At 33.5% G+C, this 72,089-nt stretch overlaps 3 protein-coding genes across 3 annotated transcripts; all 3 read right to left on the reverse strand.

Annotated features, from left to right (window-relative positions):
* Positions 1–1,551: 1,551 nt before the first annotated feature.
* LOC123549982 (uncharacterized) lies at positions 1,552–11,666 on the reverse strand. Its single transcript, XM_045338427.2, has 8 exons — positions 11,526–11,666; positions 11,056–11,162; positions 9,818–9,886; positions 8,465–8,561; positions 6,124–6,222; positions 4,797–4,975; positions 3,689–3,805; positions 1,552–3,130 (listed from the first exon to the last, which is right to left on the reverse strand). Exons 1-8 carry the CDS (start codon positions 11,557–11,559, stop codon positions 3,020–3,022), a joined length of 813 nt encoding a protein of 270 aa, XP_045194362.2. The 5' UTR covers positions 11,560–11,666; the 3' UTR covers positions 1,552–3,019.
* Positions 11,667–23,161: 11,495 nt separating this feature from the next.
* On the reverse strand, positions 23,162–33,815 carry LOC123549980 (serine proteinase stubble-like). Its single transcript, XM_045338426.2, has 8 exons — positions 33,709–33,815; positions 33,168–33,271; positions 31,902–31,979; positions 30,806–30,965; positions 30,352–30,432; positions 28,521–28,622; positions 27,531–27,710; positions 23,162–23,240 (listed from the first exon to the last, which is right to left on the reverse strand). The coding sequence occupies exons 1-7, from the start codon at positions 33,752–33,754 to the stop codon at positions 27,538–27,540; spliced, it is 744 nt and encodes a 247-aa protein (XP_045194361.1). The 5' UTR covers positions 33,755–33,815; the 3' UTR covers positions 23,162–23,240; positions 27,531–27,537.
* Positions 33,816–44,822: 11,007 nt separating this feature from the next.
* LOC123549979 (uncharacterized) lies at positions 44,823–52,773 on the reverse strand. The gene is made up of 8 exons (XM_045338425.2): positions 52,640–52,773; positions 52,071–52,174; positions 51,209–51,280; positions 50,126–50,282; positions 48,699–48,767; positions 47,099–47,203; positions 46,015–46,196; positions 44,823–44,905 (listed from the first exon to the last, which is right to left on the reverse strand). Exons 1-7 carry the CDS (start codon positions 52,683–52,685, stop codon positions 46,021–46,023), a joined length of 729 nt encoding a protein of 242 aa, XP_045194360.2. The 5' UTR covers positions 52,686–52,773; the 3' UTR covers positions 44,823–44,905; positions 46,015–46,020.
* Positions 52,774–72,089: the final 19,316 nt, after the last annotated feature.

A 72,089-nucleotide genomic window follows, 5' to 3' on the forward strand; every position in this document is an offset into this window, starting at 1 on the left:
GGCGCCAAATATAAACTATTTTCCAATGCTGCAAAAAGGCTAAGAGACCAATTTATACAGGAATTGCATGCCAGTATAACAAGCATGCCAAAACTAGAATACTTTTTACGATTTAAAACGATGTTAATGTTTGAACCGTATCTCACAAATGTAGAAAATTATTCAGTTGTTTTAGAATGTCTTCACGTACATTGATTGGCTATCTAACTGGAAGGTATAGTGGTATAACTAGGGATCAATAAATATGTCAAAATTGTAATTGAGATGTAATAGAATCTGAGTGGGATCCGGACAAAATCCCCTGCGGACAAAACCCCTTCACTCATTTTTGCATAGGCGGACAAAAATCAGGGTATCATGTGTTATTGACTTGTCCTAGATATAAAAACTTACGTTCAAAATATCTGCCAAAAATATCGGGGCCCAATCTGAAAATGTTTGATAATTTGTTGTCATCTGCTAAGAGAAAAGTCCAATTAAATATACAGTCAAACCTGTCTATAAAGACCACCCTTGGGAGAGGCAAAATGTGGTCTTTATTGGGAGGTGGTCTTTATTCACAGGTTAAAAGACGCTGTAAATGTTAAAATGGGAAGCAATGGGTCTTTAGAGCCAGGTGGTCTCTGTTCAGAGGTTGTCTTTAACACAGATTTGACTGTATTATTAGGTAAATATTTGAAGGGTGTTTATATATTAAGGGTTTGAAATCTTGCTTACAATTATGTATAGGCATGTTGCTAAAAACAGTTTTGAAAGTACTGTATACTGTTCATTAGCCAAACTCATGTATATGTCGATTATGCTAATAAATGTTGTTATTGTTGTTGTTGTAGTAATATAACGGAAATGGTTACGTAATATTATGCAACTGATAGGCACGTTGGTCATCAAGACCATAAAATTGTCGAGGATGTGGCCTGATTAGACCGGGTCATAAAAGTTACTGAAACAAATAATTAAGATGTCTTTGATCAATGCCATACTTAGTACGCACTGGAACAAATATATTACGCGGCCGAGATGTTTCTTATAATCTGTTAGTCCCAGTTTGTTTCTAATTTTATATCTGCTTAAACTTGTGACTTTTGTATGATACATGACAAAATAAACTCATCTAAAATGAAGATCATCATTTTGTGATGAATAGTGCAATACATTTCTTATTTAATACAGTATATCAACTAAGCCTAACATACCCCATGAGAACTAAAAATGCAAAGGAACTCGGCAGTAATAGTGCGTGTCATTTTTTCTCAATTGTATAAATTCACAATATATTAATGTAAACTGTTTAATAACATATTAACAAAACATAATCATGTACTGAATTTATTTTGTAAGTCAGGTGAACCTTTATATGAGCGGACACATAGGTCAGTAACATGGTTATACCCTTTACAATATATACACCTACAATTAGTCGAACTATATTACACAGATACATCGAATTGAATCCGTAAGTACGCAGAGGCTAATGTCACGACTGCCACACTCACCTTAAAATGATGTTGTGATAGGTAATACAGTCCGTAAGAAATAATGATAATATAATGATAATAATAACATCTTTATTTAAAGAGGATAACATAGTTGGCTATAGAGTTTCTAACACATGGTCCCCTAACATAATGATTTGAAAATTCTATCCTTAGTATTCTTTCAGTATAATTTAGTGGAAAAAAAATATGAAAAAAGGTGTAGATGATAAAAAGCACATTTTTATATGTAGATATGAATTCTAATAGGACCCGTTCCATCTTTCTATAAAACAAAGAAGGCTGAAAACTGTGTGTTATTAAACAACAATTAATTTCTCTGACGACAAAAGTATTACGTCATAGCGTCAGACGGCATAGCGGCGCGCTGGAAAAGAAACCAACAGAAAACATGCAAATATTTAATGGATGTCGTCAAGGATGTACTTAAAAATCCTTGGTAACGTGTTAGAATCGACATTATATATCTTATTTAGTAACATGCTCGTGATTCGTGAAATAAATTCATTAGTTTTCGTTCAAATGCGTATTGTTATATAATTCCTTCGCATCTGACATCTGAACAACTAAAAATAACTTTATTCAGTGACATATCACTAAATGATTGATATATCATTAATTATATCTATTGTGGTGCCTACAATGTATGAGAACTCATGAATAATAATGAACAGTGTACATAAATGCAATAATATTATCGTTGATATTGCGGGTGGTGGTGGTCATAAAAATTGAATGCACAAAATTAATATGGAAAATTAAATGAATAGTCTTAACCACGGAAGAACTTCTTGAAACTTTTATCATTACAAAATAAAACAATAGCAGAGTAAGTTTGATTTTGTTTATTGTAGATAATGACACGTGCAACATCCTCACGTTTTAACCAAACTATATTACACAGATATATACTGAACCGACGACAAGTACGGAAATATATATTATGGCCGCCGTACTGCACTAAAAGAACGTGGCTGTGATAAGAGTAACATTTTGAAACAGAACGCAATCAAGTTTTTTTTTATATTGAGTTTGTTCATAAGAGGTTACCTAGCTCCGACTTAAACCGAATAAATATTATAAATACAGCAGGCATCTGTGGACAAGCAGTTCAAGCAGGTGATAACGAAACACTTGCCCCTCATCGCTGCTGGCCCGAAACCGCGCTTTAGACATAGAACTGTTTCATTTGGGGAAGTCATGTGCGACTTGTGGTTCTAACCAGGTACACACCAAAAAGCTAAAGGAGCACATATTGCTTTCCTCCAGCATCAGAAGCAGAAAAGTCGCTATATGGCCTATATGGTTGAATCGGGGTGACGTTAAATCCAACAGAAATTACAAATATTAAGAGACTCCATAATCTAAAAGTACTAATGAACATAGCAACACTGATTACAAGTTAGGGGATACCATGTTTGTTATTATTAAAGTTCGGACTAATCTTTTATATTTGTATTGCATAAATAAAGGCAATTTCATTTAGTAGAAGAAACTCATTGATTTTGTCAAATGTTATAATATCAGTTTTTCCAATCCACTAAAACAAACTTATCAGCACTTGGGATATCCGTAGTAGTGTTTGTCGACACATGGTGAATCTTTAGCTGAGATCCACATGTTTGGATTGCCGCCTAAAAATATAGAAAGATTCAACAAAATAAAAAGTGTTTTTCTATACCTTGTATAACCTTCTTTTTCTTCAAAATCCGGAGGTAATGATTGATACCCAAACCCTTCGGTTTATGACCCTAATCTGTTTCCAACTTTTTATTCGTGATGATGCATTTCCCAAATGTATATCATGTTATCGATCATACATTAATTTTCAACAGCACATAAAAATAACTTTGCTGCGATGCTTCCATTGCTTTACAGAGTAAACAAATAATCAGTAATCAAATTGGAAAAAATAGCATTTAACCATAACTGTTAAATTTTTCTGAAGCATTATTGAAATGCCATAGTTGCAATTTGTCCCTTGTATATAGAAATATGTTATATGTAGTAATATCAGTTGGTATTCCACAAAAGCCACAGGTTGAAATTAGTTTACTGTCAAAACTAAATCGGTGACGAATGTACTTTATTAATCAATAAGAGAACAAGTATTGTTATTACTATTAGAGCTGTTAAGTACATTAATGACATTATTACTATTTGTACGGAAAAAAATGATATAGAAAATTTACCTGAAATCCATTCATTTCACATTTTATAAAAACACCGGCGACGGTGGCGCCACCGAAAACTGGTGTTATGGCAGCTATCGCCGTGTAGCTGGGGATACGGGGACAGTTCTCCAGGACCTAAAAATAGGCATATTGCTTTGAAACCTTTGAGATCTTATTCTTCCAAATAAAAACTTGAACTCAAATAGAAAGTTAGGATAAGTTGACGAACATTCGAGATATGTAGGGACTAGAGGTACTTTTTAAAAAATATATAGCCCAGACAGCAACTTCTGCGACCATGTTTAACCACGTTTTTCTATCTACACAGACTTAAATCAAGTATTAACTAGCATAGCCATTTCTAAACGTTCAAAGTAATGTCGGTTTCTGCAGTATCTCTCTTGTTTTAACGTTCGTATATTTTCTTGCGGTTGTAAAGAAAGACAGGGAGATAAACATCTGTAGAAATGGTCATTTAATGACACAGGTCATCAGATCATAATTTTCAAAACATAGTTAAATGTATGTGAGTAACTGGAACCATAATTAATTGTCATAATTGTAGTCGATTTTTGATGCTTATGGTATAAAGTACAGTTAAATTTCTTCTTTTTTGCATCAAATTTCAATAGCGTGGCTAACGCTTTTGACATTTCAATAGCGTGACGTATGCCTTAGGCATTTCATCTAAAGCTTTTGACATTTCAATAGTGTGACGTATGCTTTAGGCATTTCATTAACCTGACGAAAGATTTTGACATTTCTTAGGCATTTCATTAACGTGATTAACGCTTTCGACATTTCAATAGCATGACGTATGCTTTAGGCATTTCATTCACGTGACTAACGCTTTTGACATTTCAATAGTGTGACTAACGCTTTTGACATTTCAATAGTGTGACTGAGGCTTATGACATTTCAATAGTGTCACTAAGGTTTTGAGGGCTTTCTACATATTTTCACATTGTACAAGCGCGTTTTTACTTAATACTGCACAGAACACTCTGAATAACGTTGTTTCTACATCTGGTTTAAAATGACAGCACATGAAGCTACTTTCTAAATTTTCGAAACAAATACATAAACGAGGATGATCTCTAAGTATTGATGCCCAAAATTGATATACTTTTTCTCCTGGGATCCAGCTAGTTAAAGCCGGAGCACCACAATATTCTTGAATTAGCGCCTCGCTGGGCTGGTTTACACCATCCGGACATACTAGGGTACCAGGATGAGACACGCTGCTCCCCTTGACTAGTCCTGATATCACATCCATGTTGTTACACCCTTTAGAAACAAGGGGTGCTATGAGAAAATAGAATAAATAATATAAAAAACATAGCACCACACAGCATAAAAGAAATCATGAAAGATACCTTGAGAAGTGAACATTTTTGTATGTTTTCCGCTAATGTAAGATCAGACGTGTATTGAAACAATTACGTCAGGAAAACGCCTCAGCAGGTGAAATATGTCAATTGTTTACTTGGAATCTTTGATGACTTTTAAAACGTGTTCTATATTTTGTCTGTTTTATTATGAAATTTATTCTGTGAAAGAAAGCAGCGAAAGTGCGAAAATGACGTGCACAGCATTTGATTAAATTTTGGTAATTTTGTGAAAACTTGACTATTATACAGTGCTTTAGGGTTAGCGGATAGCTAACTATTTTTCCCATCATTTCAATTTAAAGAAACGAAATTCAATATTTTTTCCTATATATCAGACAGAAAGCAGCTATGGTTTTCAAAACATTCAGCTTTTAATAGAAATTCATGTGTTTTTTCTCTCCATGCCGTTGTTTACATATGTGCTGATTTAGGGTGTAGAGGATAGCTTTGGTCTTTTTTTACATTATAAGTTTAAAATCCACATCTAAACAAACCTCCCAAGATTTTTTTACTATAAATCATAATAATTATGTATTCACTTTTCAGAAACACCCAGCGTTTTAAATTTCTATCAAATACTTTTCATTCACTGAAGCTTTTTACATGCACACTGATTTATAGTCAGTAGAGGATGGCCTCGATTTTCATTTGTTGACATACGAAAAATAACACAAAAAACATATATTCAAAATGTATGTTAGAATGTCTATCTGCATGCAAATAAAAGAAAAATATGAAAAATTATACAATAATTCAAGTCTAAACACAAAAGTTTTCAACCTATCCTCTACACTCTAAAATCCGCTATACCCTAAAGCACTGTGGTTAATATCCAAATTGTTCGTAATGTTTCACATTCTTAGACATTGAATGTAATGACTATGATTGTACTGAGTAGAATTTATTGAAACTTGGTGTAATGATATATGATAAAGAAAAGCCAACACTTTATATATTGAACGATTAAAAAGTAATTTCAGTGATCAAACTTAGGAGTATTTAAAGATATATTTAGTATGTCTAACATTTTAAAGCAAGACTTTAAGTGGGATTATGAATCACCTTTAGTAGTTGTTGTTGTTGTCGTCGGTGTTGTTGTTGCTGTTGCTGGCGGTGTAGATGTTATTTTTGTAGTGGTAGAGGGAGCTTCAAAGTATTGAGCTGAAATAAGAAACCACGACGTCGCTGTCATGATAAAATATATCAGTTGTGTAAAAAAGTTTAATTCAATATGTAATACAGCGGACAAGCACTGAATACCAAGAACCTTACCTTATTTCCAGAGCTTCAACAAGACCGGAAATGGCTCCGAGGTTATGAAACTTAGTTTGGAGGTAAGTCTCAGCACGCAACAGAGCCGTTGGCCAGTTTTGAAACTACAAATATCAGATTGCTTACAATACCTTAACCCCGGTGTTACTTTATGTGGGAACCCTTTTTCAAATGATGAAAATTGTGTTCCCTGGTCGCACATGTGAGGACTTTTTAAAGTGTGGTATTTATATGGAGTTATTTTGATTAGAGGATATCCATAGAACCAGACTTACTATAGATGCATCAAGATAAAGTAATACGAGACATCAAATGAATTAAATCCCAAATGAATCCGCAGATACACAACTACATATACTGAGAAACATTCCTTTTAAGTTTCATGACTGTAGGTAAATATTTCTTTGAGGTTTTTGTGAAACAAACTTTTACGTCCTTACCTTTGACCTAAGTCAAGACCTGTAACTCTGCTCTTGCAGAGTGAAATTCAAACAAACCCAAGACACACAAATTCACATACTGAATAAAACTCCTATATTGTTTTCTAACTCTAAGTCAAATACTGCTGAGATGTATGTTGCGCAAAATTTAGACCAAGAGAATCATAACAAAATATCACGTACACAACTTCACTTGCTAAATCTCGAACGTGTCATGATTCTAGGTCAAACGCTTTTTGATATACGTGCACCGCAAACGTGTAGACCCTTTTAATATATTTTTGACGAAGTCACGGGCCATATGTTTTAGCTGGCTGAGTGAAATAACAAACAATCACCAGACGCACAATATCAAATAGTGAATAATATTCCTACAAGGGTAATGAGTCAAGGTGAAATACGTTTTGAGATATTTGCGACACAAACTTGAATGTCCTTTAGTCATACTACTGACTAAGTCTGACTATTTTATAGACTCTTAGAGAGTAAATTTGTAAAGAGAATGCATTTACTTTCATATATTTAAATGCTACCCAACAAATAGTGACTTGAACATATACTACTATACATCCATGTATGACCTACCTTTGTCTCTAGAGCTTCTCATGATTTCAAACTGTAGTAAGGATATTAATGTCCATGTTTAATAGTAGTATGAAGCCCCGCCCACTTAGCTAAATAATGGAGAGCGCAGATCTACTGATCGTGGTCTAAGTTCGAACCCCGCTTAAGGCGTATGTTCTCCGTGACAATTTGATCAGATACATTGTGTCTAAAATCATTCATCCTCCAACTCTGATTCATCTGGGGAAGTTGGCAGTTACTTGCAGAGAACTTGTATGTATTGGTAAAGAATCGAGGAACATTGGTTAGGTCAAAAGGCTAACTAAAGTACCACGTCCATATATGGTAGTTTGATAGCTGAAGTTTCGAGTTAAGGAACACAAAAATTTATACTACACAGCAAAAGAAACTATCCAGATGTGTAAGTGGTATATTTTGAAATGAAAAAATTGATTTTTCAAATTTGAATTGTTTCTTCATACCAAAATAAAATTAAACTTGAAAATCTTTACGTGATAAATTTTTAAAAATCAATCAACCGTGAAATAAGTAGTTCCACAATAGCCGTTTGAAAGGCTATATCTTCCGCGCGTCAGTTCATTGTAACATCCCAATTTGGCGCTCGCACTAAATTTGATTCAGTCGTGCGGTGCAACCAACAATATTTTTTAAAATTTATGCTGTTTTTCGAGTTAGTCAATTATCAATATTTCCAATGACAATAAAATTTCACGAAGAAAATTGTTAATTTCAAGCGCACGTGAATTTCGTGCAAAACGCCTATTGTGGGACTACTGACTTCACGGTTGATTGATGGTTTTTTCCAAAATTTTACACGTGAAGTTCTTCAAGTGTAATGTGATACGAAAAACACAAGTGATTTATAAATTTAAGTTTTTTAATAAAAATTTCCCCAGTTATAAAACTGGATAGATTTTTTTTTGCTGTTCAGTATAATATAATTACTTGAAATTTCAAGATACGTTGGTCAAAATGTAGACCAAATATAAAAATTTCGAGTACCATGTCGCACATTACCGGGAAGTTTAACTTACAACCTTGAAATGTTGTACAAATATAATTTGTTTGACCTGACGCCTCACATTTATGATTGCTAAAATACTAACAGCATGAATGCTGGTCACAGCCTGTAGACTGACAACATTCTCGGCATACAACTGGTCCTTTATGATGAAGATGATAGTGCGCATCCTTCGTACAATCCTAAACATGAAATAATTGAAATAAATCTATATGGTTAGAAAAAGACTTTACATTTAAAGAATTTGATTATTCGTAATATTGAAGTCCTGTTGATCAATCAGTTGAGCATTAAACAAAGTTTACGAATCCATAACATTCAGTTCTATTTATCATTTTGACAATACAGTCAAAGACTAAAATAAATTAGATGATGCAGTCCTAATCAATAAATGAAGATAACTAGTAAGGTTAGTTAATAAATTAGGCCTTTATACTGCATTTATAAGCCACGTTTTTACAATTCTTATCATCTCTATGTTTCATAGCCTCTGAATACTAAAACAGTTTATCAGTCACGTCAGTGCAGTCTTGAATATGGTTTTTAGTTAACAGTCCTAAACACTGAAAACATTTTGACATTCAGGTTCGTATGTGAGGGTCATTCTAGATATAATGCATCCGTAGCTACAAATTCGTTAATTTTTATATAAATCTACTTCATATTGTATTCTGATTGTTTCAGTTTCATTGGTACTTTTTATTTTGATAAAGTGTTTTTCCTTGCAAGAAAAGTATCTCTAGTCGTCTGCGATTTAAGGGCTTCTGTGGAAGCCGAAATAGTGTCTTTTTTTCACTGATACCGCAGAAATGTTTACATGCGAATATAAAATGACTAGTAAAAAATAAAAAGAAAAAATACAATTTTTGTGAATGTACATTTACCGTTATCTGTGTAAAAATGCAAATACATGTATCTATGAAATATTAATGGAAACAATGAAACAAACAACAAGGAAATGTTTGCAGTTTTTGATTTTATAATGCCTGAATTTTTTTAAGCTAAAAGATTTTTTTAAAAATAAATGCTGACATGTAACCATTGCATCCCTACATTCACAATTTTAGAAGCTAAGTTGAATATGTACATTTGAAAAGGATTTCCTAATTCTAAATCAAACTTCAAGCTATAGATGAGCATGGTGTATCTTAAACTAGATTACCCTAGAAGAAGTTGCAACATTCTGGGTATTGCAAAGCATACATAGGTACACAAGATTAAAAGATTGTTTTCGTTCAGTTTTAAGCCCCAGTCAGTATTAGTTTAGTCCTTAATAAAAATCACCAGCCAAGTAAGAACGATTCTTAACAATGGAATTATTTCATTAGTCATGCCAATGCATCCATAATAATTAGATAAAATTTCATCAGCCACTAAAATCAGTCAGTTTATTTTAGCCATCAGAAAACTATCATTTGGTACATTTATTGTAACTTACCTCGTGAGGCCCGCAGTGGTAACTAAAAATGTATTCTCCGCCGATGTCTTGCACATTTGTCACACAGAGCTGAAATGAAACTTACTAGTAACAACCAGCTTTAACATATGACATATAGTCTACAATAGTCACATTCATTATATATATTATGTTTTGTTAAAATAGTGAACATCTAAAAAACTTTATTAAACAAAATGGCGTCGTTTGGAGATATATCCCTTAATCGGACAACAGAGTTTCAAAAACAGCATTAATTTAATCACAGATAAAACATTTAGTCTCTCTGATTGCTCAATTTGGAAGTTTATAAGACTGATTTTGATTTCTGATACTCAAGGAAGAAAACACATAATGTTACTGCATCAGGTAAGACACGGAATCGTGATGATTATTTGCTAATTTTGTACATTTAGGCGGGTGTAAACCACAATGCGATTTCATACAAATCATCTTAGTGTCACAGTACTTCTCTGACGATTAACAAGCAATCATAATGTGGATTAGCTAAACTGATTCATTTGAAATGATGACCAATACAGAGCCTAAATGGAATTCATATTGAATTCATTAAACGAGTTGAATAGAACAATGAAATACGAGACTGTGCCGAGCATTTCATCAATTTTATTCAACGAGTTTAATTAAATTAATGTGAAAGACACAAACGTAACATTCTTTTTACAACATGTTAGCTTTTCCTGCTGAAACATCAACATTTCTTAGATATCTTAACCTATTATAGACAATCTAAATTCGACAAACGTCTCTTATAATTAAAACAACGTTAACGGAAAATCTTTATTACACTAGTGTAATACCAAATTATGTAACGGCTTTATTTCACTCCAACGACGTCGAAAGTGTGGTAATGTTGTATTCTCCAAAAGATTTAAAAGACCCGTCCTCAATTAATGTTAAAGTCACACATTTAGAATGTTAGTTGAGCATTTATTACAACATCTTGTAAAACCAAAAAAATGTTGAGCACAAGATAACTCCAGTCGAATTTAAAAGGTGTAAAGGATCTTTTCCACACAAAAATAATTACACTATGATTAACCATGATGTTAAATCATTAACCCCATTCCTCCGCGCAGCATATTAGATTTCTTCTATGAAAACTTGTAGCCACCCTCAACATCGGCTTCATCTTTTGAAATCAGACAAAATCAGATCTTTTCACATTTTTCCTAAGTAGGAAAGAATATCAGTTACGTCTGCAACAACAACAAGGTTACCTGTTTACAATTTTGAAAATGCCTACACACTTCTGGCCCTCTAACATTATCACAGTGACGGCATTGTTTTGTTACTCCAGCTCCTAGTACCAGCACGTGAGCAGTCGCTAAAATGTAACACATAGTAACGTTAGTATTATTCACAATAGCACTTTATATTTAAAAGAAATAAAAATCATTCCGTTTGCCATATGTTTAGCTGAAGTTGTTAGTTTTTCCTATATGTTTTCTCATTCTTGCGGACTGATGCATATATAGGGAGCAAACAAGCCAACACATCGTACAACAAGTTGTTTACGCCAAGTGTGTTAGCGCGTATAAAATACTCAAGACGAGATGGTATAATTCAGTCACCCTATTCCGCCAAACGGTCGATGATTTTCTGTATCGATTTAACCAGAAGTGATGCAAACTGTTGCATGGCATTTTTCTTATTTGATTCACGAAAATGAACTTTAAAATAAACTTACTGAACACTGTAATAAACAAGACAACACCCTTCATCTTTTTGTCACTGGTGGGATTTTATCTGTAAAAACTTGGCAATGATGTCATAGTTGACCTTCCACTAACCTGAGTAACCTAAATAAATCTTTGTTTTATGTTGATTAAAGCCGTTGTTTTAATATAGCTTTCTTTTGACCCAGTTTATTTTAACTTCCTGACAGCTCTTCTAATCTTCGTAAGAATTCTTTATGATTTCGCCGCTGTATATTTCTGTTATAAAAGAATTATCCATGTCTTTAAAGGATAGTTCAATTTGTTTTTTATTTCATATATCATTTCTTCTTTGTTTCGTCTAAAGAATTGGCAATAATAGTATGTGTAAAGCGATAAATTTTGGGTTTTGTTCTGTCTGAAAAACATTAATTCACAATATCTGTATGTAAAAAAATTATTACATACTAGGAAAACATGTTTTAGGATGAACTGAATTTATTGTTTGAATAAATTAAAGTTTAACCTTTAAAGTGTTTGACATGCATTAAAACAAAGTGATAAATAGTTAGGTTTACCTAGATTCTCGTAGTGGACTAAAACCCTATATACACGATAACTTTTAAAGCTACTCATCCACAGTTTTGGTGAATTTTTCAAAATGTTCATTAACATTAAGTTTGGCATAGTATGTATATTTGACACTGAAAAGTGATACAGCGGGTGAAAAAAGTTAGATATTGTAAAGTTAGATAAAGTTAGAAGAATGTAAATTTCCTACATTATTTGAAACCGTTGCAACCGCTTACTAACTTCTGCATTTTATTGGTTATTTATAAGAAGAATACCTTGCAAAAATCTTATGTCAAAAAGTTTGTACCACTTAAAGTTTGTACTCACTTTTTAATGGATGTTTGAGAGAAATTATTTTTCGCCTAAAAAGTGTGGGTTAGTCCATTTAAACTAAGCAAAAACCAAGTTCGCCAAGTTTTAGTCTGTTCGGAGTTGAAGAAATGTGAAACACTACTGAGAAGCCCACGTCCACATTTACGGTTTAATATAAAGAACAGCGGAAATATATGCACCGACTGAATAGATTGAACGTGGTCTATAAAAATATAATAACACAGAGTCAAATGTCAGGCGCGAATGTCTATGGATGAATCATGGTAATTAAATACTAATGCATGAAGGCTAAATAAATATATTAGAAGATCCTTTGGAAGCAAAAAACATTGCCAAGAGAACAATACCGGGTTCGATTTGTTTGAATATGTTCACGAGACGGAAGGAAATGTAACGTACTCCTCAGCGTAAAAGTTAAAAAATGTACAAAGACATTCGAACTAATTTGATGATACAGGTCACGTCAGGAGGAGAGATCTGAACTAGTTCGGTGAGACCTCTTCTTGCGTTTACATTAGTAACTTATTTCAGCTTAAACTTTGATATGGTTTTACTTTGAGATGTATATCTTCATCATACTTAGACTTCTCTTTAACTAAGAGTTTCAAACTCTTGACAAGTTTTGGATTTTAGATTAACTAAAACAAAATGAAAAATTTTCAATATAGACTAAGTCTTGTAAAAATGTTTAAGTCAAGCTAGGCCTAAGGCACTTCTGTTAAATTTACTCACCAACAAAAACATTTAATATATACCATACCTGGTAAAATCCAAAATTATAGAATAAATCTCAATACAAGAGTTGTCAATTTGATATGTTGTAAGATGTAAGATATTTTAATTTTTATCAGAGATGAAGAAGGCTCTAATCTTATCAAAGTATATTCTTGCGTAATAACAACGTATTATTTATATGCTTAAAGGAAAGCAGTCAAGAAGTGTCAATCTGAGTTTAATTGATAACTGTCCTTATTTGTATTATCACCTTCAAAGTACTATAGTTATTTACAATTTAAAACTATTTTCCTACTGTTAAACATGCAAATGTATTGCGAATTTATCGACTAGGTGACGCAGCTATGGTCTTGAAATATCGCTCGGGTCGTTTATTCCAAATGCAAGTTGCGTGGTACGTCATAACTACATTTCATGTCTCTACTAATAAAATTGAATGGTGCAGGAAATATTTTATAACGTGCATAATGATAATGCACTCTGCAAATGACAATAACTCCGAGGTGTAAGTATGACCGCGTGTTTTGAGCCTTGACTAATTTATGCAGGACAGCTGATTCGCCAAAAAAGGGGTAGGAATGTAATACATAGTAAAGCGGTACAAGTTATCGTTGAACGTAAACGAATGCATGGCCCAAAGGATATGGCGTTGGGTTCACAAACTTGCTTTTCGAGGTTCGAGCCTTGGTAAGTTCACATTTTTTTAATAGTTTGTTTGTTATCATTACGCTCTACCAATTGCGCCAGCGATATAATCAAGTTCATGGAAAACAAAACATAATATCAACTTACTCTATAGAGATTTTTCATCAAGGTATGGACCGAATATCGATATAACTCAATTGAAAAAAAATGTATCCTTCCGTCACGGCTCAAAACACGCGGTCGAACTATATACCACCGGGGTTTCGAAATTATAAATTGGAGAAAGTTGTCATTCTCAACAATTAAGCTCACCGTCAACACAGAGAAAACTCCGCTCAATGTTAAACTTTTCCTGATGTATCCGTCCTCGTTATCTCCCATGAGGTGCAATAAATACCAAAATCACGAGTATTCTACAAATAAATGCACAGGGAAATCAATCTGTCCTTACTGCTTAGGACCCCATAAACACTATGAATGCCAGCACTATACAATGAAACCATTCGCAGTCTGCCAAGGGTCAAATAGCGCTGCCTACAAGGGTTGCATACACTAATTGCTTGGAGACCATGAACAAGAAAAAGCAAGTGATTAAAAACGAATATGGGGTCAGAATAAAAGAAGCTGGCCTCACACACTCAGAACCACTGACATGTGATTATATACACATGATATTCTAATAACAGTATTTACAACTTGTAATGATACACTCGGCCTGATGGGCCTATATGTCGCCAGTATCATACTATGTTTTGTGAGTGATTATATACATACATTAAGAGTAATAATTACAATTTGAGTTAAGAAGGTCTGCAGTTTGCAGTTCGCAATTCGAATCGTGAACTGCAGACCAACGTAACTCAAATGTAATTGCAGGCATAATTATAAAATAAATGTCTTTTGAAATCGAAGAAGAAAAGAGATCGAAAAAAGTCCGCCAACATTGGCGGGATTTATTTTGATGTAGTATTTTAACCAAAAAAAAATTATATATATTATACAAACTTAGGCTAATATTGTTAAGATACGGTTAATTACAATGAAATTGGCATTTAATGGCATTTAGCGGCAACTGAAATACTTTGTCTACCGTTAAAACCATAAACGATTTTAATATCACAGTAACTCTTAAATAACTAAATATATTATTTATGATACTTTAAAAGATATGCAAAAGTCAATAACACATTTTATGTTTTATGTTTGTAAAAAAGAGAAACCTGTAGGTTTTCGTTGTGGTTATAACACTGATGTCATTTATGAACTATAAATGCCTTTAATTATTACTGAAGAAAGATGTTCAACTAGTGAAAATCATATTTTGTTGAAGGGAAAATCATAATTTTTACAAAAAGAAATAAAGATATAAAATTAAATGGAAGGGTGAAGAAGATGAATACAAAGAAAGGAAATTTCCCTAATTACACAGTAAATTTAGATAACTTTAAAACTCATAAAAGAAATACATCAAATAGAGATAAACTGGTTTCCAAATCATTCCATTAACCGAAACTATTTAAGAAACATATACTTTGCTAAAGATTTTAGATCAGTTTTTTTTTGTTTTTAGCTGGGTTTAACGTCACACCGACACAATTTCGGATATACATACTTTAATCTAATTTGATTACATTATTATAATACATGTATGTATCTTTAGCTATTGTTATAAGTATCAATGCATATCGATGATAATAAAAGAGTGTTGTATGAGATATTTGGTTTTTATTTTGAGTAATAAAATAAACGTATATTTTCACAACTAAATAAGACAGAGATAATGCATTCTTTTTTTTTTACTAAAGAAAAAAACTGTTAAAACTTCGATACTAACGTTTCAAATCTCTTGGTGAAATATCTTACCATGAAGATAGAACATTTTTTTTCTCGAAATGTTGCAGGACCTTATTTGTTTGAACAAAGTGTCATATTTATAAAGAGAAGTTATAGTTCACTTCAGGATGGATAAGCACATATGCGTTTTTTTATTCTCGAGTAGCATATTTCTGGAATGGCACAGAAAGAATTAAAACACAAGCTTCAAAAATATGATATTCTTTATACAATGTATATAATCTTTAACATCACATCGAGTTCTTATTTCCGGCTTCGCTTACCGCCATCATCTGAAAAACAAACAAATTTACAAACACTACAGATGTCTGAAGAATATGAGGTGGCTTGATTGCTTATTCCTCATTTTATTCTGAGAGTAGAGGGTGAATATTGTTATGTTTTGTCATCTGGTCGGTAGACAATCTTTTCTTTCCTTGAAGACGATCGCCTGAGGTCAGTAGTAATTCTTATTCGTTTCTGTCTGTAAGTCAAAGGTTAGAGGTCAAGTTTGCATTGACACAGATATTGTTTCGGTTCAACAACTGCTGTATGTGGCATGATATGAACAACTGTGACCTACATTTTATGGAACTATTACATCGAAGGTCACATTGACATTGATTTAGACCAATTAACTCAAAAATTCTTATGCCGTTAAACTTCCGATGTTATGTGCTTGTGTCAGTAGATATTGGTTTTGGTGTTCAGCCAAAATCTCTGGTATCTCGAAATTGAATTTGATTTCTTATCAGTAACTGAAGAATGCTTGAGACTTTACTCATCAATATCCTGCTTGTTCTCAGTAGATGTTCTCTACTTATTTTATCTGTATGTGCCTTAACCCTTACCCTGCTTAATTTCTATTATGAACCTGTCCATCTTTCAATTTGGACAGTACTATCAACTGTCAAAAAGGGGTGCCGACCAAAAAAAAAAAAAAACTGACTGAATAGCGAACAGTGCAGATCTTGATCAGACTGCACGGATTTGCAGGCTGATCATGATCTACTCTGTTCGCAAAGGGAGAATCAGTCTTGTCCAGCATGATAAGAGTTAGGGCGGACTTTGGGATGTAGGGTTGGGGAGGAGTTGTCACTTTGTCAAAATTCAAGGTTGCATTTTTCCTAAAGCTGAAATTAACATTAAGTATCAATTTTATTTATTTATTTTATGTATTTACATCTTTTTCCTTTCGGCAGTATAAACAATGTGCACATATAACTAGTGTACAAACAAGGTAAAACAGTAGAAGAACAAGTTCATCTAACATATTATTTAGAATCAAGATCCGTTAACGAAATATATCCCGAAGGAAAATAATGAAATTTTAATGAAACCTGCCAAAAGACAAAACAATGACTTGTTCCCCATATCATACGCGTCCAAAATATGCAATTTTTATTCGAATTTTTCTTTAATATGTCATTATTACTTAGCTGTTTCCTGTGGACAAAATCCGCATGTTTTACGACACCTCTTTTGTGCGAGAGCATAGCCAGCACCAGCGGCAGGATTACAATATCCGAAATGTGTCATGTCTGCGCAGGTAAATGTGACGTCATCTGAGTCCATGCAAGATTGTGTTGTCGTCTGCGTCGTGGGAATAGTGACCACAAAATCTGCGTATGTTAATATTTTGCGTTAAACGATGACATTTTATGGGGAGAAAAAGTCTCAAAGAAGAAACATTGGCTAAAACGGTCGCCCTTAAGACACTATTTAATAATTGTTTGTGTAAGGGTATTTTCAACTTGTTGTCAGATGGTCTAACTATGCGCTAATTAATAGAAATTTTCACGACACCTTACAAATATAAACGTGTCAACAAGTACAAACGTTGCTGCGGATCCCCCACCCCCCACACATACACATAAAAAGTACTACATTTATTTGCACAATTATTTTGCAAAGTTAAGTTTTAATAAAACTACCTACAATTAATTATTCCCAAATGTATTATATATTATATAAAAAGGTATTATTCAAAAAAAACAAAATTCACCAGTTTTTTAACAGATTTTCTTCTACATGTACCTCTTGGATGCACGGTAACACAAACTGTTTTCTTTTCATTTTGTCATCTGTGTGTGCCGTTTAAGACAATGAATCATTGATATTTACATTCAATTTTAAATAAGTTTAAACACAGAAAACAAATACACAGTACAAAGTTCTCAAACTTAGACATAGTTTAGTTTGAGCATCTACTATTGTAACTATAGTATACCTATTATGGCATCGAACTGTCTCTAGTTAATGCATATGACGTAATTTTTACACTATAGCGTGGCTCGTCTAGTTTCAAAGCGGCGGAGAAAGGTTAGAAAATATTGCAAGGGCTTTGGAATTACAGCATTTCAGTGATTTATCTGAATTATTTTTGTTTTCTATTGCTGTGAAAAGATAGCTGGAACACAAGGACCGTGAAGGACTTTGGCTGGTTGGTAATGTGGCCTTTATAATTGTCCAAACTATTTATTTATAAAAAGTAAAAGAGAAGAATGTGCGCCGCCGTATTTGTAAAACTACTTCTTTACCTCCGGCAGTAAGGAGCAGTTGGCTCTACTGTAGTAGAAACTAAAGTAAGTTCGATCACGCGCATGCTCAGAAACACTAGTCTTCCTTTTTCTTACTATACTATACAATAGAAGGTGATCGAACTAGACCATCAATCCAGAGGCGGGTCTTTTAAAGTTTCTTATCATTAGAACAGTAAGATTACCTTATTATGAGAGCCTTATGTCAGAGCCGCACCATGAGAAAACCAACAAAGTGCATTTGCGACCAGCATGGATCCAGACCAGCACTGTTCGCTTTCAAACCCTATTGCAATTAGAGAAACTGTTAGCGAACAGTATGGATCCTGACCAGACTGCGCAGATGCACAGGCTGGTCTGGATCCATGCTGGTCGCAAATGCACTACCATGTTGGTTTTCTCATGGTGCGGCTATTTATTTTTTATTTTATTGACATGCGTAATATTGACATGTGAGCTACATATACTTCCTGTGTTATATCTTATATAATGTGTACAATATTTTCACATATAAAGTAAAATATTAGTACTTTGTTTTGTTGTTGCAGTTGCATCAGGAACAGTAGTTTTTGTTGTTGGTTTTGGTGTTGTTGTTGTTGTTACAGGTGCAGGCGTTGTCGTTGTTGTTGTTGTTGATATAGGTGCAGTCGTTGCTTTTGTTGAAGTTAGAGCAGCTATAAAGATGAACAATCTTCGAAATAAATGAGATATTTCATCATTAAATACATTCAAATTGGCTGTAGACTAGTTGTATTTGTAGAGATGCAGTTGTCTTATCGAGTAAGAACCGTTGTTTCCAGTTTCTAGTGGCATTACAAACCATTATTTATGAATTACAGTGAGATACTGGGTAGTGTCAGTGAGATTTTATTCATATCAGTCATACTATAACAAATTTGGCTTTACCAATCAGTGTATAGATCTAATTTTTCACGTAATACCCCATTCTAGCATAAAACTGCTGTTCATGTCACTTTTTGGGGGTGTTTTAACAGGAGAGAAAATTTAACGTGTGTTAACAGAGAGATTCTCGCGCTCACGTGCTGTTCTAACACCTTTTTATATATGCGCGTTCCGTGGCAGAGCGTTAACGCATTACGGCCCAAAACGGATAATTCAAATGGAAATGACGTCAACGTGAAAAAACAACTCGGATATTCCCGCGCATTTCATGGAAATTTAATGACGTTAAGGGATAATGTATTCATTTATTATTTTTTTCGCGTTTTATGCTAGAATAGCGTTAGCGCATGTTATTTTCGTGTTATAATATCTTCAGAATCCCTCGGGATACGTTGGTACCCTCGCCCTGCGGGCTCGGGCACCAACCAATCCCTCGGGATTCTGCAGACGTTATAACACGAAAAAACATGCGTTATCCTTACAGTCACACATTCGGCCTAGCCACGGATGGAAACGTAGTAATCCGTATCGATCCGTACGGATTGATACAGATTACTACTTTAAGGTACGGCTCAGGTACAGATCGATACGGATTACTACGTTTCCATCCGTGACTAGACGTAAGTATCCGCGTCGTATGTGTGACTGGGGTATAAAACAGGATGAAAAATATAATCGTGCTTTGCTTCGTTCTTAATTAATAGTACATTTTTCCATTCAAATAACGTTAATCAACGAGAATTCCTATTTTATATAATATTAATATGTTATCAATAAGAAAAAGAATTTGAACTTTATGTCGTGTGGATCTTTGCAAAGTCACAAGACGTCTGCCGCCAGTTTCGTTTACGTGCGTCTGTTTCACGTACTCAGATAAAAACGAGACAAAGTTCATATCTTAATCTGTATCTTTTGTTATTTTCCACGTATATGCATTTTACGCATGTATTGTTAAGAGACAGGTCTTTTCTGACATTCTACAACTGTTGAACATGTCCGATTTTCGTACAGGCGCACACGCAAGCAATACACAAATGAGACATTGTTCATTTTTTTCAATGACATTAGCGTTCGTAAACATCTAGTAAAAATGTCTTATTTCTCTGTGAGATATAATCCACACACCCACACACAATTTTATTAAGATTCTTGTAGATATCAAAATCATGTAGCTAATAATTATAAGCTTATGTACATGCACCCAATAACCGTTGATCTTGTATACCTAAGGCTCAGACTTAGCGTTTAAGATTTTCTATATTATCAAAATCTTTGTGTAATTTAAAGATTGATATTCCTTCTTATAAATGGAATAAGGTATATTTAAACCTTGTTACAGAGCAATTTTATATAATTTATATCAGGTCACAGCCTGCTGAAGAAGATCCTCAGCTTATACAGAGGTCAGGCTTGAGCTATGTGCTGATTCAAAAGATGCTAATGACAGTGGATAATCCATTCTGAGCTGTTCTAGGACCATTCACCAACGTTCCAAAACACTGATGGAACTGAAGGCAGTACCTGTACTGGTGTCTGGCCTGTGATTTCAAGTATAGTATGTATTGACTGAGTTAGTCTCAATGTTTCCTACATTTGCAAACTCTATTATAATTCAAACCATGCTAGATTTTAATTTTACTCAAAAGGAAATAAAGGAGAACAATAAATAAAATCATGCTTGCAAAATATACTGCACAGAAACCAAATTGATACCCTGATACCCTGAATGGAGGCACTTCATTTACAAACATTTGAAATGGATCAGTCTGATTTTGACCAGTATTGGTTTTGGTTTGAAACTTTCACTTATGATAATTTGCATGCCTAGCTCAGAATATAAAGCACTAGACTATAAATCAAGAAAAGTTGGAAGTTTGATCCTTTGGCTATGCATGCAATATCTTTAACAGTTTGAGAAAAGAACATGACTAGTCATTTGTCCAATATTTCTTACTCATTTACAATGGGAAGTTGTCTGTGAGCACAAGTCATTTCTAGTAAAGAATGCAGGAACACTTGATAGGTTAACTGAACACCATTACATGGCTGAAATACTATGGCAAAATTGAATCATATTGAAACAAAAAACAAAACAAAGGAAATTTCGCTCCATAAATGCATAACAAAAATAAAATTTGTGATAGTGTACTGTATATAACACAGAAAAAACAATTCCTTTACAGATTGATGTACCTCCTCCTGATGTATCTCCTTGAATACAATATATCTGCCATGTGAAGGAACAAGCTGCAAGATATACTGTGGAAGTGGTGGCCTATGTAAAAAACATTTTATTTAAAGAATATAAGAAATCTGGACATTTTGTGTGTATAGACTTTCATCAAGATTCTGAGAAAGTTGATTTATTAAACAAAAATAGTCATATTGTGTCTTCAAAGCTGAAAAGATTAAGATCTTAGGAAAACATTAGGACTCAAGAAAAGTAATGGTGTTATGGAACTGTAGTGTTCAACATTTAAATTGTTTTTTTTTGGTTTTTTTTCACTACATTTTGTGAAGAGGGTTCCATCACAAGATGCGACATATTAGTAAGAATGAGATGTAGTTTATGGAAAAAAGTATTTTGCTTTAAATGTGCAGACTTTAAGTTACATAAAAAATCAAAGCTGTAACAATAAAGCTTGATTAAAAAAACACACCAGTCTTGATGATAAAACTTTTCAACAAGATCATTCGACATTAGCCTCTATTTATTATATGGTAGTGTATACGGTCGGTAATTTTAATACTGCAGTATAAATAACTATAAAATAACTAAATATATTATCTATAATTATTAACATTGTATATTATAGTATGTTTGTAAAAAGGCTGTCGTACGTACGGTTCTACCCAGGTGTCCCCCAGCCAGGAGTACAGCTGGCTCTTTTTCTCCACAACCACCTGCTGGCAAACCTGACACGTGACTTAACCACGTTTAACCAAACAACATCAACAAAACAAAAACAATTATCATTTATGATATAATAATATCATTGATGGTTAATTGAAGAAAGATGTTCATAAGGGAAGTTTTGATATTATCTTATAAGAATAAATGAAAGCATAAAAAACACAAACAAAGAGATTTACAGAAAGGAAAATGTATCCCTGAATTAGCCAATTATGTAATTTTGATATTGAACCTCAGACTTTCAAAGTAATAAAGGAAATATAACAGAAAAAGGGAGACATTGATTTCTAATTTCAAATACAAATTGTTACAAAACATGTATTTTGTTTAAGATTCTACTTATGTTTGTGTTGTGTTTAATGTCACATGGACATAATTGTAGGTCATATATCACCATTATTAGCATTATATGGTTGAAAAAGACTCAATTTGCGAGCACCTTTTGGAACAATAGTACTAAATAAAACATTTTTTCCAGCTTAAAGTAACATTATCATGTTTTATGTAAGCCATTTCCTGTTTTTATTTCATTGTGGACCTATACTTGACATTTTGGTAGCATTTTGAAGGAGTTTTTTTGCATTTACAGAAATGTAAACAAACCTTATTACTCATGTGTTCATACCCACATTTTAGCTGTCAGTTTGGAAGATATTCCATTGTGTTGACCTGTCAGACAAAAAATCTCTCTTAGAAGATCGTGACCCCTACTTTTCTTGGTGTTCTTTGGTGGTTTATAGGTCATTTAAGAACATAAGGCTAGTATTTTTAAAATGGGCCTGGCTATGTGTTACAGCTCTTAGAAGATTGTTAATCTTATATAGAACATATAGCAAATTTATTTACTACTGTACAACCTTTTCAGATCATTGATTTACCTGTGATCAAAAATAACGACAACTCTTGCTTCAAAGGGAGATCATAATTGAGAAAATAAATGAATACACTTGAGATAGTGTACGTATGTTTCCACAACTAATTGAGACACAGAGAATGCTTTCGGAGTATAAAAACTTTCAAAACCTCGACAATAAAATTACTTATTACTTGATATTTAGCCGCAGACTATTTCTCGACATGATGCAGGGCATTATTGGTTTGGACAGACCGTTGTATTTATAAACAGATGTTTCATCTCCAGTATTAGCATTATGTAGCGTCACAGACTAAATTGTAACACAAACGTCTCAACAATCATATTCGTAAGTTTAATATATAGTCTTTTACAATAATAGCGGGTGAAAAGTTCTGGCTTTGCTTGACGCCGTCGTCTGAAAAACAAACAAATGAACAAACATTACAGACTAATATTTGTTTCTTATTCCCTTTCAAAGCGTCTTTTGTAAGAAGATGGTGTATATTCTACCTTTTGTCGGTTGATTTGTAAACAACGCTTGTGGTTAGTAGTAATTCCTATTGCTTTTTGTCAGTAAGTCAACGGGGTGTCAAATTTTCATTTACACAGAAATGGTTTCGGATTAACAAAAGATGTATGTGAGATACAGCTGTCAAACGTCTTAAGATGAATGCCAGTAGCCTATATTGTGTGGCCCTATAGAAGAGCACAGTGACATAGGGATTGAAATCTGGGTTAGACCAGTACCTCAACAATACTCCAATCTTCAAAGGTTGCATGCCTGTTTCATTAGATATTGTTTTGGTGTTTAACCGATGTCACCGTCTCAGTGTTATCTCTAAACTGAAAATGATTTCTAATCAACAACTGGAAAATGCCTGAAATCGTAGTTGCAAAAGTTCAAAGCATTCTTGCTGCAACACATTACATGACACATGTCAATATTTCGGATATTTGTGAAATAAGAGGACAACATTACGGACTACTAGCACTCCTTGACCGAGATGAAAGATATTTACTCATATGTTTTACGTCAAAATTTAATAAACTGGCAAATAGTATAGTATTATTTATTCCTGAGTATTGTGACAATCAAGCAAGCCATTTAAGTATTAGGGTTAGGGTGGGTCCATTAGAATTATATCAAAAAGCACATAAACAAATTATCCCAAAGAGACTTGACTAGCTGAAATATCTCCAAGAGCTTGCTTTAATACGGTGATCTAAGATAAGAAGTGTCATATGACACACAGAACTAGGTTAATTAAAATTTCTGTTTCATATCTGAATTTTTGGCAGTATCTGGCCTAATGACAACGTAGAGAAATTCTTGAGCTCCAACCATAGACAGATTAGAAAACAGTTACCCGATCTGTTAAGGGCATGTCAATATAGTTTCAATGATCTCTCAGGCTAACAGAATGAAGATTATATGGCTAGATTCCTTAGTATCCGGTGTCCAACATAGTGTCTACTTAGTGTTTGCCTTGGTTAAAGTCTAGATATGAACCGCACCATGAGAAAACCAACATAGTGCATTTGCGACCAACATGGATCCAGACCAGCCTGTGCATCCGCGCAGTCTGGCCAGGATCCATGCTGTTCGCTTTCAAAGCCTATAGCAATTAGAGTTAGCGAACAGCATGGATCCTGACCGGGCAGTCTTGGATCCATGATGGTCGCAAACGCACTATGTTGGTTTTCTCATGGTGCGGCTCATATGACGAAGTATGGCTAACCCTTTGGGACTGCCTGGCGTAGTGTTGTACTAGTGTCAACCGGGGTTAATAACGAGAATGCACCAGAAAAAGTTTAAGCGTTGGCATTCAGCTAAAATGTTGTGAAATTAATGTTAGAAAATAATGAATATTTTAATAAATTGATGAATATTAACTTTTTGAGAAACTAGTTATAAAGAAAAATGAGGACTATTCTTAAGATGCTAATGAAAGAAAAAAAAAGAAAAGGAAAGAATGTTTTAGTAATTAAGTTTTTTATTGGATTTAACGTCGCACCGACACATGATAGGTCATATATCGACTTTCCAGCTTTACCCCAGGTGCCCATCCGTGCATTATGTCATCACGAGCGGACACCTGGGTAGAACCACCGACCTTCCGTAAGCCAGCTGGATGGCTTTCTCACATGAAGAATTCAACGCCCCGAGTGAGGCTCGAACCCACATCGATGAGGGGCAAGTTATTTGAAGTCAGCGACCTTAACCACTCGGCCACGGAGGCCCCTTGGTAATTAAGTATCCTTCTAATCAAGTATACTTTTATAAGTATTACATTGCCTGCTGTCAGTAGGTGACACCGACTTATTGTAAGTGTTTGTGGGGGTCATTAAGTTAGAGTTCAAGAATGCATTTTACATAAAACTGAAAACAACATAGACAGCAAATAAGAGCTATTAATTTTATATTGTACATATGTAAAAAGTAAACAAATTAAAGGCAAACGAGAATAACTAGTTCAACTAACATTTCGTTAGTGTTACGATTCTTTCATGAAAGTTTTTTTTTTCAAAGTATTCTAGTGAAGCCTGTTAAAACAAAAATGTTCCAGTTAACCTCTACCCTGCTAAATTTCTAGAATGGACTGGTCCATCAATCAATTTGGGCAATACCATTTATTATTTAAAGGGGTTTCCACTGAAAATTTACTGACTAAAAAGCGAACAATGCTGTCCATGATCAGCTGCTCTTGGTCTGCAGTCGTCGCAAAGGCAGAATCACTTGGTCGCAAAGGCAGAATCACTTGCCGCCAGCAGGCTAAAGGTTAATAAAATGATTAAACAAGAAGAGATTCAATTATACGGTATATCGGCAGTGTTGCAATTATATGAATAGGATCTGATTTAAATATCCACACCCTATAAACGATTGTACTCCCCCTCTTCCTGTTGCGACCTATCAAAACAAACAACTGGCAGGCCAAAGGTATGAAATCGTCTTCAAATTAATTATTTTGCTTTAGCCAGTGTGTGTGTTTAAGTTTTACGATAGGTTGAACATAAATATGTGTATGTGGTGATTTAACAGATGAAACAGACAGGTAATGTTTACAAAATGTTGACTGATCACACTCATTGCATGGAAATTCCCTCGACCAAGCCATGAAACTGGTGAATACCATGTCAAATTGATTTGCAATCATGTTGTTTTCTGACATTAGCATGCATACTCTATAAACATGTGTAAATAAAATGTTGCATATAGCTGTTGCGTTTTTTGAAAGAAATTACTTTTTATCTAGACGATAAAAACATTCGCTGTATGCCGACTTGCCAATTTTGATATTTTATCTGAACTCTTTTTTGCGACTGACACTGTATTCCATTTTGCGACTTAAGTCTTTAAATATTTGACCTTTAAGTGTGACCTTGACCTTGGAGCTTGGAACTGTGTCTTGTGTGCGACATATTGTCTTATGATGGTGAACATTTGTGCCAAGTTATTTCAGAATGCCTTAATTCATAAAGAAATTGTGGCCCGGACACGAAAAATTGACCCTTTTTTACATTGTGACATTGACTTTAAGATAGTTCTGCAGATTCAGTCCAAATGCAGTCTGGAAAAACATAGAAGTGGGTTGATGTAGTTCTGCACGTCTAAACCGGAAGTGGTCGAGTAACGTCATTTATCCGGAAAACGTGGATATGTGACCTGTCTGTTTTTATGCGGTATTAGGGTTCGGCTGGGATAGCAACTAAATTATGGGGATGTTATAAAATATAAAGGATATACAGTTGTAAATAAAGGAGAAGGTTCACTTTTGCCCAAAAATGGCATAAAAACTGAAAGTCTCTAAATGGAAAAAAAATCCAAGTTTTCTTTCATCAAGAAGTTGCTTTCAATATTTTACCATTTATTTGTTATCGAAGAAGATAATGATGAGGCGCTGCGTCTGTAACAAATCCAAGTAATTGCAGGACCAAATGTATGAGGACACACATACAAGCAGACCAGAGAGACAGACCGCATAGCGACTCCTATATACCCTTCCTCCTTCAAACTTCGTTTTTGCGGGATATATTATGTAGAAATATTACAGGAGCAAGGGACCAGCCGATATTTAATAAATGGCAGTTGCTTATAGGCATACAGTCTGTTTTTACGAAAGTCGCAAACATTTGTACAGTACCGCAAGCAAACATGCGCACAGTCAGGACATCGCACCGAATCTTCTTTCATTGACGGTTATAAACAAACTGGAGGTTTTAGCAATGATTTTATTTAATTTTACCAAACTAGTATTCTTTCTTTATCCATGAAACAGTGGTATTTATATGTAGATCATTCTTCAAGCAAGAAATATGTATTTTTGACGTCGACAATGTGCAATTTCTAGACAAAATCAGTGATCAATCGAGTTTTTTTGCTATAATTTTATCTGTAATTAGACTAACACATAACATAAGGAAATAAATCATGTTCAGCTTCCAATAAAATATAAAAAAACATCCCAATAAAGCATATTAATCACTTTAAAATAGTTTTATCCAACTATTAGCTTTCAGCTTATTGTTTTGATCGGTCGCAACAGGAAGAGGGGGAGTACAGTCGTTTATAGGGTGTGAAATATCTAATACACTATTCGTCCTGTTTACGGATCGAGGTTTTGCAATTTTTGGCTTCAATGATACCGGTAATTTGATTTTTTTAGCTATAGGCGTCTTCTTTTAATATGTTATATCAAATTACTTAAATGTTAACAAAGTCCACATGTTTTACGGCATCGTTTTTGTGCGAGGACGTAGCCAGCACCAGCGTCGGGATTACAATATCCGAAAAATTTCATATCTGCGCAGGAAAATGTGACGTCATCGAAGTCCATGCAAGGTTGCAATCTCGTCTGCGTCGTGGGAACAGTGACCACAAAATCTGCGTAGGTTAATATTTTGTGTTAAATATAGACAATTCATAGAGAGTAAACAAGATCCACATATTTTTTTGTCAAACCGTCGACCTTAAAACGGCATGTATTTGTATTGTAAGGGTATTCCAAACTTGTTGACAATAAAATCACATACTAGTATGCTCTTTCGTCTTAAAGTCAAATCTCCTAATCAGTTCAGATAAAGTTCATACGTATTTTTGCCGTGCTAGACATGTGTTGGCAAAATTACATCTGTTTCAGTTTCAACATCGGCGAAAGGAAATTACTGCAGAAACTGTAGGTACAATATTCAGCTTTATAAAGATTTGTTCCTCCAGAACATTATAAAACTTCAAAATCTTAAAAACAGCTGGCAACATTAATCAAGTAAAAATTCATTGTCGGTGATATTGGTTTTCTGGGAAAGTGTTAATCTTTAAAAATACAGAGCGTCTTTGCTGTAATTTTGTTGTGAACTTCAAAATATTTATCCAAATGTGCTTGTTCTTCTATACATCAAAGAAGAAGAAATCGTACCGGGCCGACACCAGCTACAGCCTCACAACTAACGTTATCCCAAACTTGCGTTGAGACGCAACATATCTCACTAATTCACGGGCTTTTACATTTGATTTTAAATTACAGAGCAATGAAAGCACCGTATACATAAAGAAAATAACATAAGACCAGAGGCAGCCCTATGAAATTGCTGATCGCAAGAACTGTGAGGTTACCCTTTCCGACGTTCCGGCAATACGTTTGCTTCGTGAAACTGACAGGTGAGTAATGAATAAATTTTAAAAATAATTGATTACTTTGTTTTGTTGTTGCAGATGCATCAGGAATAGTTGTTGTTGGTGTTGTTGTTTTTGTCGGTGTTGTTATAATCGGGGTTGTTTTTGTTGCTTCTGAAGCAGCTGAAATAAAAAATACCTTGTTAATACAGATGAACTATCTAATATTTTCACTTCTCGGTGAAATATATAGGATATTTGTTTGTTGCAGTGTAAGATCGAAATATATTTCACCTAGTGAACACTATAATGCAGCCACGAGTGAAAATGTAAATTATGGTGTTCACACATTGCGATCTTACACTGAAACAAACACATTTTCTATCTAATTATGTGCTTTTAATGGTTTTAACCAAACTATATCCAGTTTTTTCCGCGCAGCGTCACGTACATGGCATCATGACGTCATAATATGGTGACGTCAGGATATATTTGTAGAAAAACTGTAAATAATTCCATTACGTTTTCTAATTTCTTTTACATTTTATTATAATAAAATGTATGTATTTATAATCCTTTTAGTATTTCATACATCTATATCTTTACTGAAGTATATTTTGCAAGGAATTTTCTATTATTTATAAATCATGTTCTTTCGCATTCAAGTGTACTGTAGTTCCGTACCAGTGAAAAATAAAAATGATATTTTCACTGATAAATTTCAGTATTTAACTGAAGTGCATTGAATAGATATTTCATATACATTGAAAACAGACAAATACGTTTATTTTATATTTACAAACACACTGCATAGTACAAATACGAAATGTCAGCATAATATATCTTTAAAATGAAGTAATATTTACTACACACATATTTTGTTACAGTAGCACCGCTGTTACAGGTGCTAGATAGTGAACTAGGGCATGAAGCTGGTGTGTTTGTTGACTACAATGCGTATGACTATATTGGACAATAGTTTAAGACTTTGTAGTAATATATATTTAGTAATAACCGAGATAGGGTGAACGGTATCAAAATAATTGCTTAGTATAAAAGAGACTATTCATGGAATATTTCAGCAACAGTAATGCACCATGTGTCATATTATGTGGTGAGAAAAAGTGCATCATGACTTTCACCTGAAATTCTATGTAAAATGGTAACATAATTCATAAAATGTTATAGCCTAAATTATGGAATGTTGGTAATGATGTGGATCAATCGCTTAAAGTTTGAATGAAATCCGTTTATTCTCAACAGAAGTATGGTGAACATACATGTACATTTAAAAGTAAACTAAGATCGTAAGTAAACTTGGACATAATTAATAAAATATAATAAAAGTTATGGACTATTTTGTTTGAAATGATAGAAATGTAGTGAAAATGCATAAAAATATCCTAAAATTCAAAGTGAAAGATTTATCGACATTGTGTCGTATGATGTTATCGATAAAGTAGAACAACAATTTTAAGTTTAAAAGCATTAAATTATAAACTGAAATTTTAAGTAAAAAGGGTGATACGTTATGAAATAATGGAGCAAAAGTTATGGCTCTGTTTCATATGATATGGGTTACAATGAGGAGCAACTATTTGAAGTTGGAAGCAAATCCATAACGAAATATTATAGATAAAATGAAAGTGCATCAAAACTTTAACCAAGGTGTGGACGTGGAACGTTCGGCCTCGCCGATGCCGGGTCAAGTATGATATAGGCGAGCTTAAAATGGTAGATGCACTTCCATTAACAGCATAATGTAGCTAGATGTTTCCATTTTGATCTGAATATCAATGAAAGACATTTCAATATATATATATATATTTTATATTTAAACATGAAAGAAGGCACTCCAACTTTTTGCACTACCTGCATACATTAATAATGATAGTAAAAAATCAATACTTACACTGTGACTGTCCCATTGTTGTCGGAGGAGCATGAGTCACTGGTTTCACGGGTGTACGTGTTGTTGTAAGAAAGTACTGAGCTGTAAGTTGAAATCATGATGTCACTGTCAGTCTTCAAATGATTTAGGAAGTATTTACGGCAGGTGTATGTTAAGTCTTATGTACGTTTTTCAGGCAGTAAAGCTGGTTTGTGGAAAATCGGTAGATATATTAAATTTTCCGCAAATGGCTGGAATAATTAAGGAGTAGAAATAGGTGTACACCGCATATATAGAGACTTGATATTGGCCTTATGACCTTTGCATCAAACAACCAAAGAAAAAGAAAAAAAAATGAATTTGATATTACAACAAACTGAAACATTAGGTGTATGTTTTTAAAAATATTTTTCGTCTCAAGAAGTCTAGAAACAGATTGCGTTCAAAAATATTTAATTGAGATGTAATTACTAACAACATGAATCTTGTTGAGAGCTCCAGTGATTATGACATTCTCTGCACAAAGGGCGACCCCAATGGTGTTCGTACAATGTTTCGTGCACGGGTTCGGGCGGCGAGGGTCCGTGTTGGTGGTGATTGTCATATTCCCTGTTCTTACATTCTTGTTTAGAAGACTGCAAAATATTTAATTTATATTTCTGAAAGACAGGTAGTGTTTCCTAATATTTAAACCTTAATCAAAAATAGTCTTAATCTTTAAAAATATAGAATTTTGTATGATCATAATATCGCATTCTGTGATAAATAGATGATATCAAATGAAATAGGATGTTATACTGAAAGTACTGAATAAGTTAATAAGTTAAAAAGAGAGATTTTTCTATTTCTACACATCGTTTATGTCTTGTTTATCTACTGATTTAATACTTATGTGATTCATATTTTTGTTTTTGTTTTTCTCGGGTTTAACGTTACCACGACACAATCACAGGTCATACTGTCACTTTCCCGCTGTTCATGGTAAATAAAGAACCCCGGTGCTCCTCCGGGTATTATTTTGGCCACAGACGGTACTAGGGAAGAACCACCCATTTTCCATAAGCCAGCCCGATGATTTCGTAACATGACAGACTTCTACACCCCGAGGAAGTTTTCAAATCCCATATCGGTGAGGGCCATGTGATAACCACTTGGACACGGAGGTTCCGAGTTGTAATTATAACAGTTGAGCTTTTTACTAAATCAACACTTAAGGAGAGCAGTGTGACATAGTTCTAGAAACCAAATGATTATACCATCTCTAACCCTATTTGGTAGTAACCATGAGGCAGCTCTATGTTTACATCCAAAACAATAATTGGCATGTTGTGGTTGAAGTTATGACGTCGTGAAATTCAATAAAGGTGAAAGTAAAGGTTTGTGAGGCGGGTTTCAAATAATATCTACCTCCAATAGACTTTATGCTTTAAAAGCCGTTATATGACCTATAAATGTGTCAGTGTGATGTTAAACCCGACAAAAAAAAGCTATGCATCAATTATAATCTGTTGTATATAATGTTTGAAGTGTATGCTTAGTGAAAAGGTTTCTATATGTAAAATTTTACTTACAAACGCACCTCCTCCACAACCGTATCTGAACCGGTTCTCACCGTGTAGATGGTATACTTCGGTTACACAAAACCTGGACTAAAATTGATATCATTAAAATAGGTCCACATACTAGGCTCATGTTTTGTATTCATATACGTAACGATGAGGCTTATGTTTTATATAATATAATTTGCTTTCATATGCATCATGATAAGAATCATGTTTAAAATACATTAAAATTAAAACACGCTCATACAGATTAAGTTGAGGCTGATGTTTTTGTATCATTCACATCACATATAATGTTAATATACAACAGGATAAGGGTGATGTTCTTTATCTTTAACATGACATAGTTTTCATATACATTGTGGGTCAACAGAGGAATAAACCTTTGCAAATGGTTATGTTTTCTGGCTGTCATTGCATCAGTTTTAAAAAAATGATTCAGTTCAAGAGATACCTTTCAGTGCTTAAACCATTTTGAAATTAAAAAGTGAGAATGTTTTATTTAAATTAACTAAGTACAACTGACTGTCTTTTCAATGATTTCCCCAATTCAACTATAGATGGAGTTCACCGTTTCATAAATTTCCCATACATTGAAGTGTATTTGCAGATGTTATAAACACGAGAAGGAGAATGCCAGCCGATGCGATATACATTAGTTTTCAAGGACTCCAAAATATCTGCTTATTTCTACTTATGCATGTATTTTACGCAATTAAACCTTAAAATTTGTACTTGACATATAATTTAATATGTTTTATATAAGAAAATGACAATTCCATATCGATTTCATTGTTTGGAATTTTACAAATTCATTGGCAAAGGGCTGGATTTTGTGAATAGTCCTTACATTTGAACATCTGATTTGTTGTGTTTGATCACAATCATGAAACTGATTAATCCATAAGTTTTTAAATCTAAGTTTCATAAAAGATGTCACTGTGAATCGAATAGTTATTTGTATACCTACCATATTTGTGTGAACTGTGTAAAATACAATTTATATTTCACACATGATACATATCCAGCGGGCAAGGAGAATTAATTGGTGGTGGATCGAGTGTTAAGCCGTATGGTCTAGTCCGCAATAACAATAGCAATAGGTAGAGGTGTATAATAAAAGTGTAGATTTAAACTGTACACTGATCTGCAAGGATGAACTCGGCTGTCAAAGAGCGTCATGCGTGATCCACTGCAGTGTGATAATAACCATGATATTATTACTGTATGTAATTTATTAAGCTGTATGTTCTTTTATATTAAAATACATCTTACCGATTGACAGTGGTGTATCTCCGTGCATTCAGATGGGTCTTTGACAAGTTTTGGGCATATTAGGCACTTCCTGGTGTTCCCTTCTGCCGGCACCCTTGTAACCACTGCAAAAATATCATTGTGGCCTGTTGCAATATTTTAATAATGTTTATGATTTAATCCTTTCAGACAAGGCTTAATAAAATTGGAATGGAAATCTTAAAGTTTTCTTCCCTGTTTGAAATTTCAACTTCAGCTAACGTTTAGAATAGTTCAATAATTATTCTCGTGCCATCGCATTGTCGCTTGAAACGCGAAGCTTAAACAAGTCAACAAACAAACACGAGATTTTGAGTAAGTGTACCCAGATTTGCCCAAAATTAATATCAGAAAAATTTCACACAGGGAACAACAAACTAACAGGATTTTTTCTGTATCTGGTCATTTTACGACCAATATATCCTGTAAAAACATCAGTTTGAGTCTAACTCTGAATATAATATGACCTTAGTGGCCAGTAAGAGCAAACAATAAATCTAAAATATATAGATATAAATCTTACAGCTTGCTAATATCAGAAAGAGTGTAAAGGCCGCCATCTGCTCCATCGAAATAAAAACGTCTGTCAAAAGTTAAGTGTAAAGATTATGCGTATTTGACCTAAATTAAAAAAATGTTATCTTTGTTCGTGCCTGTAGAAATTATATACATTGACTGTCTTCATATACGCCCTCTGTATTTTTTTTTGTTGCGATAAACAACGGGAAAATATTATAACGTTAGTAATGTGGCTTCCGGTTGACTACTTCTCGGATGAAATAAGTCCAGCGTAATCTTGACCATGATATTTCAATGAACATGTTAAATGGAAAATAAATAAATTATTCAATGTAGCTTACCGTCTGATTTACGACTGTCCCTCGTTCAGATGCTTGCATATTTAACCACTCGTAGTGAAATTCCTACGCGTCTGAACCGATATACCACTCAAAGGCCCTTGATAATTTGAAAAATAAATATTTAGATAATGCGAAACAATGTAATCTAACATATAATCATTTTGTAAGACTATCATATAAAAATTTGCATAATAGAAACTGTATACTCACTAAATGTAATGTCATTAATCTAGTAAGGACAGCAGAATATTTAGAATTATTATGTTTTATTGTTTAAGGCGTTACTGTTGTCTTTCTCTTATGTCGGTACAAATAGCAACAGAACAGAACAGAACAGAACAGAATTGTATTGATCTTTGTACATAATACGTTTAAACACCAACATTTACAATATTCAGATTTACGTTCATACAATTTTTAAGAAAGTAATAAGCTTGTAATGAGCATAAGAGAAAAGAGAAAACATTACCTAGTCCATATAATCAAGTATACTGTAATTAACTAAGGCAGTGAGAATATAGTATCACATGTTTAATTTTATGATGTATTATTGATAACCGAATTTCTTTTTTAATTGCATCTTTCATATGTTTACACACATAAATAAGCTCATATTTGTTGATCGAATTTAGAAATGTATGAATCTTAAAATCTGATCTATCGTTTAATATAGTTTTCCTTATGTGTAGATAATATGGGCAGATACAAATAAAATGAAATTCATCCTCTAAGTCTCGTTTATTACATTAGAAATAAAAACGTTCATTTCGTGGAATATTGTTTCGTAAATATCTTCCTGATTGTATTCTTCTTAAGAACAGAAAGTCTAAGTCTAACAAAATAATATCTAGGACTTCGAGGTATTATGTCTAAATATCATTCGTACATGTCTTGTTTTAAATAGTCTATACGTATCCAGGGTACAGGACTGTTATAAACACCTGTGTTCCATTCCTGTTTATATGTATCAATTATTTTCAATCGAAAATCGTGTATGAATCTATCAACAACGGTACATAATTTTCTACTTTTTTTTTTTTACTAATTTACTGCATTTCCTATTTGATTTTATGTTCAAATGCGTTCTAATATGTTCGAATAGTATTCAATTGAAAATGAGTTTATTTCATTTCAATATGTTAAGAATATCAAAATTGTACAGTCAGCCACATGACCATAATGTCTTTTATTTTGAGCTACTTATATGCTGTCTGTTCTGGAGAGAGCACTATGTTGTAGTTCCTTTTGGCCCAACCTGTTTGCATATCTATTTGCCCGTATACTTGTATAAATTTGACGTAACATGCGTACATATACATAATAAACTGTAATTTAACTAAGAAAATCTTCCGGTTTATCCATTTATTATCCATATTATTTCAATCTACCGGCAGTGCGTCCAATCCACATGCAGGTTCAAAAAAGGTCATTCGCCCTTAATATCTGTGTTTTATATGGTATAGTATGTGTTTGTGGTAAAGTATGTTTTATGTGATATGATGTGTTTGTGTAGTTGACACAGTATGTTTTATTATGTACTGTTTGCTAAATGTGGCATGATATCTATTTTGTAGTTATGTTCACAAGATCTTTCCTGCATAATATATGTATAGATGCTGCTAGATGATTTTGAAGAATAAATGCGTATGAGAATTTGTTCGATTTGAATACATGACTTTAAAAGGCTTTTACTGACTATTGTCATGTTTATTTATAATTCATTTATGTGCCATGAAGAAAATATACGTTGTATTTATAATCTATCTCTGTTTTGTTTTATAAAAACAGTCATTATCTTTGACGCAACAGTACATATCTTGCCTATTCATAATATAGCCCTACTTATTATGATTACTTTACTCATGATAGAAGCGGAAATATCGATTGACATGGGATAAAATGTGTAGTTTTGAGGCCCTGGATGAAAATTCATGTTACTGCATTATTTGTCACTATTAAATTTCAGTTATTACAACTATATAAAGAAATATGACTTCAGTTTTATTTTTATGTTACATTTATTGTGCAAAATAGTGTTTCTTTCTTACATTTGTTTAGGGCGACACATATTTGAACCGCCTTGTGGAAATGTGGGGCCTTAAAAATTGATTTGTCATGTGTGTCATTTACTGTTGAAAACTAAGTCTAATTAGCTTTGTAACTTATTAAAGCATGGTCGATATAGTCATGCCTCAACAGAACAGTGTGAAGGCAGTGGCCTAATGGTAACACAGTCTAACCACCAAGGTACGTGAGTTCAACCCCTCGCTAAAGACCAAGCGGGGTAGGGGTGTCTGGATTTCGAGCGTCTTCTGTATCTTGCATTATCATCCAACTAAAACATGTTAACATTCTTCCGGTGGCTGCTGTTAAGCTTACAAATTACGATTGCATCACTAGTATGCAACGATCGTGCAGGAACTTCTTGAGCATCAATTACAGGTATGATAATTGATTAAAATCGGAGAAAGAGATCTGAAGTAGTTACCATGAGTGGGATTTAGACTTAAACAAAAGATTAAGAAATTAAATTTTATCATCCAAATACATTCGGTAGTTTTGATATAAGTCTAAAATAACTAAATATTTTATTTAAGTAATATTGTATATCATGGTCTATAACCCATATCATGTTTGTAATGATACATGAAAAACACGTACATTTCTTTTTTCATTTGAATTATAATATAAATGTCTTTCGAAAAATTCTTCATGTAAAACAGCCATCCAGCTGCAATACGGAAGGCCATTGGCTTACCCAGGTGCCGGCCATAGAAACAATGTCCTGCGTGTACCTGTGATTTTTCTCAACCATCATACCCTGGAAAAGTTGCCATATGACCTTAAAGCCCTGCTCCGCGGCTATTCAAATTCTATTGTGTGTATGCAACCCATGATTACAATAGGTATTACAATAGGTAACTGTTAACGGCCACACGCCACACTTCAGCACGCAAAACCACAGGTATTTTATATAGAATTTTATATAAAATAGACTCTATTTTGACTGGCGTCACTGTTCATAGTCAGGATTTTCATGCTTTTTCAGTGACAATTTAAGGTTAAAATGTAGGACTGGAGCAGGTCTTTAATCGTGTTACGTTAAATCAAACAACTCCAAAATGTTTAAAAAGGGAAGCTCTTACTTTTATGTTGAAAGGAAAATATATTTATAAAAAAGAAATATAAATATAAATGAAAGCGTGAGGAAAGCAGTTACAAAGAAATTCACAGAAAAGGAAACACATCCCTGATTTACACACGCATTTTTCATATTGTACCTCAAAATGCATATTTATTAAAGGAATTTACACAAAAAGAGAGATATTGATTTCTAAATGTTCTTAATAACTCAAAGATATTATGCAAACGTGAAATACAAAAGTGTTGAAAAATTCTATCCATAAATGGTATTTTTGTTTTGTTTAATGTCACAACGACACATTTATGGGTCAAACTGTGAGTTATTCTGCTATTCTGCTGGAGTTATTCTGCTACTCTGCTGGAGTCATTCTGCTAATCTGCTGGAGCTGTTCAGCTTTACATGGTGGAAGAAGTCCCAATGTACCCCTCCGGGCATTATTTCAGGCACGGGCGAGCACCTTGGTAGATGCCATTTCCTACATGTATGCCTGTGATTGTAAAGAACGACAACTGTTGCATCTAATAGGGACTAAGAAGGTACTTGTCAGACATCATTAGTTTATCTTTCATTTTTGTTCAAGGTTGAAGGGAGATATTAATTTAGGAAATTAATGAGTACTCTTGTGATGATAAACGTATTTTTTTCTAAATTAATTCTTAGGATTGATTCTGTCTTTGCGACCAGTGTATATATTGATCAGCATGCAGTCTGGTCAACTCCAGCAGAATAACATAATAGAAGAATACCTCCAGCAGAATAACAGAATAGCAAAACAATATCACAAGGACAAAAAGACTAAATGCTGTATTTATTTAAACTTGCATCTGCATGACAATTGGCATTAGCTTTAGACTATTGTTGCAACGGGATTTATTCAAAATAAAAACAATTCCAAAAAAAAAAAAAAAAAAAAGAGAATTTCAATACTTAGAGTGTCCTTAAAAGTTTTGAAATTTGAATGGCGTTTTATGACAATACTGTATTGTGAATACAACTTTCTCTTTTATATATAAATCACCGCCACAAAGGTATTTTGTAAGATTTTTCGTGTTTTAAAATTATTTTCTAAAGCAATAATGGTAACATGTGTGTCGCAAAAAGTGTCTCAGGCTAATGTTTATTGTGCCAGGTAATATGCGAGACGTATGATATATACAGTTGGTCTTAAAATTGTTGTTTTAACTGACAAAATGGTTTTCTAACAGAGTATAATGGTATCACGTTTACCGCAAAAATAGTCTTAGGCTAATTTTAATTTCCATACAGATGCGAGGTAAAATAAAAAAAAAATCATGTAGCATTTTTGTCTTTTTAATGTTATTCGCTATTCTGCTGGACTTTTTCTGCTATTTCTGATGGAATTATTCTGCTATTCTGCTGGAGTTGTTCTGCTATTCTGATATTCTGCTGGAGTTGGTGGGCTATTCTGCTATTCCGCTGGAGTTATTCTGCTATTCTGCTATTCTACTGCAGTTGGTCGGCTATTCTGCTATTCCGATGGAGTTATTCTGCTATTCTTCTATTCTGCTGGAGTTGTTATGATATTATGCTATTCTGCTAGAGTTATTCTGCTATTCTGCTGGAGTTATTTTGCTATTCTGCTATTCTGCTGGAGTTATTCTGCTATTCTGCTGGAGTTATTCTGCTACTTTGCTGGAATTATTCTGCTATTCTGCTGGAGTTGTTCTGCTATTCTGCTTGAGTTATTCTGCTATTCTTCTAACTTCACACAAACACAAATATGCGCCTATATAAATATTTTATTGTCAGTGACAAAAACTGAGGGATGCGCCATCAGTTTTTCATTCAAAGTGTGCATGCGTTGTGCAAGTTAACCGGAAGAGAGGCCCCTATATGTGGTCAGTTACCGGTATTATAGTTAATGAATTATGAATAAGTGACATGGGTAAAGACTGAACTATCGGATATTGTTTATATGAGGTGTATTGGATAAAGCATAATGCCTAAACATGACTAAATTTTCAAATACAATAACTAGGCTACGGAAGATGATTACGAACTAATTACAATAATACGACTACGGAGGACAATACGGGACATACATAACATAAACAGATAGAAACCATAACCTACGGGCAGTGTATACTTGACCCTGCGACATAATCATACATTCCTGCTTCCAAGTAGATCTTATAGAAAGTGTTGACGCAAGAGTTTTAACATTGGTTTTCTTGGAGTTGACCTAGTGTCCTATTTTTCAACATTGACAATTCAGTATCAAACTCGTCCGAGATTGTATCTGGGCAGAGTTTCAGGTAAACTAAACAAGTGACCTCTTCAGTGTAAACATGCCAACCGTCAACTGGCAGCGGCACCAGATACAAGGCAGTCATAATACAACAATTTACTATAATGTTGTCAACGATGCGAAAAACTTTCAACTTTGAGAAACTCCTCAATTTTTGCCGCTTATCAACTTTCAATCTTCAAATCATTCCATTGCATATAAACAGACGTGTCTTTTATCAGTGCCATTTTTAACTTCCTTGTCTGAGCAAATATGTAGTGCAAAAATGGCAAAACACACCTTTATGTACTAACTTATACACGACCGAAGAAATAGAGGATCTTTGTTTGTTTGCAGTGAGATATCGAAATATATCATCACCGATAAGGGAGACAGTTGAATATTTTCACGAAGGCGGAGCCTGAGTGAAAATATCAGAATTGTCTCCCTTATCGGTGATGATATATTTAGATATCTCACTGCAAACAAACAAATATTCTTTTTATTTTATGCTAGCTTGTGAAGATCAACGAATTTTCTGTTTATTGTGTGCATAAATGTTCATATAAATCCAATATTTTATGACGAAATTCGTATTTATTTAAGCTACCGTGTTACATATGATACATCCGCTAAATTACCATGGACACTTAGGCACATTAATATCGAATATTGGTGATTAGGTTCATTAAATCAACACGACGCCATTTTGTTTTTAAAAACAGAAGGCGACAAACAAAAACTGCATTTAAATATTTTGTGTAAAAATACACAGTCCGCGGCTAACAGAGACATTGACAAATGCCGGTAGTTAAGTAGAAGCATAATTAAATCTTTTCGGGTCAATTCGTCAGTTCGTTGAATAACCGGAAGCTTGCTTTCTTTACCAAAACACACGCTGAAGGTCAGATTAAAAAAAACAACACGAAAAATCTAAACAACTGTGGAATATGCGTATGTCCATGGAAAATCAAGCTGCAGAATTAAATATCATCATGGATTCAATAGAAATAGCTAGGAAATATTGATCTAGGAGCTGCATAGCATAACAAAATGTATGGAAGTTGGAACACAACTGGCTGGGCTTGGAGTGGGAAAGTAAATACTGGCATATTACGTAAGGTTGAGTTGATGTCTTGTGATAATTAACTAAGACAACAACCAACTAAATGTGCTGTCGCCAGTAAAATCTACCACACGATAGCGAACCAATGGAAAAAAGTAGAGGAAACACACATATCTGTAGCTACAAGGCCTAGCAACCAAGCTGACGAAGGTAACATTATTTCTTTTGCAAATTTAATTATATAGCTAGCCTGTTCTATATAGGATTGCCTAGCAGTTCATGATTCGTGTATGGCTTGAGTATTAGTATAATCCAGTAATTTTAAAGGCAGCAAAGGGAGATAATTAAAGAATATATATTTCAAGGGAGATAATTTATTTGGAAAAAAAAAGAGTTCGGCACTGTGAGTGATATCGATTTATATCTCACTGCTATTTTCCAGTATTTCACCAATAAGCATAAAATAAATGACTATCCTATACGTAATCTAGAACAGCTCACTAGGGAGAGCGCTAATTTACGGATCTTGGGGTCATACGTCCGATCCCCAAGCGAAGGGAATGTTATCCCTGACGACATGATAAAAGACATTGTGCTGAAGTCATTTTGTCTCTGACCTTTGATCCCTGAAAAGCCAGCTGCAGATAATAGGTTAGTACTGGTACAAAAGACACTGGCCTTGCCGCGGTTTCATGAAAAAACTTATGTTAGTGTTTTTTGGACATGGTGGGGGTAAGAGTGAGGTTGGGTGCGCACCATAAACCGGTTTAAGCTCCCCAGTGGTGTTTTTGCCACTGACCGTTCCAAGGCGGTGCCCCACTGTGTTCCTTTGTTTGTTCGTTTTGTCCTCTTGTGTTGGCTTTGTGTGTGTGTATGTGTGTGTGTGTGTGTGTGTGTTTGTGGTGTGCACGTCTGCGTGGTGTGGGTTTCTTTTTGGGGAGGCTGCGTTTTTGGTACGTGGAATTCCCTGTTTGACATTTGTCTTTGTTTTTTTTTAGTAATAAGTCTTTCATTTCAGATGCTTGTTTTTTGCCCTTTATTTGTCTTCAATATTATTTTTTTCATCTACATGTTTATGTTGTAGGGTAAAATAGCGGTACCTGTACATCCTTAAATGTTTTAGATGTTTTATTTTATTTTCCCTGTTAATGTCCTGTCTGGTGTTCCTTACTTTTGCCAAATCCTCCAATAATTATATGTAGTCCAAGGGAAGTAAATCATTGCCTCCTTTACTAATCTTACTAATATTTATGCATGTGACTTATTTTAACCAATCACGAGCTGGTCACTCATAAAGGTCAATGTTTTGAAAACGTTTATGCTTTTAATACTGTGCTAAATAGAACCATATATCTTTGGATATATTCAGGTAATTAACATTTTTGTACTTTGTAATCATATTTCTTGTTGTACCTGAAATTCTGTATTGATATTTCATGTATTTAATTAATTATTACGAGTTTTAATTTACTGTGTTGCACCTATTGTAATGCTCGTTTGTTTAACTTTTTGACAGCTGTCATCTGTCAAATGATGTTACATCATAGATCATTATTATTAAAAGCCATTATTGAACATTAAAAATTATTTTGTCATCCGACCCACTCCTTCATACAGTCATGTAGCCAAGTCGTATAAACTTTATAACATTCTTGAGCTAGCTAGGAGCAAACAAAAAAAGAAGGGTGACATTTATCAGAATGGTGTATGACTATTTCATAGGTCAAAACAATTCTTATTTTACAGAAAATGAAGTTTACAAATAAGAAATATACTTAAGCAAATACTTAAGTTCGTTATATCTTATTATTACTATATTAGATAGAAATATCATATTTGCGCGACTGATATAAGTACTGCAGACAAAGACAAGAATAAGTTAGCTATAAAAACATTGTTATAGAACAAATCAACATGATAAAATGTGTACGGGTTTGAGGCCCTGCATGACAATTAATACTTCAGAGTATTTCTTTTATAATTTAATGTTGTACTGTATACTAATTTTCTGTTATTACATCTGTATATAGAAATATGTCTTCAGTATTATATTTATATTACATTTAATGTGAAAAAAAAGTTTCTTTTTTACATCTTAGATTTGTTTAAGGCGACACACATTTTAATCGCCATGCTTGATTTTGGGCCTTAAAATTGACTTGTCATGTGTGCAACTTACAGTTGAAAACTAAGTCTAATTTGTTTTGTGTTTTCAGTGACATAACTGGATTTCCAAAGCATGAAGGATATAGTCATAACAACATAACAGTGTGAAGGCAGTAGCACAGTGGTAATATAGTCTGACTACAAAACCAGGGTTTGTGAGTCCAAGCCCCGCTCTTCCCACTTAAATTATTAGCATTGCATAAATGTCCGGATTATGGTTGTTTTACACCTGACCCTCTGTAAACCACACTAACATCCAACTAAAACATGTTAACATTCTTCCGGTGGCGGCTATAAATAAGCTTACAATCAAACAAACATAAAGATTACATTCACTAGTATGCAACAATCGTGAGCATCAATTGCAGGTATGATAATTAATTAAAAGCGAAGGAGAAAGGAGATCTAAAGTAGTTACCATGCATGGGATGTGATTAGATTTAAACAAAACATTAAGAAATTAAACTTTATCACACAACAAAATTCGATAATTTTGATATAACTTTAAAATAACTAAATATTTTATTTACAGTAACATATTATATCATAGTCTATAACCCATTTCATGTTTGTAATGATGCATGAAATCATGTATATAAATTGTTTTCATTTGAGATATAATACAAATATCATTTGAAAAATTCTTCATGTGAGAAAGCCACCCAGCTGGATTACGGAGGGCCAATGGCTTACCCAGATGCCCGCCATAGAAACGTGCCGGCCATAGAAACAATGTCCTGAGTGCACCTGGGGTCTTTCTCAACCATCAGACCCAGGAAAAGTTGCTATATGACCTTAATTGTGTTGGTGTAATGTTTAATCCAACAACAACAAAACACGAATGTCACTTATGATTACTATAAATATCATTAATGGTAAATTAAAAGAGATGTTTAAAAAGGGAAGCTCTTACATTTATGTTGAAAGGAAAATATATTTATAAAAATGAAATATACATATGAAAGAATGAGGAAAGCAATTACAAAGAAATTCACTGAAAAGGAAACATATCCCTGAATTACACATGTAATTTTCATTTTTTTCCTCAAAAATTCATAGTATTTAAAGGAATTTAACACAGAAAGGGAGATATTGATTTCTAAATCTTCTAAATATCCAAAAGTTATTATATAACGTGTAATACAAACGTGCACTTTGTTAAAATATTCTATCCATAAATGGTATTTTTTGGTTTAATGTCACAACGACATATTTATGGGTCATGATGTGACTCTTCAGCTTTACATGGTGTGTGCCCCTCCGGGCATTATTTATTTTAGGCATTGGCGAGCACCTTGGTAGATGCCATTTAAGAGATCATTGCTACATGTATGCCTTTGATCGCAAGGCACGACAATTGTTGCATCCGATATGATCATAGCAGCTACTTGCCAGACATCATTAGTTTACCTTTCATTTTATTTCACGATTGAAGGGAGATAATAATTAAGAAAATGAATGAATACTCTTATGATGAAAAACGTATTTCTTTTCAAAATTAACCCTTATCATGCTAGACAGGATTGATTCTGCCTTTGCAGCCAGTGTTGATCTTGATCAGCCTGCAGTCTGGTCAGGATCTACACTTTATACCATTCAGTCAGTATTTTTTATTGGTAAGCATCCCTTTTAACAGTTAATGGTACTGTCCAAATTGAAAAAAGGACAAGTTCATTATAGAAAAGGGTAAGGTTTAAGTAAGACAAAGAGGATATATTCTGAATAAAAACAATTCTATAACTTACATTAAGTTACGAATGCTTAGTATTTAACTATGAAGATAAGACATAATTTCATAGTAGGATGCTGGACGTTATTGCTTTGAACAAACATTTATTAATCATTACCCTGCTACCGGCATGTGATTCTGCCTTTGCGACCAGTGCAGACCAAGATCAGCCTGTACATAAGTGCAGTCTGACCATGGACTGCACTGTTCGCTATTCAGTCAGTATCTTCTTTGGTAAGCACTCCTTTTAACTGTTAATGGTGCAGTCCAAATTGACAGATGGACAAGTTCATTATAGAAATTTAGCATGGTAAGGGATAACAGGTGTTATAGTTCATTTCAGGATGTATTATTTTATGTGTAGTTATTTTGTTCCGTAGTACTACAGATATGTTACGTCACATACAGAACTGAAGCACACGCTTTACTAAAATGATATTTGTAATTTTATTCATAATCTAATACAAATCAAGTTAAAAATTTCTGGCTTTCCTTGCCGCCGTCGTCTGAAAAAAAAAACAGCAACAACAAATGTTTAAATATTACAACAGACGTCTGAACAATACCAACTGACTTAAAGGCTTGTTTCGTATTTTCTGTTCATGCGTTTCTTGAAAGAAAATGGTGATTTTTTTCTGTTTCGTCTATCGTTTGGTTTGTCTGCAGACCATCTGTTTCTGTTTTTTGTTTCATTTATTTGACAACGCTTGAAGATGATTGCCTGTGATCAGAAGTAATTGCTACTGATTTCTGTCAATGCGTCCAAGGAGAGTGTCAAATTTACATTGACACAGGAAGTGGTTATGGATAAAATACTGCCGTATGTAGCATACAGCTGTCAAACTTCTGAAGATGAATACATGTAACCTAAATTTTGTGGGCCTGTTACATCAAAGCGCAAAGAGACAAAGGGATTAAAATTGGCTTGGTTTGACCAATAAATCAAGTATACCTGGGCCTAATTCAATCAAATTTGAAAGGTTGCATATTCTTTGGGTGTTCAACTAAAATAACTTTATCTTAAACTGAAAATGGTTTTTAATCGGAAACTTGGGAATGCGAATGAGATTTTAGTCGAAAAACTTCTAAGCATTCTTGCCTGCTGTCAACTGACACCTACTTATTTTACGTGTTTATGATAGTCTTTTGGTCCAAGTTCACGGTTGAATTGTACTTTAAGACTTAAAACAACATAGAAAAAATATATAGTGGTTTTAAATTTTAACGTATTTCCATCCGTCCGTATATATAAAATGCATACTAGTATGTAACAAATAAACAAAATAAAGGCAAACGAGTAGAAGAATAAGTTCATTTAAGATTTCGTTAGTGAAACGATCCGTTCATGAATGTTTCGAAGGAAGTCAATTGTATTTTACTGAAATCTATTTAATACCATGTTCCAGTTACATAATACAATAATTGAATAAAAGATAAAGCTATTCGCTATATCGGCAGTTAGGTACATTGTAATAGCATGGATAGAACTTTATTTAAAACTATAAAACACAATGCGTCCTTTGTACGGAAGATTTTCAATTTTTTAGGTTTACCGATATTTTTAATTTTCTACAGCTATGAGGGGCCTTTCTTTAATATGTAATTATTACTAAACTGTTTCCTATGGACAAAATTCGCATGTTTTCCGACATCGTTTTTGTGCGAGGGCGTAGCCAGCACCAGCGGCAGGATTACAATATCCGTAACGTGTCATATCTGCGCAGGTAAATGTGACGTCATCTAAGTCCATGCAAGGTTGCGATGTCGTCTGCGTCGTGGGAACAGTGACCACAAAATCTGCATATGTTAATATTTTGCGTTAAATAATGACATTTTAAGGAAAAAAAAGTTCCAAGAGAGTAAACAAGATCCAGGAATTTTGGTCAAACCGTCGACCTTAAAACAGTATGTATTTGTCTATGTAAGGGTATTTCAAACTTGTTGACAATAGAATCACACATGCGTTTTTGTCTTAATCCCTATCAAGAAGGTTCAGTATATTTTGGGTGATCGGAGAATTTGATGGTGGACATGGTAGGAAACGAAAGTCATATCTCTTAAGCTTTAGCCTGCTAAATTTCTATAATGGACTGGCCCATCATTCAATTTGGACAGTACTATTTATCACTTGAAGGGGTGTTTACTGAAAATTTACTGACAGAATAGCGAACAGTGCAGACCATGATCGCAAAGGCAGAATCACTTGCCACAGTGGACAGTGACTGAATGCTTTGATGTGAAGCAAAAAGAATATTGTTGATGATATTGATCTTCTAGCCTTGACTGACTGGGAAAGTGTTAATCTTTAAAATACAGAGCGCCACTGCTGTAATTTTGTTGTGAACTTCGAAATAGTTATCCAAAAGTGCTTGTTCTTCAATACATCAAAGAAGAAGAAATCGTACCGGGCCGACACCAGTAACAACCTCACAACTTACATTATTCCAAACTTGCGTTGAGTCGCAACAAAATTGAATAGCCTACATCTCACTAATTCACGGAGTTTTAAATTTAATTTTAAATTACTGAGTAATGAAGGCACCGTATACATTTAAAAAGACATATAAGACCGGAGGCGTCCCTATGAAATTGCTGATCACAAGAACTGTGAGGTTTCTCTTTCCATCGTTCCAGCAATACGTTTGCTTCGTGAAATTGACAGACGAGTAATTAATAGATTTTACATAATAATTGATTACTTTGATTTGTTGTTGCAGATGCATCAGGAATAGTTGTCGTTGGTGTTGTTGTTATTTTTGTCGGTGTTGTTATAATCGGGGTAGTTTTTGCTGCCTTTGAAGCAGCTGAAAGTAGAAATACCTTGTTAACACACTTCTTTACATTTACAGATGAACTATCTAATATTATATTACAATATATTAAATATTGATTTAAATCTAGAAAATGTTCACCAGATACAATAAGCTTAGCTTATACATTGTATATAAATTGACTATAAATATCTTTAAATGTCACATCAAGTTACATTGATTGAATGTTAAAAAAACCTTTGAGTGTTTTACCTTTATTGGTTTTACCATGTCTTTCTTTATGTTTTACAAATGTATTCTGTGAGATTTAATATGAACGAGTCTCTCTCTGTGAGTTATATAGCTTTGTCAATTTACTTGAACACTGTGTATTATCTTCTAATTTTTCCCGTAAGTGGGTTTAAAATTGTAGTCACGCTTTGTTATTTTAAAGTATATTTCTCGATTTAAGTAAAGTTACACAATGAGAATAACATAATGTTATGCCGGAAATAACATTGAATTTTATGTCCTGTGTGTGTTTGTAACGTCACATGACGTCTGATGTCGTTTTCGTGTACGAGCGTTTATTTCCTTCGCTGAGATTAAATTTTGTCACGCGCGTTTATTTCCCTCCTGTCGGAAAATGCGTATTTCAACGTAAGTAAGCATTTTGTTTTTCTTGAATATGGACTTTATCTCGTCCCAAATTGAGACAATGAGCTACATGCTTGTGAAAATATAAAAACTGTTTCACTTCACCATTGTGTCATATTATTTGGCGAGAAAAAGTGCATCATGGCTTTAACCTGAAATTCTATGTAAAAGGTGACATAATTCATAAAATGTTTTAACATAAGTTATGGGATGTTCGTAATGATGTGGAACAATCGCTTAAAGTTTGAATGAAATTCATTTATTAACAACAGAAGTATGGTGAACATGCATTTTAATGTTAACTGAGATCATAAGTAAAATTGGACATAATTCATAAAATATAAGAGTTATGGATTATTTTAAGTTTGAAATGATAGAAATGTAGTGAAAATGCATAAAAATATCCTAAAATTCAAAGTAAGAGGTATCGACATTGTGTCGTATGATGTAAGTGATAAAGTAGAACAACAATTTTAAGATTAAAAGGTAGGATGTAAGTGCATAAAATTATAAACTGAATGTTTTAGTAGAAAGGATGATACTTCATGAAATAAAGGAGCAAGAGGTAAGACTCTGTGTCATATGATATGGGTAATAATGAGGAGCAACTATTTTAAGTTTTAAAGAATTTCATAACGAAATATTATAGGTAAAATGAAAGTGCATCAAAACTTTAACCAAGGTGCGGACACTGAACGAACGCCGACGCCGGGTCAAGTATAGTCGAGCTTAAAAATGGTATATGCACTTCAATTAACAGGATACTGTAGTTAGATGTTTTCATCAATGAAAGACATTTCAAATTTTGCAATATATATACATGAACGAGGGCACTCCAATTTCTTGCACTACCTGCACACAATAATAATGATGGTAAAAATCCAATACTTACACTTTGGCTGTCCAACTGTTGTTGGAGCATGAGTCACGGGTTTATGTGTTGTTGTCAGGAAGTACTGAGCTGTAAGTTGAAATCATGATTTCACTGTCAGTCTTCAAATGATTTATGCAGTATTTACGTAAGGTGTATGTTATGTACATGTTTCAAGCAGTCAAGCTAGCTTGTGGAAAATCGGTAGATATATTAAATTTCTCGCCAATGGCTGGAATAATTAAGGAGTAGAAATAAGTGTACACTGCATATATAGAGACTTGATAACTTGATACTGTAAATTCGGTATTATTCGCGGTGTTTTAATTTTCGCTATTTTTCGCGAATCGGGTTCATCGCGAATTCATAAATCCGCGTAAGTTTCCTTCCATAACATACAGACATATCCGGAAAAAAGTCGAAATACGGTCAAGTTTTAAAATGAATACTAGCAGCCTGTACGCGATGTTTATTGAATGAACTTCAATTTATTTCAATATATTAATAACTATATCCTCGAAACTACATTTTATGTAGAAAAACTGCTTATAGACAGAATTAACGCTAAGGTGTAGAGGTTGGATTTACAAGCAGCTGGCTGGTATGTATGTAACATAATAACATTGTTTTTCCAACACTAACAGGTTACGGAGAGTATCTACTCGATTCACTTTGTATGTGTCAAACAAGCAGAGATCGTGTTGCCTGAGGGGATAATCCATACCAACCTTTATATTCTGGACAACCTGATTTTTTACACAGTTTGTTTGGATAACAGTAGGGATTAGCGGATAATTTATCACACCATCGTTCAATATTCTTGTACATTACAATTACTTATGAAATAACTGTAACAAAGTTTGAACATTTTATCAGCTATTAAATCAATTTAATCGCCCGTAAATTGAATAAAGAATTAAAAGACTATTTTCAATCAACTTAAATAGAACAAAAGTAATTTTTGAGAATAAAGCGACCAATTACTAATACGAAATAACCTTTACAGACCATGTATTTAACGAGCTTTTGACGTGCATAAATACGGTACGGTACGGTGACATTAATGCAATCACGACTTCCAGAATTGGAATTTCGCTAATATAAGATAAGAACAATCGCGAATTTAAATTTCTGACCCTCCTGTCGCGAATTCATATATCCGCGAAATAATTCAGGGTGCGGGAAATCGCGAAATAAAGATCAGGCGAATATAATGTGATTTACAGTATTGGTCTTAAGCTATTTGCATCAAACAAAAGAAAAAGAACAAAAAAAAAAAAAAAGAAAAAGAAACATTCAAAAATGAATTTGATATAACAACAAACTGATACTTTAGGTGTTTGTTTCAAAATACATATTTTCAAAAGGTTAAAGAAAATACTTGTCGTCTCAAGAACTCAAGAAACAGATCACGTTGAAAAATACTAAACTAAGATGCAATTACTTACAGCATGAATCTTGTTGAGAGCTCCAGTGATTATGACATCTTCTGCACAAAGGGCGACCCCACTGATGTTCGTGCACCGGTCCGGGCGCGGGTCCGTGCTCGGGTCCGTGTTGGTGGTGATGGTGATATTCCCAGTTTTCACATTCTTGTTCCGAAGACTGCAAAATATCTAATTTATGCTTCCGAAAGACAAGTTATAAGGTTTCCTCATAATCAAACCTTAATCAAAAATGGTTTTAATCTTTAAGAATATTGAATTGTGTACGATCATTATATCGCGTTCTGTGATAAATAGAGGATATCAAATTAGCCAGATATATACTGAATGTTTTGAATGAGTTTTAAAAAAGAGAGATTTTTCTATTTCTACACATCGTTTATGTCTTGTTTAACTTCACCCCGACACAATTATAGAACCCAGATGCTCCTCTCGGTAGTATTATAGGCACAGACGTTACTATGGTAAAACCACCCGTCTTCCATAAGCCAGCCCGATGATTTCGTAACTTGAAACACTTCTACACCACGAGGAAGGTCTCAAATTCCATATCGGTGAGGGTCACGTGATCCAAAGTCAAGTACATTAACCACTTGGACACGGAGGCTCTGATTTATATAACAGTTGAATTTTCACTAAAGTAGCACATAAGGAGAGTAGTGTGGCATAGTTCCAGATCAAATGATTATACCATCTCTAACCCTATTTGGTAGTATTTAGTAATATTTAGAGCAACCTTCAATAGGCAGGTCTATGTTTAAATACCCCAGAATTCTCTAATAATTGGCATGTTGTGGTTGAAATTATGGCATCGTGAATTTCAATATGGCATTCTCACGTATCCGCCATTTCAAAACTGTTGGAACTTTCTCAAAAATGATTGATAAAAAAGGATCGTGAGGCGGGTTCAAATAATATCTACATGTAATAGACGTAACTATACTTGAAAATCGTTTTATGACCTATGCATTTGTCAGTGTGACGTTAGACCCAACAAAAAAATATGTGTAAAATTATAATCCGCTGTATTAAATGTTTGAACTGTATGCTTAGTCAAAAGGTTTCTATATGTATAATTTTACTTACAAACGTACCTCCTCCACAACCGTATCTGAACCAGTTTTCACCGTGTAGATGATACACTTCGGTTATACAAAACTGGAATTAAATTTAATATCATTAAAATAGGTCCACTTACCTTACGGCGAGGCTCATGTTTTGTATTCATATATATGCTTATGTTTTATATAATTTAGTTGCTTTCATATGCATCACGATGAGAATTATGTTTAAAATACATGAAATTAAAACGTGCTCATACATATTAAGTTGAGGCTGATGACATGACATAGGACCAATTCGTTTGACTTTGACGGCATGCGCCGTTTCGCCGCGAGCAAACGGCCAGGCGTTCGTTTGGCTTCCTGGCACTGCTCGGGTCCAGAATGTCAGCCGACGCGATATACATTAATTTTTAAGGGCTCTAAATATCTGCTAATTTCTGCGTATGCATGTATTTTATGCGATTAAACCTTAAAGTTTTTCAATGACAAAATGAAAAACGTGTTTATTTTAAAAAGACGATTCCATTGTTTGTGGATCTTACAAATTCATTGGCCAGGGGCTGATTTTGAGAACAGTCCTTACACTCCAACATCTGATTTGTTGTGTTTATCACAATCACGAAACTGACTAATTCATAAGGTCTCAAATCTAAGTTTCATAAAAGATGGCACTGTGAATCAAATAGTTACTATACCTACGTGTTTTTGTGTGAAATGTGTAAAATACAACTTGTTATTCACACATGATACATATTCGCCGGATAAGGAGCAATACTTGGTGGTGGATCGTAAGTGCTCACCGTATTAAACGAGTGTTAAGTCTTATTGTTACTGCGTGTAATTTATTAATATGTATGTTCTTTTATATTAAAAAAACACCTTACCGCTGGGCAGTGATGTATCTCCGTGCATTCAGATGGGCCTTTGACGAGATGAAGGCAGTTTCGGCACATCCTGGTGTTCCCTGGTGCCGGCACCCTGGTAACCACTGCAAAAATATATTATTGTGGCCTGATGCTATATTAATAATATTTATGATTTTAATCCTTGCTGACGCCATTTAATAAAATTGGATTGGAAACCCTACAGTTTCCTTACCAGTTTGAAATTTCAACTTCAGCTAACGATTAGAATATTTCAGTAATTGTTCTCGTGCCATCGCATTATCGCTTGAAACGTTTAAACATAGCATTTTTGAGTTGCTACTTGCCTCAATCAACAAACAAACACGAATTTCTGAGTAAGTGTACCCAGATCTGCCCAAAATTAATATAAAGAAAAGTTTCACAAAGGGCAAAACAAGATAACAGGATTTTTGGTGCATTTGGTCATTTTACGACAATTAAGGATGTCACTTGATAGCCTGTAAAAACATAAGTTTAAGTCTCACTCTGAATATGATCTTAATGGTCAGTAAGAGCAAACAATAAATCTAAAATATCAAAAATCTTACAGGTTGCTAATATCAGAAAGAACGTAAAGGTCGCCATCTGCTCCATCGAAATATAAACGTCTGTCAAATATTGAAGTCTAAAGATTAAGCCTATTTGACCTTAATTTAAAAAAATGTTATCTTTGTTCTGTGCCTGTAGGAATTAAGTACATTTACTGTCTTCATGTACGTGCTCTTTAAATTTTTTGCGATAAACAATGTTTGACGCTTGAACAGGTGAGAGAATATCCTGACGTCAGTTATGATATCACATAGCCGCATGGCGTACGGTTCATTACTACTTGGGTGAAAGAAGCCCGGGATAATCTTGACCATAATATCCAATGAGCATGTCATTATAAAAATATACAAGTTATCTGTTTTCGTTCAGATGCTTTCATATTTAACCACTCGTGGTTAAATTCCTACGCGTCTGAACCGTGGTAAATCAAACGGTGTACCACTCGAAGGCCTTGATAATTTGATAAATAAATGCATGGATAATGTGAAACCATGTTCTCCAACATAATAGCCTTTATTTATATCAACAGATAATGTGCGTGAAATTAGCCAGAGCAGCCAGAGTAGCCAGAGTTCAGCCAGAGTTTAGCCAGAGTAGCCAGAGAAGTCAGAACTCTGGTTACTCTGGCTAGCCAGAGTTGCCAGAGTTCAGCCAGAGAAGTCATAACTCTGGTTACTCTGGCTGGCCAGAGTAGCCAGAGTTCAGCCAGAGAAGTCAAAACTCTGGTTACTCTGGCTGGCCAGAGTAGCCAGAGTTCAGCCAGAGTAGCCAGAACTCTGGTTACTCTGGCTGGCCAGACTAGCCGTGTTCAGCAAGAAAAGCCAGAGTTTCTAGGATGTTAAAATGTTCTGGTCAGCCATAGTATCCAGAATAGCCCGAATCGCCTGGATTTATTTTCTTTGGTTAGTCTGGCTGGGCAGAGTAGCCAGACTTTCTAGGATTTTAAGAGTAGCCAGAGTAACCTGGTTCACAAAATATTTGCCGTCTTAGCTTAATTTGATTATAAAACTTAATATGTTATTTCTACCTAAATAGCATGCTTAAACTGAATTTCAAGTTAATTAATATTTTCAAGTGGCTATTTAGAGTAGCCATATTAGCCAGAACTCTTGTTACTCCGGCTGGCTGGCCAGAGTAGCCACAGTTCAACCAGAGTAGCCAGAGTTCAGCCAAAGTTCAGCCATAGTAGCAAGAGTTTCTAGGATTTTAACATGTTCTGACTACTCTGGTCAGCCAGAGTATCCGGAGTAGCCCGAGTCACCAGGATTTCATTTGCATCAAGTGATTCCTAAAACGGACTTCAAAAATTGTCTTAATTTTCAGACAGCAGTCAGAGTAGTCAGACGTTCTAGGATTTTAATATGTTCTAGCTACTCTGGTCAGCCAGACTAGTCAGAGTGACCATGATTTCATTTGCTCTGGCTACTCTGGCTAGCCAGAATAGCCAGAATTTCCGACATGGCCATTGGTACTAGTGTGACAGGAAAGGCCGTACCGGCGACAGTAACCATCAGAATAAATCAACACCCTTTACAATATTTACAAATTTATTTACATAAGATGATTATTTACAATGAATAGATGATATGAAGAAAAAAACTGATTATAAGAAAAAAAAATGTTCAGTATCACCAGATACAAAGTTCGTATAGTTCCATTCTAATGTGACGTGGTACAGTTCTTTAATTTAATTGCGAACTTTAAGTAGCACAAACAAAACGTATCTCTAAATTCAGTCCCTTTAAACCGTGAATACGTTGATTCCGTGTTGGCTCCCTATGGTGGTAGGTGATTGCATCCCTGAGCTGACTTCAGAGGATAACAAAAATCATCGTCTTTGCGGTGTACGGCACAACCATGGGACGTAAGCTCTGCGCTGGGAATATCACATCCAGGCGAGTGAAGACAAGTGAACCTCGGGCATTGTACTTCCGGGTTATGACATCACCAGGAAAATCGTCTGGCGGAAGAAGCTTAAATATATAACATATGGTAAGCACCATAGCAAAACAAATAAGTCAGAGCATAAAACTGCTCCTTTGGGTACACCATACCTCCGTAGGCTCCCATAAATAATACGTGCTACTTATACAAATATATGTGCTACTAAGTTCAGACGTCACATGATTAAAATACGTCACTAATTACTTCCATTATTACAAAAATTACTTACTTAAAAGACTAAAGTTAAAGTATGAAAAAGATATGAAAAGTTTATGATGAAACATTATAGATACGGAAATGATAAACTGCAGCTATTATTTACAACTACAAATTAACAAAATTCAATATAAATCAAACGTTATATTATAGTTGGCATCCATATAATATCTAATGCCATACACTACAATGGACATTAATTAGATGTGCTATAGACTGGCACACAATTACAAATTACAATAATATATTACATACATGGTACTAGGCTTGCCATATAGATTTATACATAACAATACAATGCAGTAATGGCGTTCCATTATTAACAAAATGTTTGACATATGTTTTTTGAAACAGTGCTTTACAATTATCACGATACAAATTTCAGTATAAATCTAACATCTTATATAAACGAAACGTTTAGACTCCTCTTTCTAAATAATTTACAAAAGTCTGAAAAATTTAATAAATTATTTTGACATACCGAAACTAGCCAAAATCATGTGCCGAAAAGTAAATGTTACAGAATTCTGTAGAATAAACAAAAATTTACCAAATAAAAATCGTAATGCAAAAATCATACAAAAATCTAACAAATAAATTTCTTACCTCGATCGAGCATAAATTTCTAGCAAAAAAATAATTCAGACATAGATTCGTCTATAATGTCGGAAGGTGTCGTGCGCAAGGCATATCTAGTCCTGTCTATTTAAAGGATAATGTCCCGCCAAATACTAAATTTCATGGGATTCACGGCCTATGCGTGAACTCTTGACTATTTGTATTTTCACGGGATTCACGATATAGCCGGGGAATCTAACTACTTTGGCGCGAATTTAAATTGACAATTTGAGGCCCATTATAGTGGTTTTGGGGATAAAAACATAAATTACTGAAGTTTATAAAATATCAACCTTCTTATTTATTTAATAAAATTTACATGGAAATTTAAGTTATGAAATACAGAAAAACATGAGAGGTATTTTATGCGTGAAATCTGACATTTACCTCAATAACTCAAAAATTTACAAAAAGATGATGCAATACCTGCATTTACACTACAGATAAAATAAGGCCCGTATGTCAATTTGTGACAACTAGCTACCCTGCTAATCAGAAATAGCCAAAGAAAATACAGTAAAACCTGTTGCCAGAGTAGCCAGAGTAATCAGAACTCTGTTTACTGTGGCTGACCAGGACAGCCTGTTTCATAATTTTTACATAGTCTGGCTACTCTGGCTGGCCAGAGTAACCAGGAATAACTGAAATGCGCACGGGTTCTGGTTACTCTGGCTGGCCAGAACAGCCAGAGAAAATACAGACAAAAATGTAAACTAGAGCCATTTTTAAAATGTATGACCCTTTTTCATAAACATCATATTATACATGATAAGGTTGCACTAACTGTTGTATATAATTATAATGTAAATAAAAAGTTAGACCTGTTGCGTGTTGTGTGTGTAGTATATGAAGGCTGAAATTCACAAAGATTAAAGCGGACGGGTCTATATATTTCTGGTAGATTGAAAATCTTTAAAACAAGCCTAAAATATCAAATAAAATAACAACAACAACAACAAAGAAACAGTAAGACGGCATGATTTTCGAACAAAGTTAAGAGTAACACGAATCAGAAAATGACACTTTCAAAACAAATAAACGGGTATATGCAAAGGCTGTTTGTTTATATACATTGTAAATAATGCTTAGGTATGTTTTCTTTTTATATAAGTTGTAATTTTACAAAGTAGCCTGAGTCTCTCACGAAGGGTATATACGACGAAGCGACACTGATCCATCCTGTCTCTTCTGTACTTATACGGCTGTATGCCATACCACACTGGACTGTGATTTAGTGCAGTGCGACCTGGCTGTGATGGTCTTTTGTTTTGCATTGACCCATTCTGGATCTTATTCATGGCATATTTTATCCCCAGTGTATTGTCTCATATTCCTTCTGTTGAAAAAAATGGCACCAAATTGAAAGTAAAAAACACATGTACCTGAAAATAAATATGCTATTAAGATAGAAATGACATATTAAGTTTCATAATTAAACTTAGCAAAGACTGAAAATATTTTGCGAACATGGTACCTGGTTACTCTAGCTACTCTTGCTACTCTGGCTGACCAGAACATGTTAAAATCGTAGAAACTCTAGCTACTCTGGCTGAACTCTGGCTACTCTGTTAGAAACAGCCAGAGTAACTAACTCTGGCTGAACTCTGACTACTCTGGCCAGCCAGATTAACCAGAGCTATGACTTCTCTGGCTGAACTCTGGCTACTCTGGCCAGCCAGAGTAACCAGTTATGACTTCTCTGGCTACACTGGCTAGTCAGAGTAACCAGAGTTATGACTTCTCTGGCTGAACTCTGGCTAGCCAGAGTAACCAGAGTTCTGACTTCTCTGGCCACTTTGGCTGAACTCTGGCTAAACTCTGGCTGAACTCTGGCTACTCTGGCAACTCTGGCTGCTCTGGCTAATTTCACGCACATCAACAGATATGCTTTTTACAGTAGTAACCGCATACTCGCAAAATATAATATTATTAAGCACAAACTTCTATTAAGGACAGTAAAATATTTAAAAGTATTAAAATTATCAAAATCATCTTACTAATTTAGTCCTTTAAAAGGACAGATGGGCACCTGAGAAATGGACACTAGGAAACAATAGTCGATTTAGCTTTTTAATTAATTTAGCACCTAATTATAAATCCCTTGTATCAATCGACGGGTCTGTAGCCATTCTACAAAATGACGCGGATCCTGACAAAAGATATACGGGTTCCTATGAGAAATCAATAACTATGGTAAATCGATCAATTTAACATGTATGGAACACTCCCCTGCGAATTGATCTCTGCTTTGTACTGCGCATATCGTAGTTTGGTACCAATTTTGACATTGGGGAGTCCAGCACAAACAAGTGTTCCCATTGTCGACTTCACAGATTCCCATATTTCTTTTTAAAGAGCATTGATTAAAAAAAGTGTTTTTTAAAACATCTGAAATTGTAACAAAACCCGTTTTATGACGTCATCTATACTCAGTACGTGTACAGTTGTCAGTTGTACGGGTCGGAGGAGGGGAAGGAGGGTCCTGACCCAAAGTGCCTGTGTGCGTTTCTGCCTTGCAAGTATTTCTAAAGAACAGCGTACTTTAATTTACGCTCTATTTTCAGAATTTTTGTTTGCTTTTCATAGTTACATGCATTTTGCTTAAAGTGTATGAATTCACCTGATACAAAATTAAATATCTACCGACATTTGGCGGGGCGCCATAACGACGTTCGGCGGGGTGACATCCGGCGGGTCGCACTGACGACGTTTGTCGTTGCATCGCTGCGACAGAACGAAATAACGAAATAGCACAAGTCAGCCACCATTCAAATTTCTACAGAGGCGTGCGACTGTCATTATTTTTAGAATAGCATTCGAACAATAAACTATAATGGACACTAACTGCAAATTAACAAATCTTTTTGTACGAGTTCGAATCCTCATGACGTTTTTGTGTCAGATATTTTTATTTTGTTATTTTTCCAATCCGTTTTCAATTCTGTTTCCATACCCTTCGTTTCTTTCTTTGATTGTTTGTATTTGCATATGTGTCTTATATAACACAATCATTTCATTATTCACAATCTATTTATATATTTAGTACATGCATTTAACTGATATCATCTTGATATGATACTAAACTTTTCTTATCTGCCATATTCACACATTTCTCTGTCATTGTGTCATAACAAAAATGAAGGAATCTCTTTTAATATGCAAAAATAAAACGAAAATTAACCCGTCGCTGAGTTTTGCACCCACACAGCCAAAAGATCTGATAAACATAAATAATACTAGTACGGGGGCAAAAAAGACGTCTACCATGCATCCCGCCTAAACTTTTTTCATAGGTACCGTATTTTCCGGACAATAGGCCGCTGCACCGTATTGGCCGCAGCTGTATATTTTATCTATTTCAGATATGAAATAAAACGTATAGGCCGCTCCGGCATATCGGCCGCGGCCTATACACCAAAATGCGGCGAATATGACCATGTCGTATATAGAATGTCCTCGATAAATAGTCATTAAAATCGATTGTATTTACAGGTAATCACTCTTGTTAATCCGTCGAATGCAGTGAATGTTAATGTAATTCTTAGTGAGCTGTTTTCAAAGGCCCTTTCAGCAAAATTGTCCATTCTATAGTTTACGAGAACTATTGCATATGGCAGTGACGGCAGTGACGACGATGTTCCCTTAAATCGGCTTGTAGAAAAAGTATCATCCTCACAGTTAGACGAGGAACAACTGCATTGTTCTGTTCAGATTCAGAGGACGAAAATTTCAACGGCTTTGATGAACGTGAATGAACCGCTACTATTATGCATGTGCAAATAGTGTATGTTAAAAACGTAGTAGTGTAATGCATGTATATTATTATAAAAAAACTTTTTTTTAAATAAAACAGTTGATTATATGCATATGCTAACTCATTATTCTATTTTACTCATATTTGCAAGGTGCAATTATTGCGGGCGTGTAGATTTCAAGATACATCCAGCAACGATGTCCTGGAGAAATGAAATAGAATTTCAACAGCTTTCAAAATGCAAGTGAAAAATTAAAACTGTCGTATAGGCCGCATGAAAGGCGCATAGGCCGCACCCCTGAAAATTTCACTTTTTTTAACGTATAGGCCGCGGCCTATTGTCCGGAAAATACGGTACCAAATAATTTGGCAAGACCAACTCTTTGAAAATAAAAAATGTTCCCATGAAAAAACTCTTTTGAACTTTATATGATTTCACTGTTCATATGGCAACCGTTCATTTTCGAAATGGACAACCATATAGTTGATAATCAGTCATACCTTGGTCAGTTTTGGTGATAAAACAATAAAATGGTGTTAAAATGGAGCTTAGACATTGGCCTTTTACTAGCAGCATATTATGTTAATTAACTTATTTCCATATTCATGAATACTAATGGGAAGGTTACAAAATGACAAAATTTTATTAAAAATAACATTTTCTAAGTTTTAAATCGATTCAAATTATCAAACAGTTTTGATCTGGTCTTAAAGTCTCTAAGTGTTTTCTAAAATAGTATTTTGTAACTCTGATGATATCTTTTAACTCCAAACTAGGTATGCTTAGCTAGTTTGCATAAAATGAACCAGTGCCACAAACAACGAATAAAAGTCTGAGACCACCGAAACTGAATAAAGGATATAATTAATTGTTATCAATGAAATTGCAGTTTCTGTGTGATATATATTGTTCGCAGACTTAGAGTAAACACTTAATTGAAGGAAAAATAAAAATGTAACATACATTACACATGTCACGTTACCATTTCAACAACCTTGTTTTATTGCATCAATTATTTAGAAAATATTCTAGAAGCATAATTAATATTAGTTATTTTGTACTATAAGAATACAGTGTGCTTCTTTACTTGTCAGACAGTGAGATTTCTTTCCGTAACACACTTTTAAATACATTACCACTACCATTGTTTTCTTTAAGAAAAATTTGAAGTCATAATTATCACATACTGATTTATCTAAAGTATTAGGGGTAAATTTTAATATATTTATATTCTGTTATTTCAGAAATTGCCTAAAATATATATTGCACCATCAACGTAACTATTTTTTTATCATTATTATACCAGATTTATATAGCACCCTTTTCATGATAAACACGTTCAAAGGCGCTTTACATATAGCAAACGCAGCCACACAGGGCGCGAAATTCATCCTCTACTAGTACAGACACAGAGCGATCTTACTAAAGGGACAGTCTGAGATAAAGCCCCCAGAACAGACAAAGAGAACGTTTTAGATACAGACGTGTCCGGCTAACTTCGCCTAGCTCTTTGCGAATAGACAGTCTGGTTCTTTAACGTGCCCGTTTCATAGCACCGATACACGCGAAGCCGTCTTTTCTGGGAAGAACCAGTACAGGCCTCCATTTTAGATGGAATTTCAATAAAACACACAATATTATCAATCTCTGCACTCATATGATCATACAGCTGTGAGTAAAAACCAAATTTTATAAAAGTATTTTTTGAATTTTAGAAATAGCAGCGTTATAAGGACATATATTAAACCAACCCATTTAGCTCAATATGAGGAATCATAGCGTTTTGAGTCGGATATCTGAATGAGACCTTTGTTCTCCATGACGATTCAATAAAGACATCGTGTCTGAAGTCATTCGACTTCCACCTGTTACTGATAACTTAGCACTTACTTGTAGAGAACTGATTAGTTCTGGTACAGAATCCAGGGATATTTTCGAAGTTAAATGCTCAACATTACATGACTGAATTACTGATGCAAAGCGGTGCTAAACCAAAACTAACAAACAAAAGAAAACATGCAGGTAGTTAAAGTAAGAACTTTAGATTTAAAACTTTTACCAGGTTGACAAATCTGCTGTCTTTTAATGATACCAAATCAAGATATAAGAAATATATTAAATTTGATAGATATGAAACAAAGAAGTCTATTGTAGTCATTTTGAAACATTTACAAGAATGACAGAATGTACAAAATATTATCTTAATATTTCAAATTGTACAGACAAAGACTTAATATATACTGGAACATTAAGAGAAACACTACGCGAATCTACACATCAATAATAACAAATAAAGTTTGAATATCAATTAAATTAAGTATCAAAGGCTATGATAAAGGCATGACCTGTCTTTGTCAACAGTCTTAACTGTAGCAAGATAGACTTGAGAGTATTTATAACAAAATGATACAAATTGCTTTAGAATCAACGTGTAATCAAATAGTATTCATAAAGTGATTTTTGGATAGCTTATGATCTTCTTTTGTCGGTTGCTTTCCATTTTATAAATAATATGTTATAAAGCAAAACATTATCCATAACAGCTAACCAACAAGAGACGTGCAGAATGTGATTCTTGTAACACTGCTGCCTCAAATTGTGTGCAGTTAATATTTTTCAGACATTTCATCATGATTTTAGATTCAGATTTTAACTAATCCATTCAGTTTTACTATATCAAAAATGTTTAAGATGTTTAAGCTAATGCTAGTGGCGTGAGGGCAGTTTCACATTTCACTACATCTAATGAGCAGACAATATCAAATCAAGTCAGCTATTGTTTTGCTTGGTTGTGTACTTACGCTTCCAAAGGATCACCTTAAAAATATTTATTTACTATCACAAAAACAGTATTTAAGTGCCATGTGATGGCTGTTAAAAGTTAGATTTTTTGGTCCTTTTGGGTCATGTTTACTAATACAGAATTCCACTTAAGCCGGTGCTAGGGGGCGTAAAGGGTGTTTCACACTTCGTTACCTCTCATTAACAGACTTGATCCAACTGAGTCTGCTATTTATTTGCTTGGTTGTGTTCTTTGCTTCCAAAGGGTCTTCTTAAAGATGTTATTAAATGTTTTCAGTAACTCTCAAATGTCGTTCAGAAGGCACTCAGTATCCTCCTAGAAGTTTTGAATTGTATTAAATATTTATGTTCATAATAATTTTGGCTTTCAACCACTTAATATTGTTACATTCTTGACAGCTTTTTGCAGTTTCATAAGTTTCAATCTAAAGATTGCTTAAACTACCTGAATATTTCATCTTGTTTTTTAGTTTTTGTTCAGTGCTGCTTTTCAACAGTGAATAATTTATAAACAAGCGCATAACTATCTCAATACAATGCAAGTAGTAAAGTAATTGTTTGTTCTGAAACAGTTTCACCTAATTTAACCTTTAATCCTTGGTCCGAACCAACTAATGCCGGACAATTAAAAACCCACAGGTTTAAACCCAGTAAAAAGTTTTAAACACATATAATATAATGAGTTTACAGAATAAAATATATTGTTTGAAAGAAAGAAAATTTACTGATAATATAAATCCTCATTATGTTACAACAAAAAAAAACGGGAGAAAAATGATAATGGCTACCTGTTCGTCTTGTGGTAAAATGAAATCAAAGTTTGTTAAAAGTACAGGGGGTAATTTAGATATCCATAAAGCAATGTTACCTTTATTACCTAAGAAAGGTTTAACACTCCCAGGATATAATTATTGTGGACCAGGAAATCCTTTAGATAACGGACCTCCTGTCAATGAACTGGATGCAGTATGTATGGACCATGACTTTTGCTATGACAGCGGTGTAAAAAAGGGTACATGTGATAAGCAAATGCTTTCCAACTTAAATAAAACTAAATCAAAAACATTTGGAGAAAAGATTGCAAAACATTTAGTTGTAAAACCTGTAATTAAAACGAAATACAAACTTGGGCTGGGACATAAGTCAAAAAACGGGAAAAGGGGGTAGAGTATACCCCCGGAATAACTGTACCAAGCTACCGCTGGAGCGATGAATTAGCAGAAGAATTACACAAACCAATTAAAAGAAAATTTAGGAAACGAAGAGTGATAGTTAATGATATTGATGATACTTGGTCAGCTGATTTAGTTGACATGCAAGCTTTTTCAAAATATAATAAAGGAGTAAAGTACTTGTTAACCGTTATTGATATATTTAGTAAATATGCTTGGGTTATTCCATTAAAGAATAAAACTGGAGAATCTGTTACAGAAGCATTTGAAAAAATAGTTTCAGAAGATAGAATTCAGGGACGGAAGTCCCCGAAGATTGCAAGGATTCCACAAAATGTATGGGTAGATGAAGGAAAAGAATTTTATAATAAAAAGTTTGAATCATTTTTAAATAAATATAAGATTAATATGTACCATACATTTAATGAAGGAAAGGCTGTATTTATTGAAAGATTTAATAGAAGTTTAAAAAGAATAATGTGGAAATATTTTACAACAAATAATACTTATACTTATTTAGATAATTTGCAGGATATGGTTGATAAATATAACAAAACAAAACATTCTAGTATAAAAATGACACCAACCGAAGCTAGTAAAAACTTAAATAAAGGTACTGTTTACTTTAATTTATATGTTAATTTAAAGATACCAAAGAGTAAAGCAAAATTTAAAATTGGTGATCGAGTTCGTTTAAGCAAACTGAAAAGACATTTTGAAAAAGGATATACACCAAACTTGACAGAGGAAATATTTATAATTTATAAAATTAATAATACAAATCCCAGAACATACACTATTAAAGATTTAAATGATGAAATAATTCAAGGTTCATTTTATGAACAAGAACTTTTACCTACTACACAAGAGGTTTTTAGAATAGAAAAAGTTATTAGACGAGACTATAAGAAAAAACAAGCTTTAGTAAAATGGAAAGGTTACAATGAAAAATTTAATAGTTGGGTTCCGTTTAGTGAATTGGAAGAAATTTAAGTTGAAAAATATTAATATTAATATTAATTATATAAATGAGTAATAAAAATCTAATTTCTAATAATAATGGAATAGAAACAATAGATCAATTAATTATTCACTTAACTAAACTAGCTGCTGCTTACAGAAAAAGTTATAAATTTTGTGGGAGAGTAAGTACTGGGTTATATATTACAGCAGGTATCTTTGGTTGCTCAGCTGCATTAGCACTTGTTCCAGCTATTCCTATATTTGTAGCAGTTGCTGGAGCTGTTCCATCAGTAATTACCATATTTACTAACAGACTAAAACTTGACGACAAGAAATTTATTTTAAAAACACATCATCACAAAATAAAACAACTTATAACAAAAGCACGGATCGGAAAAGTAAATAAAGAAGATCCAAATAAAGTTATTCAGGATATTTTTACAATACTATTAGAAATGCAGAAAGAAAAAAATTATTCAACACCTCTTGAAATGCATATGAAGGAATTTAAACTTAACGGATATAAAAGTAAAAAAGAAGAAGAGTTGTATTAAAGGTTAATAAAGATTATTAAAGATTATTAAAGATTATTAAAGATTTTTTCTATAAGTATTTTATATAAATGAGAAAAAATATATCAGTTGAAGGTAATATTGCATCAGGAAAAAGTACGTTTTTAGATATTATTAAAGAATATAATCCTAATTTTAATATAATTCCAGAACCAATTCAGGAATGGCAAAATGTTATGGATCCACGTGCAACCGAAGGTTCCAGCTTCGCAAGTTATAATTCATATAACCTTTTTGAACTTGCTGCTCAAGAACCTTCCAAATATTTATTTCCTTTTCAGCTAACAACTTTAAATAGTCATACAAAAATGTTATCTTTTGCTAAACAGTTTGATGGTGTTTCTGTCCTTGAACGTTGTTATTTAACTAACAGCAACGATTTTACAAAACAGCATCACGACAACGGTGTTATAAATGACCCGAGTGGGCAGTATACAATCTTTTCTTAACTGATCATATTATAAAACCATACGGAAAAAACCCAGTTGATGGATTTGTTTATGTTAAAACCGACCCAGAAATATGTCTTAAAAGACTCCAAAAAAGAAACAGAACGGAAGAAAACAGAGTTGGTTTAGATTATTTAGAAAAACTACACAAATTACACGAAGAATGGTTAAACAGAATGTCTCAAGAAGGTATTAAAATTTTAACAGTTGATAACAATTTAGAAAAAATGACTTTAAAATCTTATTTAAAAGATATAGATAATATAAACAAATTTCTCAAATCAATATAATTTCTTTAGTTGCGTTTTTAAAGATTTTTTTTCTATAAGTATATTATATATAGATGGTTAATACAAAGGTAGATAGAATGATTATGCCAAAGTTATCTAGCACTTTAGGAGAAATAATGAATCCAGACAAAAATTCATATAAAAAGTTCTTAAAAGAAGAAATGTTATTAAATCAAAACTTAATCAAATAGTTAGCGATGAATATAAAAATCATGTCATTGATAAATTACAAAATGTTATAGATCCTTATCTTTTAAAAAATAGTTTATTTGAATGGAACTGCGGTTGTCTATTAACTGAAGAAGAAAATGCTGAAAGATTATGTGATTGTCCCAGACCAAATAATATTCGAAACAATCCTAAAAAAGTTATTGCAACCGATTGTGACACTAATGAAGAAAAAACATATAAAAGCACTTACGCAGCATCCGAAGACCTTAACATTAATTCAGGGTTAATAACAATGTGCTGCAAAGGAAAAAAACCAAGTTAAAAGTGGAATATCAAAAACCAGCGGAAAAAGATATAAATTTAAATATTTTAATTCTTCTTAAACTTTATTTATTATTTTTTAATCCTTTTTTCCTTAGTGATTTTTTTTTCTAATTATAATATATAGATGGAAATTGAGAGATCTACAAAACAATATTATAAGAAATTTGAAATTAAAATTACATATAGACAAGATCCAAAGAATCAATTATATTTAACTATAAACGACTCTTATGAAATACTTAAATCTGAACTTAAAACTTTAAAAGGTATAAAAATAAACGTTGTTTTAAAAATAACTTTTTCAAAAATGGATAAAACTGATACAATATATAAATCAGCTTATTTTCAATCAAAGGCTTTAGAAATAATTAATACAAATGAAATAAAAAAAACTTTACGTCAAGCATTTGATGAAATAATAAATAGAATTGGTAATTTGATTTCTGAAGGAAGTGGCTGGAGAATAGAGTCAGTTGACGCTCATTATATAAATAGATATAAGTATAGTCCATTGGCTGCTTCAAGTTATTTAGAGTTACCAAAACCATTACAAAATCCAAAGAAAGGATTGATAAATATACTGACGAGATAAAGAAACGCCTCATTGAAATTTGGCGTTATTTTTTTCCTAACGCTTTTAATTGTTGTGAAATGTAGTAAATCTACATGTACTCTGACCGACAAACACAGTGAACAAAAACTCGCGCGATTTCATTCAGCCATTTGTTCACTTCATGTACCTAGTCATGATTTCCTCGTGCAGTCCGTGCATGTAAACCATGTGGTTTGATGTGTAATACGACACACAACCATATTTTCAGCTATTCTCTGAAAAAAAAAACATTAGTTTTCGTAATGCCGAGGCTGAATTCTGAAGAGAGGGCTCAGGTTTTGGCTATGCTTGAATGTGGGCGAACGCAGGAACAAGTTGCTAGACGTTTTAACGTCTCTCGTTCGACAATTGTGCGTCTTATTCGACGTGTTAGAGACACGGAAACGTCTATCGATAGACCACGTTCAGGTAGACCGCGTGTAACGTCAATACGACAGGATAATTATATACGTCAACGTCATTTACATGACAGATTTGTGACGGCGCAATCTACGTCACGTATAGTTGTAGGTAACCGTGGACGTTCAATTAGTCGACATACAGTGAGAAATCGACTCAGAGAACGCGGAATTACCTGTCGTAGGCCTCACCGCGGTCTAATTCTAACGTTACGCCACCGTCACCAACGTCTTATTTGGGCCCGCAACCATCGCGGCCAGCGTTGGCAGAACGTAGTGTTCAGTGACGAGTCGCGTTTCAACTTGTGGAACGCCGACGGACGTATCCGTGTCTATAGACGACGCCATGAACGCTACGCAAACAATTGCGTTTTGGAGCACAATCGTTACGGTGGAGGTGGAGTAATGGTGTGGGCAGCAATCAACCATAGGTTTAAGTCCCAACTCGTCGTTTGCCAAGGTAATCTCACAGCCAGGCGTTACATCGACCAGATATTACGTCATGTAGTTGTCCCTTTATTCCGTCAACGTCAAAGATTAGTCTATCAGCACGACAACGCGCGACCTCACGTTGCACGCGTCACCAGGGACTTTCTACAGGCTAGAAACATTAATGTTTTACCTTGGCCGGCGTGTTCACCGGACTGCAATCCGATTGAACACGCGTGGGATTATCTCGGACGGCGTTTACGCCAACGTCAACCCCAGCCAGCAAACGTCCGGGAACTGGAAGCAGCGCTGCACCAGGAGTGGGCCAGAATCCCACGGTATCTGTTACGCAACTGGTGCGGCTCTATTAGGCGTCGCCTTGCTGCTGTGGTTGCTAGCAGAGGTGGCCACCATGTAATTTCTCCGACCGGGCTGTTAAAATTCAAGATTTAAGCTTAATGCGACAATGAAATGATTTCTTATTGACCATAAATTCTTGTAAAGCATCTAATTTGCGAATGGAATTTTTCTTTTCTAATTTTGAATCACGGTTAACGAAAAATTGTATACCGAGTTTGAATGAGGCGTTTCTTTATCTCGTCAGTGTATAAAGAATGATGATAATGAATGTTTTAGATGGTGTCATTTAGCTTACAAATTTCCTGTTAAAGAAAACCCTCATAGAGTTTCAAAATATAAAAAAACATATAAGCGATCTTGATTATACTGGAATAAAGTTTCCCGTTACATTAAATCAAATACCTAAAATTGAAGTTTTAAATGAAATATCATTTAATATATTTGGTTATGAAGAACCTACGGGAATTTATCCATTGTACATATCAAAATATCAAGTTATTTACAACATTTTACTCAAGAAAGAATATTAAATGAACATATTCCAAACTGTTTAGCTATTAATGGTACTCAAGGTATAAAAATGCCAAAAGAGGGAAGTAAAGTACAATTTAAAAATTATCATAAAGGTTTAGCAGTACCTTTTGTAATTTATGCTGATTTTGAATCAATAACTAAAAAAGTTTTAACTGCTTTACCATCAACTGAATCTTCATTTACTGAACCATATCAAAATCATATAGATTGTGGTTACGGCTATAAAGTTGTTTGTTGTTATGATAACAGTTATACTAAACCAACCCAGATTTATAGAGGCCCTAATGCAGTTTATAAATTTATTGAAAAAATGCTTGAGGAAGAGGAATATTGTAAAGAAATATTTAAAGAACATTTTAATAAAGATTTGAGAATGTCTAAAAAAGACGAAATTGAATTTAAAAAACAAAAGTTTTGTCATATCTGTAAAAAAAGAATCTAAGGAAAATGAAAATCCTGTCCGAGACCATTGTCATATAACAGGAAAATTCAGAGGAAGTGCTCACTCAGAATGTAATATTAATTTTAAACTAACACATAAAATTCCTGTTATTTTTCATAATTTAAGGGGTTATGACGGTCATTTTATTATGCAACAAATAGGAAAATTTAAAAAAGAAATTAATGTTATTCCTAACAATATGGAAAGATATATGGCATTTATGATTTCCGACTTGGTCTTTATTGATTCATTCCAATTTATGTCTCAATCATTGGATAACTTAGTAAAAAATATTCCAGAATTTAAATATTTATCTCAAGAATTTGATAAAAATATAGCGAAGCTGGAACATTCGGTTACACTAGAATTATTAAAAACAAAAGGTGTTTATCCATATGATTACATGGATTCATTTAAAAAATTCAAAGAAACAAAATTACCTTCTAAAGAAGATTTTTATTCAATTTTAAATGAAACACACATATCTGACAACGAATATGAACATGCTAAAAATGTTTGGAATAAATTTAAAATTAAAACAATGGGAGAATATCATGATCTATATTTAAAGACTGATGTATTACTTTTAGCTGATGTATTCGAAAATTTTAGAAAACTATGTTTAGAGTACTACAAATTAGATCCTTGTCATTATTTTAGTAGCCCTGGTTTAGCTTGGGATGCAGTGTTAAAAATGACTGGAATTAAGTTAGATTTAATAACTGATATTGATATGTATCTTTTTATTGAAAAGGGACTGAGAGGAGGAATAAGTTATATTTCAAACAGATACAGTAAAGCAAACAATAAATATATGAAAGATTATAATCCTAAACTTGACAGCAAATACATTATGTACCTCGACGCCAATAACCTTTACGGTTGGGCCATGTGTCAACCTTTACCCTCTGGAAACTTTAAATTTATATCCGAAAAACAATTCAAGAAATTAATTGCAAAAGGTAAAACTAACTTTATAGTTGAATGTGATCTTGAATATCCAAAAGAATTACATAAAACCCACAACGATTATCCTTTACCTCCTGAAAAAATTAAAATACCAGATCAATGGCTTTCTGACTATAGTAAAACTATTAAAGAAGAATTTGAAATAGGAAAAAGTAATGTAAAAAAATAAGTTCCAACTTTAATGAAAAAACAAAATTATGTAGTTGATTATAAAAATCTTAACTATATACACAATTAGGGTTAAAAGTAACAAAAATACACAAAATATTAACTTTTGACGAAAGTCCTTGGTTAAAAAAATATATTGATTTTAATACTCAAAAAAGATCTAAATAAAATAAATCATTTGAAAAGGACTTTTTTAAGTTAATGAACAACTCTGTATTCGGTAAGACGATGGAGAATTTACGCAAGAGGGTTAATATTAAATTAACTCATGATGAAAACCTTTTATTAAAATATATAGCAAAACCTTCATTTGTTAGTTCAACGATGTTTAACAAGAATTTGTTTGGTATTCATAGAATAAAAGAAAGTTTGTTATTAAACAGACCTTGTTATGTTGGAATGTGCATTCTAGATTTATCAAAATATTTAATGTATGATTTTCATTAAAATTACATTATGGAAAAGTACTAGGGTAATTGTAAATTACTATTCACTGACACTGATTCATTATGTTATGAAATAAAAACCAAAGATGCATATGAGGATTTTTATAAGGACAAAGATTTATTTGATAATAGTGATTACGATAACAACTCACAATTTTATTTCGACAATAATAAAAAAGTAATTGGAAAATTTAAAGACGAAGCTGCCGGCATTCCCATAGTTGAATTTGTTGGATTAAGAAGTAAAATGTATTCATATTTATTAGAAAACGAAGTAAATGTTAAAAAATGTAAAGGAATTAAAAAACTTGTTGTTAAGAAAACAATAGTTCATAAAAATTACAAAGATACCTTGTTTAATTCAACCCAAACTAATCTCACTTTTAAAGTTATTCGTTCTGATAAACACAATCTTTCCAGTTATGTTATAAATAAAACATCTTTATCATGTTATGACGATAAAAGATATATTCTTGATAATGGTATTGATACATTAGCTTATTCTTAAATTAATTCTTAAAGTAACTCTTAAATAATAGAACCATAAATTGTTAATTGAATATTCATAACGTTTAAAGAATTAATAGAAATAACATCATTTATTTTAAATTCATTAGCATAATTAATAGAAATAGATTCATTTTTTCTATTATTTTTTACATTATAACTTTGAAGAATTACATTTTCTTTATTTTTTAATTGTAATTTAGCTTCTCCTTTATCTAATTTAATTGCATCAACAAGAATAATTAAAATGCAATTAAAATTAATTCTTACATTATGACCATTTTGAACTAAACCAGGACTAACATTTACAGTTTTCAATTGAAATAATCCACTATCGGTATCTTGGGTATAACATGTTAAAAACAATGGAGGTTTTCTTATTAATTGTCTTTCTATTTTATTTACTTTTTCATTTATATTATTGAATATTCCCATTATATTAATTATTCCAGTTAAATAAAAACAATAGTTTTAACCTTTTTTATTAAAATAATTTATAATAGTTTGTTCATTTACTCTTTGATTATTTATTTTTAGTATTTTATACAATAAATCATACAACGGTACTTTATCTTGTAACATTTTTATGAAAAATAAACAAAAGTATCCACAGAGTGTACTTGTTTTGTCTTGATATTGAACATTGTTGTATTTTACATTTGGTATATACTTAATTACTTCTTTTGGTGGAGGAAGTCCAAATGGATCGAAATACAAAGCATTTCTCAGAAAACCTCTGCTTTTATCAAAGTACATATTATTTAAGTAACAAACCCAATGTGTTCCAGACCCAACAGAGTCGTCTAAATTTATAATTCCACATTCATTATTCAATTTTGATTTTGGTAAATTATTTCTACTAAATACACCCCTAAAGTTTATTATACCGAGTTGTTTTACCCATTGTTCAATTTCAAAGTTAGAAATAGGTTTGTTTATAAATTTTATTTTTTTTTTACTATAGGAATTCGTCTGTAAGGTCTTTTCTGAGAATCAATCTGTATACCCTGACCATGTCCCTTACCACTTAACAAAGATGTAATCAAAGGTATCCCTAGACTAGCAGCCAGCATACCCAGGAAACCGCCATTTTGTTTCTGTTTTTGTGTTAATTTAATCACTCCAGATCCTACTAGTTGCTTTCTTTGATTAGGTGTAAGATATGGTGATATTATATTTCTCTTATTATTAGCTACTGAAATCATAAAATTTCGAAGTATTTTACTAACACCAGTACTGGCCAGCCCAGACAAAGCGCCGATGCCTAGAGGGGCTAATATTTTTGGAGCTATTTTTGATGCCATTGG

Source organism: Mercenaria mercenaria, chromosome 6 (genome assembly GCF_021730395.1).
Source record: "Mercenaria mercenaria strain notata chromosome 6, MADL_Memer_1, whole genome shotgun sequence".
NCBI lineage: Eukaryota > Metazoa > Mollusca > Bivalvia > Venerida > Veneridae > Mercenaria > Mercenaria mercenaria.

Excerpts from the sequence above, each read along its gene's own strand:
- LOC123549982 (XM_045338427.2), bottom strand. The coding sequence starts at position 11,559 with ATGAAGGGTGTTGTCTTGTTTATTACAGTGTTCA. Across the intron at positions 9,887-11,055 it reads ATTTTCAAAATTGTAAACAG|CTCTGTGTGACAAATGTGCA; the intron begins GTAACCTTGTTG and ends GTTTCATTTCAG. Across the intron at positions 8,562-9,817 it reads ACCACTGCGGGCCTCACGAG|GATTGTACGAAGGATGCGCA; the intron begins GTAAGTTACAAT and ends TTTCATGTTTAG.
- LOC123549980 (XM_045338426.2), bottom strand. The coding sequence starts at position 33,754 with ATGGAGCAGATGGCGGCCTTTACACTCTTTCTGATATTAGCAAGCT. Across the intron at positions 30,433-30,805 it reads CTCTCAACAAGATTCATGTT|CTCAGTACTTTCTTACAACA; the intron begins GTTAGTAATTAC and ends TTCAACTTACAG. Across the intron at positions 28,623-30,351 it reads AACAATGGGACAGTCACAGT|CTGCTTCAGAAGCAACAAAA; the intron begins GTAAGTATTGAT and ends TTTTTATTTCAG.
- LOC123549979 (XM_045338425.2), bottom strand. The coding sequence starts at position 52,685 with ATGGAGCAGATGGCGACCTTTACGTTCTTTCTGATATTAGCAACCT. Across the intron at positions 52,175-52,639 it reads CTTTCTGATATTAGCAACCT|TGGTTACCAGGGTGCCGGCA; the intron begins GTAAGATTTTTG and ends ATATTTTTGCAG. Across the intron at positions 46,197-47,098 it reads ATCTGCAACAACAAATCAAA|ATTTTGTGGTCACTGTTCCC; the intron begins GTAATCAATTAT and ends TAACATATGCAG.